Source organism: Lactuca saligna, chromosome 5, assembly GCF_052625555.1.
Source record: "Lactuca saligna cultivar CGN05327 chromosome 5, ASM5262555v1, whole genome shotgun sequence".
NCBI classification, from domain to species: domain Eukaryota; kingdom Viridiplantae; phylum Streptophyta; class Magnoliopsida; order Asterales; family Asteraceae; genus Lactuca; species Lactuca saligna.
The window spans coordinates 265,310,021-265,382,109 of NC_136421.1; the positions used below are offsets into that span (position 1 = coordinate 265,310,021).

At 38.7% G+C, this 72,089-nt stretch overlaps 1 protein-coding gene across 1 annotated transcript; it reads left to right on the forward strand.

Moving 5' to 3' along the window:
* Positions 1–37,646: 37,646 nt before the first annotated feature.
* LOC145047688 (uncharacterized) lies at positions 37,647–38,919 on the forward strand. Its single transcript, XM_078996026.1, has one exon. The coding sequence runs from the start codon at positions 37,992–37,994 to the stop codon at positions 38,871–38,873; it is 882 nt and encodes a 293-aa protein (XP_078852152.1). The 5' UTR covers positions 37,647–37,991; the 3' UTR covers positions 38,874–38,919.
* Positions 38,920–72,089: the final 33,170 nt, after the last annotated feature.

Below are 72,089 nucleotides of genomic sequence, written 5' to 3' on the forward strand. Positions count from 1 at the left end.
AATCGAACCCTGCTAGATATGGTTCGTTCCATGATGAGTCGAGCTTCGTTACCAATCTCTTTATGGGGGTATGCCTTAGAGACTGTCGCCCATATCCTTAATCTAGTCCCTACTAAAAAGGTAGCCAAAACACCTCACGAGATGTGGACTGGGAAAGTGCCCAATTTGGACCACATCAAGATTTGGGGTTGTGAAGCTTTTGTGAGGCGTGAGACTCATGATAAGCTTGAGCCCCGAAGCGAGAGGTGTATTTTCATCGGCTACCCACAGAGATCCTTTGGTTACCTCTTCTACAGACCCAGTGATAATGTGGTCTTTGTAGCAAGAAGAGGAGTCTTTCGTGAGAGAGAATTAATAAGCCAAGGGGACAGTGGGAGGCAAATTGACCTTGAAGAGCTTCAAGAGTCAAGTGGTGAAGGAACCTCAAATACTGTCAGCCAACCTGAGGAGGAAACTCCTGTTGAGCCGATAGACGAGTCTGTACCTCCAAGACGTTCCACTAGGGTGAGGAACACACCTGAATTTTATTATGGTTATCACATCACCACTGAAGGTGATACATTTATCAGTGATAGTACACTGATAGATTTGGATGAACCTAATAATTATAAGGAAGCCATGGCAGGCCCTAAGTCTGCGAAATGGAAGGAGGCTATGGACAGCGAGATCCAGTCCATGTATGACAATCAAGTTTGGAACTTAGTTGACAATGCACCAGGTCATAAGACAGTTGGGTGCAAATGGATCTTCAAGCAGAAGACCGACATGGATGGGAAAGTACACACTTATAAAGTGCGACTGGTTGCGAAGGGCTTTACTCAAACTTCGGGAGTTGACTATGATGAGACCTTCTCACCAGTGGCCAAGATTAAGTCTATTAGAGTGCTGTTAGCCATAGCTGCATTTCATGACTATGAGATATGGCAAATGGATGTCAAAACCGCTTTCTTTAATGGGAAGTTGGCTGAGGATGTTTACATGGATCAGCCAGAGGGTTTTGTCAATCTAAAGTACCCTAATAGAGTGTGTAAGCTTGAAAAATCCATTTATGGATTGAAACAAGCATCTCGTAGGTGCAATCTTTGCTTTGATGAGAAAGTCAAAGAGTTTGGATTTTCTATAAGTGAGGATGAGTCTTGTGTATATGTCAGGGCTAGTGGGAGCATAGTTAGCTTCTTGGTGTTGTATGTGGATGACATACTTCTCATAGGAAACGACATCCCAACTTTGTAGGAGGTTAAGGCCTGGCTTGGGAAGTGTTTTGCTATGAAGGACCTTGGGGAAGCTGCCTATATCCTAGGGATAAGGATATTGAGAGATAGGAGTAAGAGACTAATTGGACTTAGTCAAAGTACTTATGTGGATAAGGTACTGAAGAGGTTCAGTATGCAAGATTCCAAGAAAGGAGAGTTACCAATACAGAGTAATGCCAAGCTAAGTAAGACTCAAAGTCCGAGTACAGAGGCTGAGATAGCTGAAATGAGTCAGATACCATATGCTTCCACTGTGGGCTCGATCATGTATGCTATGAATTGTACTCACCCTGATGTGGCCTTTGCTTTGAGCATGGTCAGTAGATATCAATGGAACCCTGGCAAGGCACACTGGACAACGGTAAAGAACATTCTCAAGTATTTGCGGAGGACTAAGGACTGGGTCCTTACCCTCGGAGGCAGTGATGACTTGAGAGTGGAAGGATATAGTGATGCTAGCTTTCAAACTGATAGGGATAATTTTCGCTCTCAGTCAGGCTGGGTCTTTATCCTAAATGGAGGAGCCATTACTTGGAAAAGTTCCAAGCAGGAGACAGTAGCTGATTCGACTTGTGAATCAGAGTATATAACAGCAAGCGAGGCAGCAAAAGAGGCGATATGGCTAAAGAACTTCATCGGAGACCTTGGAGTTGTATCAGCTATAAAGGAGCCAATGGAAACTTTCTGTGACAGTGAAAGTGCGGTTGCTTTGGCAAATGAACCAAGAGATCACGGGAGATCTAGGCACATTGACAGAAAATACCATTTCATCAGACATAGAATAGAAGAAGGACTCCTCGTGGCAAAGAGGGTATCATCAAATGAGAACCCGGCAGATCCCCTCACGAAGGGACTGAGCAGGCTTAAGCATTTACAGCATGCAAGGCACATTGGGCTGAAGGATGATATTAGTTTCGATAATTAGATTCCTGAAACTTGTAAAATGTAATTGACATTTGATGATAAATAAAAGTTGTTATTTATTTATGAGTAAGGTGTTACTATCTTATGTTGATTGTTTACTATGTTTCAGTTTTGCATGTTTTTACTTCCAGAATAATTATGTTATGGTATATATCATATTATTCAAACCATCCACAGTCAGTCAAACTTTGGAAGTAAGTATTGATTTAAGACTGTCATGAATTTGGCTTGTACGATTTTTCTAAAGTGCTTTGGACAATGCAATGGTTGCTACAACATTCATGAGTACTCATAAGGGCTGAGTATTGGATTTAACCCACGCTCACTTGCATCACTTCATGGAATTTATCTCGAGTGATCGTGAGACGATAATATCATATAAATCTTCAAACCTAGAGATATGAGTTGTTGACTATGAGTTGGTTATTCATTGATTGTACGAAAATGCATTGGTAACTCGATGTTATAAAACGTGCCTTTGTGAGTAATTCAACAAGTAGTTAGTACAAGCATATCAGTCGAAGTTTATCTGTTCCTTCTAGAAATAAAAGCGATATCTGGGCCCCTCGATGATTTGGTTTTGACCCATGTACCGGGCCCGATCAGAACCTAATTGATGTGTTCAATTTATTTCTATGTCGAAACAAATCGGAGATCGAGAAACAAATGTTGGACAATAATTAAGACCATGTTCCATGTGTTTGTCCGGCTGATATCATGAGAGCAGAGGATTATATGATCACTTATCTTAAATGGCGTATCATCATCATCTCAGTTCCGAGAGACTTTGAAAGAGCTATGATTGCTAGTCAGGTTTTGAAGTCATATTTGCAAATATAGTTATTAGACTTATCCAAGTGGGAGACTGTTGGATATAGTGTTTAAGTCCATAACTTTATTTGGTATGAACTAAACCCGACCCGGCATGGTCCATTTGGGTTGCATGGCATTGCAATACTTGGATAGACTAAATGAGAGAATATGGTACTTATGATTATTAATATATTATAAGTTCTAATATATTAATAATAGTATTATTTAATTAGTATTTGATCAAGTATTAATCTAGTATTAAGTTGGTGATCAAAGTGAAACTAATTAAATATGTAAGGGTTTATTATGACAATCATAAATTCTTTTATGGTGGATTAATGATCCATGGTTTATGGGTTATGGATGTAACCATTTGGAGCTCCATGGATAGTCCATGGGAGTTACAAACCCATGGGTCATGAGAAATGAAGAGTCATGATAATTATCGGTCTTCTTAATGAAACCCTAATTGTGACACCAATATAAAAGGAACCCTTTGGCTAGTAAAATCGGACCTAACAGGTTACTAGAGAGGGCATAACCGATTTTGAGTGCTACAAGTATTCTCTCAAGTTATTCCATGTTTTGTGGTGTTGTGTGAAGCATTTGAGGCACAACATTTGGGGTGCTAGGCTCACAAAGTCTTGAAGGAATCCAAGCAACAACAAGGTATGTATTTCTACTAGTTTTATGTTTTATGTAATCCCCATGCCATGCTAGTTAGGAAATAACCTTGAAAAAGAAATTTGCATGTATATAGAGAAAACATAGATTCAAGGTTATTAGGGTTGCATGTACACATAGGAAGTGTTAGAATGCTCAAAACCCATCATTATCATGGATCAATGGAGCGTGTGTCGTTAACTGGAACATAGATTAGGTGATAAATGACACCGAGAGTACCAAGCTAATTAGCATGGTTATCCACACCTTGTTTGTGATTCCCGGTATCCCAGTCACAAATGGAAAAGGCATAATTAATATTAAACATGCCATTGAATAGTTCAATGAATCTCAAAAGATCTAGGAATTTCAAAACTTAATTCATTTACATTTCTTTTTTTTTCGTGGTGAAACTGGTAAATCATCATTTACCCACCTTCAAATAATTTACAATTGGATTACGACATCCATTTTCTGAATTGTAAATTATTGAGTTGGTTCCTAGCCTTAATATTTCATTTAGGTGTTATATAGGGATTTCCTTATCTAATCAAAACTTGTCCTTCTTCTTTTCAGATGTCAACTTCAAACAACGCTTCTAGCTTAAACTCCAACAACAACACCAACACTTCTCGCTCTCAAGCATCTACTCAAAAGTCACCTTTGATGGATCCAATTATAATGATTGGATTCGCAACATCAAGATGGATTTGAGATTCGAGGACAAGAAATATGTTCTCAAAAAGGATCTAAACAAGATTGATGAAACCATCTTTACCCCTGAAGAAATTATTGAATATAGGAAACACTGCAATGATGCTACCAAAGTAGCATGCATCATGGTGGCTACTATGACTCCCGATCTGTTGAGGTTCTATGAGGACTATTGGCCGTATGATATGAAAAAGGACTTGATAGACAAGTACCATAATCGAGCTCGCCAAGAAAGATACGAGATAGTCAAATCGCTCATAACTAGTAATATGAAGGATGGAGAGTCCATCACGGCCCACTTACAACACATATGTGAATAGTTAGCTCAAAACTAATGTGAAATTTGACGAGGAATTGAATATTGACATATTCTTGCACTCGTTGCCTTCGTGTTATGATTATTTTGTTATGACTTATCATCTGAACAAGGAGGAAACCACAATGAGTCAACTCCAAAGCTTGTTGAGAACCGATGAGAGTGGAATGAAGGGAAATGGTATTTCCTCCACTCCTCCTACTACTGCTGCTTCCATCTTGGCCATAGGGAAAATGAAGGGGAAGAAGAGGAAAGCTTCCTCAAAATAGAATTGGAAGGGAAAGTCCCAAGCCGGTCGTAAAGAAATAGCCCTAAAGGCAATGCCAGTTCCGATGCTCCTCTCGCCTCTCATCCTAAGTAGGCTACTTGCTTGTACTGCCATGACAAGGGGCATTAGAAGAGAACCTGCCCTAAGTACTTGCAGGACATTAGGGATGGCAAGGTAAAGCCAACCTCGATAAGTATTTACACTATTCAATCTAAAAACTCATCACATTCTAATTCTTGGGTTCTTGATACATGATGTGGTTTTTACATTTGCTCTGACTTGTAGGGACCAAAAAGAAGTGAAGATGTGGAGAATGAGAAGATGAACCTGATAATGGGAAATAGGAGATCGTCACTTGTTACCAAAATAGGTGTTTATTCTTTAGTGCTTTGTAATGGGTTGAATTTGGATTTAAACAATTGTTGTTACTCGTCAGAGATGATGATGATTATTAATTATTTTCATGCTTTTGTACAGACAATGTTTTAGATATTCTTTGAATAATGAGAATGGTTCTATTAATGATTATTATAATTGTGTATTTTATTTTGAAGCATTACATTGTGATGGTGTGTATGAAACTGTGATGGTTGTTGAAAATTTAGGAAATAGTGTGTTACAAATTAATGTGTCTAATGGTTTAGATAAGGCATGCTTGTGGCATTATCGTCTTGGACATGTCAACAAGAAACACATTGCCCAAATCCAAAAGGATGGAGTGTTGGAATCATTTGACTTAAGGTCAGATGATACATGCGAATATTGTTTACTTGGAAAGATGACTAAATCACCTTTCACATGTTCTTGTGAAAGCGGTGAAGGATTGTTGGATCTCATACACACATACGTGTGTAGGCCCTTTAGATCCACCACAAGGGATGGAAATCGATTTTATGTAACTTTTACCAATGATTATAGCAGTTATGGATATATCTTCTTAATCAAACATAAGTCGGAAACCTTTGAAAAGTTCAAAGATTTCAACCATGAAGTCAAAAATCAATTGGGCAGGAAGATCAATATGCTCAGATCCGATAGAGGTGGTGAGTATCTTAGAATCGAGTTCCACGACTACCTCAAGGAATGTGGAATTGTTTCACAATTTACACCTCCTAGGACACCATAACTTAATGGTGTGTCTGAGAGGCATAACCGAACCTTGTTGGACATGGTTCGTTCCATGATGAGTCGAGCTTCACTACCAATCTCATTCTGGGGGTATGCCTTAGAGACTACTTCCCACATTTTAAATCTTATTATGACAATGAAGGTTGTCAAACCACCTCACGAGATGTGGACAGGGAAGGTTCCCTCGTTGGTACATATCAAGGTTTGGGGTTTTGAAGCTTTCGTTAGACAATAGACTCATGAAAAGCTTGAACCTCGAGTTGAGTGATGTATTTTCATCGGCTATCCACAATAGTCCTTTGGATATGTGTTCTACAGACCTAGTGTGAACGTGGTTTTCATAGCACGAAGTTGAGTCTTTCTCGAGAGAGAACTCATATGCAAAGAGGACAGTGGGAGTACAATTGATCTTGAAGAAATTCAAGAGTCAAGGAATGAAGGAATATGTAACACTAGCACTCAACTCGAGGAAGAAATTCCTATTGAACCCATTGACGAGTCATTACCTCTTAGGCATTCCACTCGGGTTAGCCTGACACCTAAGTTTTATGGTTTCCATATAACTACAGATGGTGATATGTTTATCAGTGATATTACACTGGTAAATTTGGTTAAGCCTTCTAACTACAAGGAATTTATGTTGGACCCTGAGTCTGCTAAGTGGAAAGAGACAATGGTCAGCAAGATCAAGTCCATTTATGACAACCAAGTTTGGAATTTGGTTGACAATGTACCAGGTTGAAAGACAATTGGGTGCAAATGGATCTTCAAGAAGAAGACCAACATGGATGGAAATGTACACATATTCAAGGAATGAATGGTTACGATGGGCTTTACTTAAACCCTAGGAGTTGACTATGATGAGACCTTCTCACCTGTGGCTAAGATTAAATCTATTAGGGTTATGTTAGCTATATTTGCTTTTCATGATTATGAAATATGGCAGATGGACGTCAAAACCGCTTTGCTTAATGGAATGTTAGCTGAAGATGTTTACATGAAATAGCCAGAGGGTTTTGTGGATGCTAAGTACCCCAATAGATTGTGTAAGCTTGAGGAATAAATCTATGGATTGAAACAAGCTTCTCGCAGATGGAATCTTTGTTTTGACGAGAAAGTCAAAGATTTTGGTTTCTATAGAAGCGAAGAAGAATCTGGTGTATATGTCAAAGCTAGTAGGCGTATAGTCTCTTTTCTGGTATTGTATGTTGATGACATACTACTCATAGGAAACGACATTCCAGCTTTGTAAGATGTTAAGTCCTGGCTTGGAAAGTATTTCGCTATGAAGGATATAGGAGAGGCTGCATATATTCTGGGAATAAGGATTTTGAGAAATAGGAGTAGAAGACTAATTGGACTAAGTCAAAGTACATATTTCGATAAGGTGCCAAAATGTTTTAGCATGGAGAATTCCAAGAAGGGGGAGTTACCTATCTAGAGTAATACCAAACTAAGTAAGACTCCGAGTACGAGTACTAATCCAGAGATAGCATAAATGAGTCAAGTTACATATGATTCAACCGTTGGATTGATCATGTATGCTATGACATGTACTAGCCCTGATGTGGCTTTTGCTTTGAGCATGGTTAGTCGATATCAGGGAAATTTGGGTAAAGCTTATTCGATAACAATCAAGAACATTCTTAAGTATCTGAGAAGGACAAAGAATTGGGTCCTTGTGCTTGGTGGTAGTGATGACTTAAGAGTCACTGGATATAGTGATGCTAGTTTTCAGACAGACAGAGACAACTTTTGTTCTCAGTCTGGTTGGGTGTTTACCCTTAATCGGGGAGTAGTGACTTGGAAAAGTTACAAGCAGCAAACGACGGCTGATTCAACCTGTGAATCAGCGTACATTACGCCTAGCAAAGCGTCAAAGGAGGCTATATGGTTGAAAAACTTCATCGGATATCTTGGAGTAGTGTCAGCCATATAAGGAGCCCATGGAGATTTTCTGCGATAATGAAGCAGTGATTTCCTTAACCAAGGAACCAAGAGATCATGGTAGATCATGACATATCGAAATAAAATACCACTTTATCATACATCTTGTAAAAGAAGGAAGCCTCATCGTAAAGAGGATATCATCTGAACAGAATCTTGCAGATCCCCTCATAAAGGGTCTGAGTAGGATTAAGCACGTTCAACATGCGAGGAGCATTGGTCTGAATGATGATATTAGTTTTAATGATTAGATAGAAATTTAGACACTTTTAACAAGTAAATGTAATTAACATTTGATGATTAAGTAATGGAGAATTATTTATGAGCATTGTTTACTATATTTTGTCAATTGTTTATCATTGTGTTTCAACTTTGCATGTTTTACTTCCTGAATAATTAGATTATTCAAAATATCCACAGTCAATCATACTTTGGAAGTAAGTGGTGAATTAAGATTATGGTGAATTGGATTGTAGATTGTCTAATGGATTAGACATAACAATGGTTTGCTTCAACATTCACGAGTACTTTTGAAATAAGGATTTAAGTATTGGATTAAACCCACGCTCAGTGAATTACTTCATGGAGTTTATCATGAGTAATTATGAGATGATTATATCATATAATCTTTAATCCGAGATATATGAGTTGTTGTTTATGAGTTGGTTGTACATCGATAATGCGTAAACACATCAGTAACTTTATGTTATAAAACGTATTGTTCTGTACGATTTGATGAGTAAATAGTACAAACATATAAGTCAAGTTTTATCTGTTCCTTTTACCCTGAGGGGGAAAAGCGATATCTTGGGCCCCTCAATGATTTGGTATTGACTTATGTGTCGGGTCTGGTCAAGACTGAATTGATGTGTTCAATTAACTTCTTTGTCATTACAAATCAGAAATCGAGAAACAAACTGTTGGTCAATGAGAATGATTTCGTTCCATGTCATTTGTCCACATGATATCTTATAGAACGGATGATTATATGATCCCTTATCTTAGGACACGTTACTGACTAAGTCAGAGTCTGACAACGGATTTTGAGAACTACTATATGTTGATCAAATTTTGGAGTTATACTTGAAATTATAGTTGTTAGACTTATCTAAGTAGGAGACTGTTTGATTAGGTGTCTAAGCCCAGAACTATAATTGCTATATACTTGAATTGATAGTAGCACAGTCCTTTTGGGTTGCCTTCACTCTAACAATTTGACAAGATGATTTTTGGAGAGAGAGGTTGAATTTATTATTTAGAATAATAAATTAATATAAATAATTTATTAATGTATTATGTGAATAATACATAAATTAGAAATCATGTCATCTAATTAATATTTAACCAGAAATTAATTTGGATTTAATTTTGGGATTAAAGGAATTAATTAAAAGTGCAAGGGCTGTTTTGCAATTTATTGATAGTTGTGAAATTGGGATATTGGACTCCTTGGAAGGAGTGGATAAAAATTATAGCGAGGCCCTATAAGTTTTCGTCCAAGGCGCTTAGATAAGGAGTCCATGGGCTGCTTAAGCACTAAGCTGGAATTTAAGGTTTCCTCCAGCAAACCCTAGCTTTGGGACTAAGCTGCCTCAGCTATAAAAGGAGTCTCACCCATCATAATTTCGGCCACATGCTTCCAAACACTAGTAGGGCCAAATTCTAGTGCTTCATCCTCCTCTCTCCTATCATCCTCTTGCATAGAGTCTTTGTAATCCATTAGAGGTGTCACATTTGAGGCATTTTCTCTCAAGAGTTCAAGATCTTCAAGGATTCATTGTTATTGCTATATAACAATCAAGTTATGTATCTAAAACCTAGTTTATTTTAATTTCAAAACTTTGTACATGCCTCCTAGGGTTTCTAGATTTGTGTTTAATGCTTGTATGTCTAATAGAGAAAACATAGATCCAAATAATTAGGGTTGCATCTTGCATGCACTCATAGGATTGTTTGCTATGTATAAAACCATTCATATAAGACCTTCGCCTTCCTACAGTCCTGTGAAGTACCTATCATATATAAATAAACAACTACAAGCACGAATCTTATTGAGTTCCCCATGATACCACATACAACATAGCTTAAATAAATAACTATGGGTTATCAACAATCCTAGGGACCATTAACAGGTTTAATGAGCTAACAGCATGCCCTGTGGGTTATCAACAACCCTGGTTGGCTATCAGCAGCCTCAGTCATATATAAATAACATAACATAACCATAACCACTAGACCTAACTGGTCATCATAAATATAGCTATTCTACCACACATGTAAGAATAAGCGAGGAGACTCACCTGATACCGACGACACGAAAACCTAGCACTCGAACTGCCATATCTAGACTTACCCTAGTCAAAAAATAATTAACCCTAATTAATAATTAACGTCCAAAAACACACCTACGAGTCCAAATCCCACGACTAAACCTTCTAAGGTAAAAATGAACATTTTCCCCTTCTTGTGGTCGAAAAACCCTAAATTTTGACCAAGGGTCAAAGTTAACAAAGGTAAAAAAAAGTCAATGCTCATTGAGTACGCTAAGCATACCACACTCTATGTGTGGCATACAACTCGAACAAAGAAATGACGAGGCTGGCATTGGCTATATGGGGTGTAGCCAGGAGTACACCCAGCATACTCCGACTGTTCCCATTTCTACTACAACTCGAACAACGAAATGACGGGGCTGGCATTGGCTATATGGGGTGTAGCCAGGAGTACACCCAACATACTCCGACTGTTCCCATTTCTACCAACTTGTATCTTAAACCCTTAGGACAATTACCCCAAACACAAATCTGGCTATTCTAAGATGTATAAAACCATAAAGTTATCAGCTTTAAGGTTTTGCATGGCTAGAAAAGTCCCAAGCACCATTCATAAACTCCTAACACATAAAGCTATTTTTTTCATGCATCAACCAAAATGAATGATGAAGCTACCATTTTTATGAATCCACAAGTCCCATAATACATGAAAGGATAGCTAAAAACCCTTGGAGTGCCCCAAACTCATAAAGGTCCAATATTTGGGGACAAAACTCTTAAAACTTCAAATGTCGGGATATAATGAAAGACTTGACAAGGTAAAAACTTTATACCTGAAAATTATGCACAAGGAGGGAAGTTTTATGGATCTACAAGCTTGCTAACACGCAAATGAACTTTCAAGGGCTAGAAAAACACTTAAACTCGGGATTAGGATGTAAGTAAGTTTTGGAGGATGATGTGTGTGACCAAAATAGGAATTAATGTTCCTTATATAGGGAGTAACTCACGAAATTAAGATTTTGGACTCTAGGCTAGTTCGCCCGATGTACCACACATACACCCATTGTACTAGCTGGCCACGCATGATCCTTACACTGCATGGGTACGCAGCACGTACCCTTACGTACGCCTAACATACGACCAAAATAGTGAAACTTTTCTCCAACGGACCATAAGTGCCATTACTGATAAAGATACAAGGAATAGTAAAATACATGAAAATCAGGATGTTACAATTTCACTACCCCTAATAACACGCAACAAAGAATGTCAGTCATCAACATCCAATTTCCAAATGCTCAAAACTACAATTGATGTATAAGGTAAGGTTATTAGTTATCCCTTTGTTATAGTCATTATGTTGAACAAAAGACCTGGATCGAAATCAATCTCATTTTGTGTTCAACTTTGGGTACCAAGCATTAGATGTCTAAATCTCAACACATAAGAGGATCAAAACTCATATGGACTACATAAACCTCTTGCATAGTTCACACCATACCTGAAAATAACCTTTATAACTGCCCGGTTAAGGATCAACATTTGACCATATCAAAGCACAACACTCATTCCAAATAAGTCCTACTTTTGTATCTCAGGTGTTAATACACATATAATACCTTTTAATTAAGTATCACTCATGATAGCGATCCATGACGTGATCTTTATGCGGTTCGATTCAATACCAATTCTCTAGACAAGTACCTATGAATCTTGGTTACAACCACTTGCCTACTTTCATCTGGTGAAATTCAACCAATCCAATTCATATTAGTCTTACTTAATAGTTGCTCCCACCATTATGACCGACTATAAAATTTTAGAATAATAAGATTTCTCATGGATTAAACATGTTCATATAGTAGACAACAAGTATTAATGTGATGATCATATCCTAATATATCAAAACAATATATAATAGTTGTTATCTTAATGTTCCAATATCTAAATACTAAATCCATATCAAATCTCTTTTCTAGAATAACAAAGTCTTATAGATGAAGTGTGACCATTCGTAGTTAGCTTAAGGAAATATTTTATTGATGGGTCTGACTAAATTTAATTTATGTGAATTATATTAATACTATCAACTCCATATTTAACTTTATTCTAAGTATAGTTAAATATCTCAGAGAATATGATTGGTTTTTAGATGTGATTTAAAGTCTCGTAGCTTGATTAAGTATACTCTTGCAATCACAAAAGATTTCTATGTGATCCTTGAATGGTAGGACTCAACATAGTTTTTCAATAAACTCATTTATCCAATAATATTTGATTTCATCTTCTGAAGGAATGTATTATTATTTTGTAGTAGATTGTGCTATCATGTTTTGCTTGGACCTCATTCCAACAAAACTAATTCTTCATTCCATAATGAAGTCATAATCCAATGATAATTCATAATTATCTATATCTGTTTTGAAGTTAGCATCTTGTGTAGCTATTTTCATAGATATTTTTCTAAATTGTTTATTTCATGTACATTCTCTTAGTTCTTCTTAAGTACTCTTAGACTGTTCTCATAGTCATCCATTGACTTACCCATGTTTACAATTTGTATCTTATGATATGTTTATAACATAATCACATACCAGGTCTTGTGCATATACGACATAAATGATAAATTTGTTTGTCAATCAAATAGAATATAAATCATTTTATCTAGCTCAAACCTATGTATTAGGTCCTCTTAAGGCAGACTCAAAATGGTTCCATGTGGTAATGCTAAGAGTTCTCCAAATAAGTCTTATATCATGATCTATTTCAAGATATAGTTAACATATGTAAAAGATATTAAAAAACTTTAACATTTATCTTTATTTATCTCTATTTAATTTACATTCCAATAATATATTTTGTCTTTCCTAAGTCTTTCATCTTAGAATTACTTTTCGAGTCAAGGTGAAACAAGCATTGCATAGTCAGAATGTAGTTTCTCATGATTAAGTATGTATTTTTCATAAAATATTAGGAATATCATTATTGTTTCCACTAGTAATATCATTGGAGAATACTCACCACTAACCATCCTCACCAAAAAACTTCATCACCATTTACCCTATTATATTTAAAACCTGTAAATCTACAACATAATACCATTCATATCAGTATTTATGTCAAAAACCTGCCAACCTCTATAGACTCGAATTTCAAATAAATTTTCAATCATTTTAGTAACCATCTCACATAGCATTATAATAAAAATTAAACAAAAACATAAGATGAACCTAATCAAAAGAAAACTTGCATTAAATCATCACCCCTTCGTCCGATTCGCCCTACCCATTCCCCAACTTCATTGTCGACTCCAAGGAACTTTCATATTTGGATTTCAAGCACTAGAAACTTGTAAATTTGTGATGTATACACTAGAAACTTGAGTTATATAGGATCTTATAAATTTATTTAGTAAATACCAGAACTTCAAGATTTGGAGCTTTTGGGCAAGTAAATTTCATGTAGTCTAAGCTTTTGGGGACACGTGTTGGGTTTTTGTTCAATTTGAGATTTAGTAAAAACATAAAATCAAGAGATTTTGTAGCGTAATACTTTTAGTATTTTATATAAAATACTTGAACAAGGAGAAAGCACCAAAGGATCACTTTACATGAACATACAATATAACATAAACAACCATAGAGGGACTTGTGGGTTACAACCTTTGAAGCCTTTGAATCCTCTTTGGAGGTTTGAACATTGATGAAGATGGCAAGAACACAAGGAAGGGTCCCTCTATTGATATAATCCACCAAATTTTAATTCAACTGTTGCATGACACAAAACTCTTAAGCTTGAAAATCAAATCCGAATATGATGTTTCAAGAGAGTAAAACTATGTGTATTTTATCTTCATAACCTTTAGAGAGAAGCGATAGCATGTGTTAGTGTATTTTTGGTCAAGCCTCATAAAATGAAGAGAAAAAAAAAGCCTTTTATCATTAGTCTCCATCTAGAAGTCATCCAACTCAATTATGAGCCTTTAACCATTCAAGAATATGCATTGGAAGACATAAGCGTCAAAAAACCTTATCGGACCTCCCTTGGAGGTGGTTGGATGAATTTAAGAGGGGAGAGAGAGAGAGAGAGAGAGAGAGAGAGAGAGAGATGGAGAGAGAGTGAAAGAGTGAGAGAGTGGGTCTTACACTCTTATTTTATATTTTATAAAACTTAATTTAACCTCTTTATAGAATATAAACTCCAATCCTTTTAAATAACCTTTGTGTGTGTGTGTGTGTCTATATATATATATATATATATATATATATATATATATATATATATATATATATATATATATAATTTAATTTTTTACATTAAATAAAATTATACTATTTATTTAAATCATTTTACCTTTAAATTATGTAACTAACACACATAAATTAATTAATACCATATGAATTAAGATACAATATTATTTATCACAAACTAATAGATACAAAAGTTATAACATTTTACTATGCATCAAATTCATCAGATAAATGATCATTTGGTGTCTAATTGTTATTAGCGTGACCCTATAGGATCATTTGTTATTGACAATATTATTTTATGATCATTCTTGACCATATAGAACCAACAACATGTACCCCACTTAACTTGTATGTTTGGGTTATAATTGATTCTTGACTCCCTTATCGTATAAAAATACCAAAAAATCGACCATTAATAATTTTGGAACAAAGATGGGATGAGAATTATAAAGCTTGAATGTGTAACTTGACTAACCACAACCACTTTTACTCATATCCCTTCAGTCCTCAATACACAACCCAAACAATATTGGAGCTTCATTAAATCAAATAGCCAAAGATGTTGGAACTTACCAGAATTGATCTGGCCCTCCGGGACTCAATTATTTCGAAGGTGCGAGGTCACTAGGTGAACAATTCAAGTTTCTAGGATTCAATCCAATTCTAGTTTTTTTTTTCGGTTGATCCAATTTGCAGATCTTCACAAGTTATGGTGGTGGCCGTCAGAGGATTTGAGTGGTTTCACTAGAAAATAATAGGGAATGTAAAAGGCAGTCGGAGAACGTATAGTGGTTTCTAGTGAAAGCTAAACATATGTGTTGGCGATGATGATCGAATATCACTCGTGATGGTGCTCATATGGCTTTGAGTTCTCAAGATATGAGAATAGAGAAATGTCCATTTATGATTGATATCACTTTTCCAACAGGGAAAAGGGGGGTCTTTGAGTTTTTAGTTTTAAACAATAAAATAATGGTAGAGAAATTACTAAAATGACAAATATTCTCTGACATGTGGATCATGTGACCAACTTAACTGAAGAAAGATAACGTCAATTAATTCGAACGACCAAATCTGCATAGAAGTTTCAATTTTAGACCAACTCTACAAGTGACAAAAACAAATGGGACCCAAGCTGTCCTTTTTGGTAAATTATAGGGACCAAATTTTCAATTTACTCTATAATATAATATTTTCCTTGATAATAAACGTGATAAGGAGGCGTTTATCAACAAATTGAGGGAAGCAATCACCTTAGAGTTATGGTCATTCTTAGTAGTGTATCACCCTTAATAGGTTCGAAAGCCAAACTACAATCCAACCAACCTAAATCAATAATCATGCTAATTAGTAATTTCTCAACAACCAGTGAAAGGGTCAGAGTGAGTCATGACACACGTGGTCCTAAAGTAATATCGAGGCACAAAAACATCCCATCCACTACCATCAAAGGACTATGTGCTAACCACAATTAACTACCAAAAAAGCATACACAAACACATAAATTGTATATGGTAACATACGTTGTCCCCCTCATCCACCCTATAAATACCTCTTCCAAGTAAGGTATCACTAAGTAACATTTTACTCCTAAATTCTCTTTAAAGCTCATACTCACTCACTCACACACACACACACACACACACACACTCTCTCTCTCTCTCTCTCAAGTAATACACTCAACTTGGACATCATAGCGCAATTGCGAGATACACCCCTTGATTGTGAGTCACACCATTATGTAATGGAAATTTCTCAGTAACATATTATTTTGCACTTTCATTTTCACTATGACTATTTATCAGTAGCTATTTTGCAGTGTCATTTCCACCGTGACTATTTCTTAGTGACATTTCTCAATGATTATTTCTTATTTCATAATTGCAATTTCACAAGTAGCCATTCCGTAATGGCATTTCTCAATGGACTATTTCATAATATCAACTTCACAATAGCATTTATGCCAGTTTCCATTTCAATATATATATATATATATATATATATATATATATATATATATATATATATATATATATATATATATATATATATGTTTTCGCAGTGTTGGCCCATTTTGTAGGTGGCTCACTGTAAAATGTAGGTAAACCAGTTTTTTGGGAACCGGATCGGTTTTAAAACCGTTTAGGTTTGACTCAAAGAAAATCAAAACCGGTTTCCAATCAAAATTATATAAACCTATAAGAACCAGTTAGGATCATTTTGAATCTGATTTGGAAAACAAACATATTTTTTCTTATTTTTCCAAACTAGCTTTTGGCATCGAAGTTTAACGAAACTTTAATGGTTAACCAGAAACAGAAGAATAAATAAAAACTCCGGGCATTCAGGACTGTTTAGGGGTTGAAAAGGATATTTTTCAATTTTTATTTATTAGAAAAATACTTCTAAGACATCTAAGATAATACAAGGGGAGTAAACTAGTCATGAGAAACCTCTAAAACATTGTATAAACAATAAATTAATGAAAACAATATTTTTATACTATAAGAAATTTTTTTATAGGTTTGAAAACATGTTTCTAAACCAATTATTCAATCCGGTTGCAATCATAAAATACTCAAACCAATATAAATCGTCAGATCGGTTTCAACCAAACCGGTTTCGGATCATGATGTTGGTAATTTTAGTGTTATCAACATATTTTGATGTAATTATTATTAATAATGAGATAAGCCGAATTCTATATACTAACCGAGTTTGGAGGTGCGGGGTACACATTCGAAGTGATAAATGTGAACTTGGGAATACGGGAGTCCGGGGGCAGTGCCCTGGCTGCAGGGTTCCAAGGGGTTGCAAGCCCTTGGCGGGGTCTGGGGGGAGCGCCCCTAGTGGGGTCTAAGGGACATAGCTGCCGACGGTGGTGTAGGTATAAGTTGTGTCCAATAACTACATTGTTTTGACATATTTTTTGTTTAACCGATTCTAACCACTTTTCCATCTACTATAAGAACTTTTCTCTGGTTCCAAAAAAGGGTTGAACATTCATATATTCAGAATTATATCATAATTCATATATCTCTCAAGAACACATGAAGCAATGTATTATGTGTTTTCAATCTGAATTAGGCTTGTATTTTTTTTTTTTTTGAAAAGAGCAATTAGGCTTGTAATTTAGATTGGTTTATTATTGGATTATCATGTTTCTGAATTTGTGTACCCCAGACAAAATGGACGAATTACGGATTTCAAAAAGTGTTTGATAAACACGATCCTTGAATCTATCAAACTCTATATTTATTGTTATTCTGATCCCTTTACTTTCTAACACATGAACCCGTTCTTTTATACAACTTTAGGTGTCATTTGTTTATTGTATGCAGATCTTGTTGGCCTCTTTTGTCTGTGTCGCGCAAACCACGTGCATACATTAGACTTCACAAACTGTTTGTTTTTTTGAAGATTCTAAACCTAACAATGTATAAGTGTCATATTCTTTGCGTATATATGGATTAAAGTCTTCATACCTCTTCAGACATTTTTTAGCTTAAAAAAACACATATATTTTTTTTTAACTTAGATTCATTCCAACTTTATCCGTAATAAACAAATTTTAATAAAAAATTTACAATATTTAAAGAAAAAAAATTCTATGACACAAGCATGACCTTTGTGACAAATTTATAAATAAAGATTTAATTACAATAATGTTCATTAAAACTGTTTATATAAATATGAAAAAAAATATAATATTATATTATATTTTTTGTGCCAAATTTTATTAAGCATTATTTAATGTAGTATTGTAACATCCCGGAATCGCAAGAGTAGAGCTGAAGGGCTAAAAGTGTAAGTTTTAGAGGGTGACTCGGCGAGTCCATGGATAGACTCGGCGAGTCAGGTCGCGACTATGGTCGCGTGTCAAGTGGCCTACTCGGCGAGTCCAAAGATGGACTCGGCGAGTAGGTGCTGTATGGAGAAAACCCTAATTTTCGGGGTTGAGCCCTATATAAAGAGCATTATACCCCTCCACAGCCTCCCTTATTTCCCCCTTGAGTTCCAGAAACCCTAAATTCGTGGAGAGTTCATTTGTGGAGCAAATTATAGCTTTGAAAGGTGTTGGTTGAAGAAATCTTGAAGGAGAAGTGGCTTGGATCAAAGGGCTTTGCTTGGATTTGAGTTTGGTTGCTATTGAGGCATCTTTTGGAGGTAATACTTTCGTTCTTAGGCTGTGTTTTCCTAGTTTCATCATTTTGGGGTTTGTAGGGAGTATATCTTGGAATGTTTTGGAGTTTGGAGGTTAGATCTGAGGTTGCTACCTCAGATCTGGAATATTGAAGGCCTAGAGTGCATTAAAGTTCCTGTGTTTGAGTGCTTAGTGAAGCCACCATGTCCCAAACCTTGGTTCTAAGGTGAATAAGGCTTAGATCTCTTTAGATTCACGTAAAGTTTGCCACTTTACGTGATGGATGGATTGTAGGAGGTTGGATCTATGTTTTGGATCAATTGCATGGCCTGAGATGCTTCTGTATGGATTCAGACCGGTGGTACTCGACGAGTCACATGGGTGGACTCGACGAGTTGCTTGAAGATGGCCTGGAACTCGACGAGTTGGAAGAACAACTCGGCGAGTAGGTTGAAGATAGCCTTGGACTCGACGAGTCCATTTCGACTCGGCGAGTCTTGTCTAGGAAGTCCCAATATTTCTGATTGAGTCGATGAATCGGTGAGTCAAGGGATGACTCGGTGAGTTGGGTGCGAGTGGACTCGACGAGTCTTGGGGTGACTCGGCGAGTTGGGTCGCTGATTGAAGGAAGTTCTGAGCATATGGACTCGACGAGTCATCGGGTTGACTCGGCGAGTAGGGTCAGTTAGGGGTTGACTTTGACTTGTCCAAGGTTGACCAGTTGTCTTCCAGGGGTATTTTGGTAATTAAGGGTATTTATTGAGTTGTATGTTTTGATGTTCAGTGGAGGAGTTCGTGTCAGAGTTCGGAGCAGCGGGATCTTATCCTTTCAGCCGACAGTTTCGAGGTGAGTTATCCTCACTATATCAACAGGGTCTAAGGCACCAAGGCCGGCCCTTTATTGGATTGAGATTCGGATATGGTTATTATGTTATTGTTTGATGTGTCTGCATCCTGGTAGCTAGGATGGTACATGCTAGGAGACCTTGTTAAGGTCAGTTTCCCGATATACAGAGTGATGCTATGCTAGTGACCGGTTAGGTCGGTAACCCGGTTAGGGTAATGATATGCTATGTGATCTGCTTGCTCGGTTTGTTGACTATGACTGTTATATGACTGTATGTTTTGTGCACATGGTTGTTTGGATAGGAGATAGGTTGAGGCGGGTCCTGCTTTGTGCTGTAGGCCAAGATACCCAGGGCGGACCGGTTGTTCCGAAGGCCCAGCGAGCGGTCCAGATAGGCTGTAGGCCCCACGAAGGCGAACCAGATGTGCCGAGGCTCGGAGAGTGGACCAGGCCGACTGAAGGCCCGATGCGGGCGGACCAGTCACACTGTAGACTCAGAGAGTGGACCAGGTGGGTTGAAGGCCCGATGCGGGCGGACCAACCCCACTGTAGACTCGAAGGACATGACTAGACCTGGAGGATGGATCCGATGGACTGAAGGCCCGATACGGCGGACCAGTCACACAGTAGACCCGATATGCATGGTTGTTCTATGTTCTGTTATGTTATGTATGTTTTATATGTTTTGGACCGGAAGGTCGCAGCCTGGAAGGGCGTATACGTGGTTGGTATTTTGGGGGTATCTCACTAAGCTTTCGGGCTTACAGTTGTGGTTTAATGTTTTTCAGGTTCTTCAGGAGACCGTGGCAAGGCGAAGGCGCGATCGTACCGCTCCTCATGATTTTGTAGCAATGTGATTCTGGGAATACTCTAATGATTTGTATTGAAAACCTTTTGTAAACATTTTAATGAAAATCGGGTTGTTTTGAAAAATTTAAATTGGTTGTATTTTTCGGATGTTACAAGTTGGTATCAGAGCCTTGGTTTGAGTGAATTGGAGGAACACTTGTGTGACTCCAGTCTCAAATCGAGGAGGGTTTTCAAAAAAAGAATTTAAAAATAGTTTTCAAAATAAGTAAAGGAGGACGCGGAGGTACGATCAGCCGGATCCAGTAAGTAACCCCAAAATACCATACATGACAATTGTTTTATTGAGCTTTGATAGAACAGCATGCTAGAGTTAGGCTAGGGATCTTCAGGATTTCTTGATGAGTTGCCTGATTTATGATGCCTGCTAGCCTAGGGTTCCTTGTGAGAGATTTCTAGTGTTCCTCTAGTTGTGAGGATAGAGCGTTGTTATGTATGTCGCTAGGGTGTTGTGGGAGTACTTCATACAAATATGGGTAGGTGTGGAAGGTAGTATGGGCCCGTACTACTGAAAGCACGGACTCATACGCGTATCAGGGAAACCATGACCTCTAGGGTTGGGATGAGAGTTGGTTCCCGGGATAGTGGAATATGTCTGAGATTTGGTGTTTTATTTTCAGTATGGAGATTTCAGGGCACGTTGGGAGTGGATCCGGGTCAGGATCAGGAGCAGGAGAGGGAGTTCCGGGTGGGTCTGTTCAGCCCGAGGTTGTCAGTCAGATGAGTACGCACGAGTTGGATGCGAGGATTCGTGAGATCCTGCATGATGAGGTTGCTGCATTGTTTCGGGCTGAGCTGCCGGATTTGTTTGGGTCGATCAAGACCGCCATGGTGGAGTATTTTGATGAGCGTTATGCGGCTCTCACGGAGACGGCTGCCGCGGCGGCTACCGCAGCAGTAGCAGCGGCAGGGGGAAGAGCCAGTAGAGGTTTCCAGTATCGGGACTTCGATAATACGAAGCCTCCCACTTTTGATGGATTTCAGGATCCGATCGTTGCTATGAGATGGTTATCAGATGTGGAGGGATGTTTCTTCACATGTTCATGCCCTGCTGATCAGAGGGTGAGGTGTGCTCTGAACCTGTTAAGGCTCGGGGCAAAGGATTGGTGGAGATTGACCACGGGGTTGGACTCGGATGCGCAGAGGGCTGCGATTTCATGGGATCGATTCAGAGAGATGTTCAACACTCGTTATGTTCTGCAGGTCGAGAGGAAGAGGTTGGCACAGGAGTTCTTGGAGTTGAAACAAGATTCGGAATCGGTGACGGAAATCACCAGGATGTTTACTGAGAGGGAGATATTTTGCCCTGAGTTCGCTTCGGAGCGGGCTCAGATGTCCCGATATCTGAGTATGCTAAAGAGAGACATCAGACAGTTTGTGTCTGCGTAGAGGTGCGAGACTCTGCTGGAGTTGCAGGAGGCCGCCAGGCGGCGTAAGTTAGAGATTGAGTTGCAGATGCGTGAGCTGAGGCAAGCTCTGGTTCAGTCGCAGCCGGCGACGAAATGGTCTAAGACCGTTGATTCCAGGATGGGAGATCAGGGTAGCCATGTCTGTGGAAAGTGTGGAAGGGGTCACGCCGGGGTTTGTCGGTCCGGTGGAGCATGCCGCAAGTGCGGAAAGGAGGGACACTATGCGAGGGATTGTCGGCAGTCAGTGCCGGTTCGGGATTTGAGGATATGCTATCATTGTCATCAGGTTGGACATTTGAAGGTCAACTGTCCACGGCTTGCTGCAGGACCGGTGCAGGCTCCAGCATCGGCTACGTTGAGGATCACAGGTGGAGGTCAGGGTGGAGCAGAGCCCCCAAGGGCTTAGGGTCGTGTTTTCCAGCTTGCTGTTGCGGGTATGTTCTTTTGCTGTTTTTGATTATTTATGATTGTTGTGGAGTATTGTTATCTGCTAGTTTCGTTGGTTGGTTATGGAATTGTGTTTCGGGTTTTCGTGTGGTATCCGCTGTTACTTGAGGGTTTGGCGAGTTGTGATCGAGATTTCGTTTTGGTATCCTTTGTTCCCAGAAGGATCGATATGGTTATGGATTTGTACTTCGAGCTATCGTTGATTATCTTTGTGAGGATTGGTGGCAGATGCGGCGTGGGTTTGAAGGTCGGGTAGATTCTGCAGTCTGAGGAATGGATAGTTGAAGATTGGGTTCTTTTCGAGCGGGTTGTGCGGTGTGGAAACATGATTTTTATGAAAGTTGTTGGCACTGGTGAGAAACATTTTGCGTGTAAGTGTTGATTTTCTGCAAGGTTACTTTGGGAGATCGGTGATGGCGACCGGTGATTTATTGTCAGTATCTTAAGTGAGGGAGAATTGGAAATTCTCTGGATGATCGTTGGGTCTGAGAGGTTGTTTAGCTGCTTGGGGAATTCAGCAATATTCCTATCAGTCGAGAGCAGGCTCGTATGGGTGAGTAACAGGCGTGCGGGGCGGAATACAGACCTAGAGCAGTTGATTGTGGAAGGCATGGGAGCGTGCCGGGATCGAGTATGTATGATGGAGATAGAGTTCGGAACCCCTAGAGGGCTAGAACGGTATGCACGGGAGGATTTCCCAAAGGGATAGTTCGGAATGATGAATGTTAGTTGAGCGGTCGGGATAGACTGAAGGCCGGTAGGCGTACCAATCAGGCCGAAGGCTCGGAGGACGGTCCAGTCAGATTGGCTGAAGGTCCTGAGAGTGGTCCAGATTGGCTGAAGGCCTGGGGAGGCGGTCCAGTCATGCTGAACACTCTGCGAGTATTGTTGGATCGGTTCGATGTTATGGGTTGCGTATGTTGCAGTGGGATTACATTGGGAGGTCTGGCCCCGGGTAGCAATTTTGAGCAGTGAAGGTAGTGCATGGGCTTGAAAGTCCCTGCGATGAGAGTCAGAGTAGTGGTGATGCATGGATGTCGGGTACGCTTTAAAGAGGTAGTGTAGCGTGGGATGAGCACCATAGTGCCTGTCATGATGACTGGGCGGACGAGTCGTTTCCTTGGTAAGGAAAGAGGGAGGAATGAAATTCCAAAATGGAGTGCGAATTTACGGAAGTGAAAGCGGCAGTGTAGAGTTATGATTGGAGTGGTCCGTCGATGGTCTTTGAGTAGTGTGTTGCGGCGGTAGGATACAAGCTCATTCGACTTGATATGTTGCTCAAGGCGCGGAGGGAATACCGCGGCATAAGAGCCAGGGAGAGGGGTTCGGAAGGGATACAGAGAAAGAGTCTTGGATTCTCAGTGAGATTCTGATCAGGGTTTTAGGTATGTATCAGCGGTTCATCCTGGAAGGATGTTTGAGGATATCATTAGTGTATCAGGTTATCCAAACCTGAGGGTGCTAGAGCTAGATCAGCATGTGTGTATGATTGCGAGAGGAGAACTCGGGGGAGTTGCTCCGGAATGGAAGAATGGGTCTTTCGGTCGACATGGGATGGATAGAGTGGAATTCGGATCGGGGATCCGATGGTTCGTGGCTTTATAGCCATATCAGTCAAGTGAAAGATGAGAATTGGAGCAGTAAGGCATCATGGGTAATTCTTGGTTGTTGAGTGTGGTTATCGGAGGGTACAGCTGGTGCCCGGTTTGAGTAAGTGGTGGGGACACCGTGTCACACCCCAAAACCGAGAACGGCGGAAACGTTCTGGGGCGGAGGACGTCATGTATAATATCAACAACAATGTAAAGTAGTAAACAAGCAACAACATCATCCATTGCATTAATAAAATAATTATTATACAATTGTATTCTGTCAAATTTTGATAAACACTAAAGCATAAATCAAAATGAAAGATAAGTCTTGAACAAGCTCCATCTTCCTTTCTCCTTGCATCGGCACCTGTCTATTTGTAACCTGAGAATACAAGTTATTTTGAAAGAGTAGGTCAGCATTTAAGCTGGTGAGTTCATAAGTATTTAATGTCATTGCTTTGATTAGTTGTTATGAAAGACTGGTGAATGATTGATGAAACATTTAGTATAAGTATGAACAACTCTAGAAAATCCCTTATTTCCTACTAGTGTAAAAGTAGTCTTCTACCAAGACTCGAATGTTTTGAAAGTATGCATCACTTGAAAATGTGACGGTTTTTCCCTGTTTAACTATTATTAGTTAGTCCCTTAAGTATACCTGAAATGGTATCAACCTAAAACATCCGTAGATTGTTCATTTACCTCTGTTGCTAACAGCCGGGTTTAGGAATAGTTAGTCCCTTATGTATACCTGCGACGGTATCAACCTAAAACATCCGTAGATTGTTCATTTACCTCTGTAGCTAACAGTGGTTGTCGGAATGGTTAGTCCCTCAAAGTAACCCTTGGTACTAGGATATAAAGTCCAATCTATCTTGTCGATGATGTGATTGTATCACAAGGTAAAGATAGAAAGGTGAACTATATCACAGTATCTAGACATCTAACATGTAATAGTAATTTGCCATATAATGTCTATGTAAAAGTATTCATGTATAAGTATTCATGTAAGAGTATTCTTTCATATAGCATGTAGTTTAGACTCATGAATGAACTGACTCTGGTGTAATTTCTTGTAGTAGGGAAAATGTTTTGTTTACTCTAAACTATTCCTATAATAGTTTACTAGAATGTAATTGATGAGTGTCCAAGTAGGTTTATACCCCTTGCTACCCAAGAGTATCGGAACTAAATTTACTGATGGTGTTGGGTTTTGAGCATTCTAACACTCCTAAGTGTACATGCAACCCTAAATACCTTGGATCTATGTTTTCTCTATTATACATGCAAATAAGAATATCCAAGGTATTATCCTAATCTAGCATACAAAACAATGAGTGTAACAAGATAGAATACATACCTCTTTGATGTAGAAAGTATTCATGAAGCTTGAGTGCCTAGCCCCAATAGTGTGGAAGCCTCAAATGGAATCACAATCATCAAAACACTTAGAATAACTTGAGAGAGTTCTACACTTCATGAAATCGGCTAGCCCTCTTCTAGAATAATACTTAGTGGCCGATTTTTGTCAAGAATAAGATCTTTATATAGTGTTACAATTAGGGTAAATCCTTAATTGTCATGGCTTTCCATTTCCTTGGATCCATGGGTTCAAATACACCATGGAGCATCCATGGACCATCCTATGGGTTTTAGCCCAACTTGATTATCCATGGAGCATTAGCCCACTATATAAGTAGGATGATGTACACAATCAACCCATATATTTAATTAGTCTTCTTTTGATCACTTAATTAATCCTAGATTAATTCTTGATCAATACTAATTAAATAATCTTATTATTATTATTATTAATATACTAGAACTTATAATATATTAATAACCATAAGTGTCTTATTTCTCTCATTATAGTCTATCCAAGAGCATGATGGTATGCAACCCAAATGGACCATGCCGGGTCGGGTCAAGTCTTACCAATTATAGTTATGGACTTAGACATTAATCCAACAGTCTCCCACTTGGATAAGTCTAAAACTATTATTGCGTATGACTTCAGGAACCAACTGGCAATCGTAGCTCTCAAAAGCTTCTGTCGAACTCTGACCTTGTAGATGAACTCTGATCTTGTCCATTAGATAAGGGATCATATAATCCTCTGTTCTCATGATATCAGCCGGACAAATACATGGAACAACGTCGTACTTATTGTCCAGCAGTTTGTTTCCCAATTTTCGATTTGTTTGACAAAGAACTTAATCGAACACATCAATTCAGTTCTGACCGGCCGGTACATAGGTCACAACAAAATCATCGAGGGGCCCAGATATCGCTTCTATTTCTAGAAGGAACAGATAAACTTCGACTCATATACTTGTTCTACTACTTGTTGAATTGTACACAAAGGCACGTTTTATAACATCAAGTTACTGATGCGTTTACGTGCAATCAATGCACAACCAACTCATAGGTAACAACTCATATCTCTAGGTTTGAAGATTTATATGATATTACCGTCTCACGATCACTCGAGATAAATTCCATGAAGTGATACAAGTGAGCGTGGGTTTATTCCAATACTCATAACTTATGAGCACTCATGAATGTTGTAGCACCATTGCCATGACTAAACCCATTTAGCCATCTACAAACCCGATTCATGACAGTCTTGATTCATACCTACTTCCAACATATGAACGACTGTGGAGTGTTTAAATAACTTAGTCATTCGGAAAGAATAACCTAGCTATTTTGGAAGTCAAAACATGCAAAGTGAAACACAATAATAATCGAATCTAATATGGTCTCAGAACCCTTTTGAATATAAATAAAACCACTTTTTATTTATCACCATATTGATTACACATTATTGAATGTTTCAAATAATCAACTTAAGACTCGAATAAAACAACAGTCGTCCCATGCTCCTAGCATGTACACTTTGTTTTCTAAACAATAGTTATGCCATACCCCAAGTATGCACACTATGTTTGTCTATGATCCTTACATTGTGATGTAGATCAATAATCCCAAATCCTTATTGTAAATGCAAGAATTCCAAATTCATGTCATTTACTGAAATCTGTTAGATTCTAAACTTATATGCATTGATCCTCTTGTAATGATTATGCATGAAGTCAGAAAGACTTGACAACAACCATTAAAGAGCATTCCAAAGGAGATCAGCTCCTTGGGAACATCCTTCTTGCATTAAGTTTCCTAATCTTACATAGATTGAATAACTTCCACCTATGGAGACATTTCCATAGTCCCATTTGACTATCACTTCCGAACAAGAGTTACCTCTTTTCAGAAAATGTCAATATGGTCCTACCAAAATTAACACTAGACTTCCAAATGTCCCTGAGCAACCAATCTTTGTCGAACCTCAGATTGTCCTCGACAATTACTTAATCACTTTAGTCATATCCAGTTCTACACTTTTCACTTCTATATGCCTTAAGCATTTGGAAAATTTAGAAAGGATGAATATTATAGCACGTGAAATCGATCCTATATCCGAAGCATATGGGACACGATTCATGATGTCTCACATAAAGACATGATACTACACCAGTCTTTTGCTACAATATTTTTTATTTGCCATGTTTTCAAAATTTAACTATGAAGAGGGATGCCGTAATCATAATCGAATTTTGAAAATGCAATATATATAGAATTTCTTCAAGTTGAACCATTCCAACACAAAATTCATATATATTCTTGACTAAAGATGATTAAAATCTCAATCTAAGCTTTAGAGTTGAAATGAAGTATAATTTCCTCTCCCTTAATTATAGCAAAACGACTTTTTCAACCCCTGAAACTTCACGAATTGAAACTTTTGTTTTCTATAATTAACATTGCTAGCTTGCAATACTAATCATAATAATCATGCTCCCACTAACATGATGATTCTCAGCATAACACTCATGCTCCCACTAGCTCTGACATATTTCCAGAAATCTGCTGGACTTCTGAAATTTAGATTCATACATCCTTTCTTAGATAGCACACATGTGTGTCTAAACAATTTTAAGAACTATGAAAGGGATGCCGTAATCATAGTCTCAATTGCTTAGGCATTTGCCATTTCTCACAAGTCCATGTTAGTGTGCCGGTTAACCACACGTGCTCCACTAACGACTTTTGAAAATGCAAATAACACAATTGATAACTACGTAAAATCTACTTAGTGAAAGCGTTTCCTCACCATCATTTTCATGAATCGGAGAGAAACCTTATGACACTTAGATTTTATAGTGTATGAGTTCCTATCCATGCGAATTTGTCAAAACCATAATCACAAGATAAGGTTATTGACAAATTCAGCCTTACATGGATTAAACTTATTCAATCTTACTTTCTTGTCACCTTGGTAACACAAGGCCCACCAATGCTTCCAAGTTGAACTCTGATAACTCACATGCAAATTCAACTTATTTGATGTAGGTACAGAAATAATAATTATGTCAACATGATAGGTTGCAAACCTTAAGTCGTGTGCTAGTGATAAATTACAGGTTTCACTCTTGATTAAATCTTAAAACTCTTTCAGGATCTTTAAGGCTCCCACTGTCCCCTTGACATATAAGTTTTTCCTAGTCAAGAACCATTCCTTGACAAAACAAATATTCAAGGGATAGTGCGGATTCTTATCAAGACTAACACTTCACACAATTGGTCTTAGTTGGTCTTTGTCTCATCCAAGACATCACAACTTACCAATCTCAAATGTACAAGAGTAGAAAACATTTTACACTACATTTGATAAGTGTTTTAAACCTTACTTTATGTCACTCAATGTTACAATCTTGGAGTATGACTCTAAGAATTGTTTTGGAACGAAGTATGACTCATCTTCTTGATTTTAACCAATCCAACAATTCATGACCTCTCTTCTTAGCCATAACAATGCACTAAGACGTCCTTAGAGTATGAATTTGTGATATGGTTTCTAAATCATTAAGATGATCATAAAACTGACACTAAAGTACTCTCCCATCTTTTCAGATTTGAGAAACTTTTATCCTTCTGCCTAATTTGATTCTTCTTATTTGCTTTGCCATACATTGTAACCTTTCCAATGTTACAGAATTATACTTAACCTTATAAGTATAATCATATTCACTAATATTTAGTAAATCATGACAAATCAATCTTTGTGGTAGACCTTGACCAGTGCACACCCAGTGTACCTAATTCCTTAGTCCTTCAATTGACTCACATATACATGTGATCAAAGAATTAGTCTTAATTTTTCAAAGATGAAAATTCTCATTCATCATACAATACAACTTGTATGATTCCAAGTTTCTGTCCAATTGAAACTTGGGTGATGAAAAACTTTCTTCATTTGGTAAATTCAGACACTACCACAAATGAAAGAATCAAATCCACTTTCCAATATTGCTATTACTGGAAACATATAAGCAACAATTTTCCACAGATGCCATTGTAAGGATATTTTTTAAAATAAATAAAATTAAAACCATTTTTTTCCTTTTATTTTAAAACTTTGCGGAAAAACTTATCCTTACAATCCATACGAAAACCTTGTTGTTATCTATTCATAAGCAATATATAATAACTCTTAAGCAACAGCTCAAAATTCTGATTACCGAACCATGCGATCGAAACCCATCTTCGCAATCAAAATCAGCATATACTTCTTTAAGCTTCCTATCTTTTCTTTGATTCTTAAAAGACATCACCATGTGACCCATTCACATCATGTATCAAGAATCTCAGAATAGAAACTTAGCAGAGTTAGATAGAGGACTTTACCTGAAGTAGAGTCAAACTTATCGACTTTAACATCCTTAGGTAAATTATGGCAGCTTTGCAACCAATGCCCCTTTCTTTGGCAATATAAACATATGGACCCTTTGATAATGGTACACGGGACTATCACAGACTTAGTTTTTCTCTTTACCATTTGGTCAACCGAGTTGACTATGGCCGGTCCCTTTCCATTGGGAAGAGAATGCTTTTCTGGATTTCCTGTGTCACTATTGTCAATGTCCATCAAGTTTTGAGGAAGTTGATCTTAACAAATAGATAAGATCATTAAGGGTCTTGTCATAGTCTGTTTCATAGGTGTTCCAAAAGAACTCACTATGTGACTTAGAAAGTGATTGAACCACCAACTTTCTCAAGACTTTGACACCCAACTCTCCCGGCTTGTCAATATGTGACTACATCTCCAAGATGTGACCACACCAAGACCTTTACTTGCCAATAGGGCTCGAGTGACCTTAAACTTTTCAAGAACTTGTGGGGTAGGGAGAATAATTGGAGGAGATAGAGGAAGTGAAGCATGATGTTGAGGAACATCATCTTCAAGAGATTTGGGAAGATCATAAATGTCTAAACCAGACATGTTTTGGGAGATATTCAAGATGGTTGATTTAAAGTCCTTAATATGACACCCAATATGAAATATTAAGGCTAGGACCCAACAAACTATTTTATAACTTAGAAGAGGGATGCCGTAATCCAAGCTATAAAATATTTGAAGGTAGGCGAATGACGATTCACCAATTTCCACCATGAAAAACGAAATAATTTATTAGGTTTTAATTGGATTTGAAATTCCTAGATCTTTTTGAGATTCATTGAACTTTTCAATGGCATGTTTCAATCTCGAGTGTGCCCTCTCAAATTTTGTGACTGGGATGCCGAGGATCACAAAACAAGGTGTGAATAACCATACCAATTCACTTGGTACCCTTAATATTATCACCTAATCAATGTGCCGGTTAACCACACACGCTCCATTGATCTATGACAAACATTAAGTCACCCTTCGTGGTCCTTACTAGTCCAAGTTAGTGTGTCGGTTAACCACACACGCTCCACCAACGACTTGGTAAGGTACAAAGTGTGAATTCCATGGGCTAGCACCAAATTCACATTTTTCCTAAAGTAACTAAGATTGGGGATTATTAAGATTTTAGTTACTTAGTATTTATCATTAATACTTTTAATGAAGGGAGAATTTAAAGTCATTGTCCTACCCGTTCGGCTAACGACCCTCCACCAGTCAAGCAAGCGGTGGGTGAGAGTGTACACCCATTAAGTCGCCATTTTATAGGCAACAACCTTATACCCACCTTATAGACCGGTTTCGTAAATGAGGCCTACTAACGGTAAAACGACTTGTTCTTATACATATATATATATATATATATATATATATATATATATATATATATATAATTAACCATTAATGTTATAAATAGTATAAGTGTTGAATTTTAACTCTTTTAAAATTCTAAGGGCTAACTTGGAATTAAAGTATTCATAAGAGAAAACTTTTCAAATTCCAAAACTTGAGGGCAAGTTTTGAAACTATTCAAAACTAATTAATTCCATAACTTATGTGTTTAAAGTAGCTTTAATCCAAAAACTCGTCAAGTTCCATAACTTATGGAAGACTTTAAACTAATAAAATAATTAACTTTTCTTTATTTTTATAACTTATGGAATTAATTAAGGTTACACTTTATTTATTTATTTATTTATTTATTAATGAAGTGACTCTTGAATTTCCATAACTTGAGGACAAGTTATGGAGTCATAAAAAAAAAATATTCAATGACACATGACTCTTCATTTTGTAACCATTACCAACTTTTATGAGTTTTATGAGTCTTTAGTGTGACTCTTCATGTAACTTGAGGACAAGTTACACAAACACATTTTATACTCAACTCTTAGATTAAAATGGATTGAAAACAACTATTTCAATTAACTTTTCTATTAATCTAAGCAACTCATAAGAACAAGATAATTCATATCAAAATTCTTCATGTAATTAGTCTAAACCTTAAACTAATACAAAACATGAATCTATTGACAATTATCTTTGAAAATGGATTAGCATGAACATTACCACATTAAAAAACAAGTTTATAAGTTCAAAAACAACTTAGGGTAATGTTCCTAGTCCATTTCAAGCCAAAAACCTCGAAAATATGCTGTCTGGGGTCCAACTCGTTGAGTGCATGAACATAACTCGGCGAGTTGGATGCATTTTGCCTTGGACTCATCGAGTCCCTTCATGGACTCGGCGAGTCTGCTGGGCTGACAGCATCAAAACTCGATTTTTCAGCTCCATTTGCAAGTATAACAAGAAAACAAGCCTAGGCTCTGATACCACTGTTGGGTTTTGAGCATTCTAACACTCCTAAGTGTACATGCAACCCTAAATACCTTGGATCTATGTTTTCTCTATTATACATGCAAATAAGAATATCCAAGGTATTATCCTAATCTAGCATACAAAACAATGAGTGTAACAAGATAGAATACATACCTCTTTGATGTAGAAAGTCTTCATGAAGCTTGAGTGCCTAGCCCCAATAGTGTGGAAGCCTCAAATGGAATCACAATCATCAAAACACTTAGAATAACTTGAGAGAGTTCTACACTTCATGAAATCGGCTAGCCCTCTTCTAGAATAATACTTAGTGGCCGATTTTTGTCAAGAATAAGATCTTTATATAGTGTTACAATTAGGGTAAATCCTTAATTGTCATGGCTTTCCATTTCCTTGGATCCATGGATTCAAATACACCATGGAGCATCCATGGACCATCCTATGGGTTTTAGCCCAACTTGATTATCCATGGAGCATTAGCCCACTATATAAGTATGGATGATTTACACAATCAACCCATATATTTAATTAGTCTTCTTTTGATCACTTAATTAATCCTAGATTAATTCTTGATCAATACTAATTAAATAATCTTATTATTATTATTATTAATATACTAGAACTTATAATATATTAATAACCATAAGTGTCTTATTTCTCTCATTATAGTCTATCCAAGCGCATGATGGTATGCAACCCAAATGGACCATGCCGGGTCGGGTCAAGTCTTACCAATTATAGTTATGGACTTAGACATTAATCCAACAGATGGAACATTTATGACCATATATGTATACATGATATATAACTAATATTTAAACGACCTTCGGAGGAGTACCCGATATCCCACCAGACCACATCCAAATCGAGGAAAAGGAAATAGGGTGGATAGCCTTCCTAAATCTTTTAAACATTTCTTATATAACTATACATATAGAGGCATGCAATTTATAATATAAAAGCATAAAGAAGTTTTGTAAAATCGTTGAAAAGTCTAATAAAGAATTTGTGACTTGATGTCAGTTTATAAAATGATTGATAGTATTTTGTTTGATAAGACAGTTTAAGTACACAGAAAACCACTTGTTTGAAAACACCCTAGTAACCGAGTTTGAAAGGAAGCTTACAGTATGTAAGATAGTTTGATAACGAGCTTTAATCATGTAAAAATGTTTAAGAAAGTAATTTGAAGTAGTATGTTTAGTAAAACTGTTAAACTTGTAGTAAATCCATTTGTATACTAGTTATAAATCACATATGATTCTACTTGATAAAAGTGTATAATAATCTTTATATATATAACACCTGATAGTATTCGAGTATTTAACTTGTATTCCCCCCCTTAAAAGCATATAAAAGTATTTATAAAACATTTAAAAGTGTAGTTTATAGGGGTATGAACTCACTTGATTTAAGTGGTTGATTTGAAGTAGTCGAGAGAAGAATCGAGCAGAACTTCGACAGGAAGAGTTGAAAATGCGGGAAAATCTCGGGATTCTTGGGAATCTCGAGAACACAAAACCTTCCTTCGGGACTTGAAGGTGAAAACCGGGGCTTTGGGAGGGTCTCGGGGGCTTAAACGCAGAGTTTCGGCACGAGAAAGAAAGGAACTGAGCAATGGAGCTCGGAACCCTTGAAATCTACTTATAGGGGTGTTTTTGGGGTGTGCCACGTCGTGGGGAGTCAAGCTTATCCTCTTCCATTGATTGGACGCCCTCAGTCACTTTCCGGGTCGCGTCAAGCTTGTGCCACGTCGTGGCAATCCTGACAGCCTCGGATTTCGGACCCCGAACTTGTAAAATCCGTAACTTTCGCATACGAGCTTCGTTTTTGACGTTATTTATATGCACGTGTAACTAAAAACATGATCTACAAATCTCGTTTAGACTTCATCGGCAAATTCTGACTTTATTTTTAATTATTTATTTTTAACGAGCCAGGACACGATAATTCCGTTAAAAATCCATAACTTCTTCATCCGATGTCCGTTTTCGTCAGACTTTTCATCGTTGCGCTACTAATGTTGAGACCTTAGATTATCATTTAGGTTGTTTTGGTCAAAAGTATCTCGAGCTCTATTTCGAGTTTTTAGATGTCTACTGCTATACCCGAATCTTGGAAAAATCATAACTTCCTCATACGAAGTCAGATTTGGACGTTCTTTTTATGTATGCTCACGGTTTGAGGTTATCTATAACTTTAATGTAGATACTTAAGGCTAAAAACTATTGTATTGAAACTTCGCGTTTTTCGTTTAATCGGTGTTGCCGGTTTTGCCGAGAATCTTCGATTGGTCATAACTTCTTCGTTATAACTCGGATTTTAGGGTTCTTTATATGTATGAAAACCTTGATACGATTCCTACTACTTTATTTAACCCAAATAAGATTTTAGGAAAGTTATATTTTGACCTAAATTTGATTGGTTTTACATTACATTGTCTCGAAATATCGGGTTGTAACACACCGTATGGAAGGAGAAAGTGAGCTTCTGGTTTCTATGATTGTACCTTGAGGGACTTGGTTCGGTCAAGGTCAGGTGGCGCGTCGTGGGAAGTAAATTGAAGATGAGATGCCGTAGGCTTCGAGGACGAAGCCTAATTTAAGTGGGGGAGAATTGTAACATCCCGGAATCGCAAGATTAGAGCTGAAGGGCTAAAAGTGTAAGTTTTAGAGGGTGACTCGGCGAGTCCATGGATAGACTCGGCGAGTCAGGTCGCGACTATGGTCGCGTGTCGAGTGGCCTACTCGGTGAGTCCAAAGATGGACTCGGCGAGTAGGTGCTGTATGGAGAAAACCCTAATTTTCGGGGTTGAGCCCTATATAAAGAGCATTATACCCCTCCACGGCCTCCCTTATTTCCCCCCTTGAGTTCCAGAAACCCTAAATTCATGGAGAGTTCATTTGTGGAGCAAATTAGAGCTTGGAAAGGTGTTGGTTGAAGAAATCTTGAAGGAGAAGTGGCTTGGATCAAAGGGCTTTGCTTGGATTCGAGTTTGGTTGCTATTGAGGCATCTTTTGGAGGTAATACTTTCGTTCTTAGGCTGTGTTTTCCTAGTTTCATCATTTTGGGGTTTGTGGGGAGTATATCTTGGAATGTTTTGGAGTTTGGAGGTTAGATCTGAGGTTGCTACCTCAGATCTGGAATATTGAAGGCCTAGAGTGCATTAAAGTTCCTGTGTTTGAGTGCTTAGTGAAGCCACCATGTCCCAAACCTTGGTTCTAAGGTGAATAAGGCTTAGATCTCTTTAGATTCACGTAAAGTTTGCCACTTTACGTGATGGATGGATTGTAGGAGGTTGGATCTATGTTTTGGATCAATTGCATGGCCTGAGATGCTTCTGTATGGATTCAGACCGGTGGTACTCGACGAGTCACATGGGTGGACTCGACGAGTTGCTTGAAGATGGCCTGGAACTCGACGAGTTGGAAGAACAACTCGGCGAGTAGGTTGAAGATAGCCTTGGACTCGACGAGTCCATTTGGACTCGGCGAGTTTTGTCGAGGAAGTCCCAATATTTCTGGTTGAGTCGATGAATCGGTGAGTCAAGGGATGACTCGGTGAGTTGGGTGCGAGTGGACTCAGAGTTGTTGGACTCGACGAGTCTTGGGGTGACTCGGCGAGTCATCGGGTTGACTCGGCGAGTAGGGTCAGTTAGGGGTTGACTTTGACTTGTCCAAGGTTGACCAGTTGTCTTCCAGGGGTATTTTGGTAATTAAGGGTATTTATTGAGTTGTATGTTTTGATGTTCAGTGGAGGAGTTCGTGTCAGAGTTCGGAGCAGCGGGATCTTATCCTTTCAGCCGACAGTTTCGAGGTGAGTTATCCTCACTATATCAACAGGGTCTAAGGCACCAAGGCCGGCCCTTTATTGGATTGAGATTCGGATATGGTTATTATGTTATTGTTTGATGTGTCTGCATCCTGGTAGCTAGGATGGTACATGCTAGGAGACCTTGTTAAGGTCAGTTTCCCGATATACAGAGTGATGCTATGCTAGTGACCGGTTAGGTCGGTAACCCGGTTAGGGTAATGATATGCTATGTGATCTGCTTGCTCGGTTTGTTGACTATGACTGTTATATGACTGTATGTTTTGTGCACATGGTTGTTTGGACTGGAGATGGGTTGAGGCGGGTCCTGCTTTGTGCTGTAGGCCAAGATACCCAGGGCGGACCGGTTGTTCCGAAGGCCCAGCGAGCGGTCCGGATAGGCTGTAGGCCCCACGAGGGCGGACCAGACGTGCCGAGGCTCAGAGAGTGGACCAGGCCGACTGAAGGCTCGATGCGGGCGGACCAGTCACACTGTAGACTCAGAGAGTGGACCAGGTGGGTTGAAGGCCCGATGCGGGCGGACCAACCCCACTGTAGACTCGAAGGACATGACTAGACCTGGAGGATGGATCCGATGGACTGAAGGCCCGATACAGCGGACCAGTCACACAGTAGACCCGATATGCATTGTTGTTCTATGTTCTGTTATGTTATGTATGTTTTATATGTTTTGGACCGGAAGGTCGCAGCCTGGAAGGGCGTATACGTGGTTGGTATTTTGGGGGTATCTCACTAAGCTTTCGGGCTTACAGTTGTGGTTTAATGTTTTTCAGGTTCTTCAGGAGACCGTGGCAAGGCGAAGGCGCGATCGTACCGCTCCTCATGATTTTGTAGCAATGTGATTCTGGGAATACTCTAATGATTTGTATTGAAAACCTTTTGTAAACATTTTAATGAAAATCGGGTTATTTTGAAAAATTTAAATTGGTTGTATTTTTCGGATGTTACAAGTATCATTAATTTCTTAGAGACAATATTTATGCCTAACTTTTAGTTTATTTAATTGAAAAAGTAAAATGAAAGTTTTCTTTAAAATCAAGTTATATCCATCATTTTATATGCTAAATTATTTTATCCTTAATTACAATGTTTATGTATAACTTACAACCAATGTTTGTTGGTTATTATCAAATATAAACGTTAATTCATACAATTTTATTTTTACTTTTTATACAATAATATATAAAAGTTGATCTAAATTTATTAATTATCTATAATAAAGTTACAAAAATATTGAAAAACACTTTCAAGTTTTTTTTTTTTTTTTTCTTTTGTAAAAAATATATTTAATTAAGTTTTAATTTATTCTAACAGTCTGCAGATGTTAAAAACAAATAATTTTTTTAATCTACCTATTCTACTACAGATGTTTGCAGATATGATCCGCACACTTCACAGTGCCTACTAACATTTTGCATTGGACTTACCACAAAATCTACGATTATTTGTGGAATCTCGTCAAATTGTCGTTATACTTCGGAAAATAATGAAAAAATGGCTTAATTATTGATAATTATTCATTTAACCTTTAAAAGAAAAAAAAAACAATTAATTTAAATTATCATGTATATATAAACTAATCTGGAAACTAAAGTTATTCCGATATATGATTGAATATGGAAAGAAATAGAGGAAAAATATACCAAAAATACTTTTCCTCCTCTATATTCTAAGATTGGAAAACAAAGATGAGTAAAGATATACGATATACCGTTAGATATTGTAATCGAACTGAAAATAAATATTAAAGAGGGTTTGGGGCCGGCCAGCGAATTTGTGGGTTGGCACGACCAAGACAGAGAGAGTAGGACGTGACATACACGAAACCCCTCCCCTCTGCCACTCCCCCCCCCACTCCCTTCCATTCTCAATTCCTTTTCCCCTTTCTTCTTTTGCCAAAAGACTCCTGCCAATTCCACCACTCTGTCGTTCTTTCATTATTTTATTCCTTTTTCAATTCCCTTCTCTCATTTAACTCCAAATCTCAAGCAATCTTCTCCAATTCTACTCATTATTTAAATGGCCTTCTTAGATTTCCTCTCCATTTAACTCATTTGCTAACCCTCTTCTCCTACATATCACATTACATTCCTTTTTTTTTCTTTCTTCTCCCAGATCCAACCTGAATGGTAGATACGGATTATTTTGTTGTTTTTCTATTTTGAATTCCAGTGAAAATGAAGGATTTCCCCTCCTGCTTTGCTGAAAATGGAGTTCAAGTTGCAGATGCGTCATGTACAAGTTCAACCACAGCAGCGATAGCGACTGTAAGTAAAGCGAAAGCTTCTCAAAACTTAGTCACATGTGTTTACCAGTGTAAATTGCTTGGTAAATCTCGTTTAATAATCATCACTTGGAGCAAGAATCTTGTGGGTCATTGCTTTAGTGTTGAAATCGAAGATCTGTCGAATAAATGTCTCTCCAGACTCGATGTCAAGCCTTCGATTTTCTCAAAAAGAAAAGGTTCCAGACGTCTTCAAGTCGATTTCGTCGCCATTGATGTCTGTTGGGACCTTACAAATGCTAAATTCGGATCCAGCCCGGAACCCGTTGAAGGTTTCTACTTGGTTCTTGCTTTCAAAGGTGAAATCGTTTTGTTAATTGGGGATCTGAGAAAAGAAACCTTCAAGAAAACAAACGGGTTGTCGAATTCGTTCCGTGTTTTGAAAAGAGAACACATTTTTGGGAAGAAAGTGTTTGCCACGAAAGCTCAATTCAAAGATAATGGTAAGATCCATGACCTCCGGATCGAGTGTGATACCTGCGGCCTGGATCCTCGACTGGTGGTCCGTTTGGACGAGAAGACAGTGATGCAGGTGAAGCGTCTGCTATGGAAGTTCCGAGGGAATTACACCATCGCCGTTGACGGAGTTCCGGTGGAAGTATACTGGGATGTGCATAACTGGTTGTTTGGATCAACAACCGGAAGTGCAGTGTTCATGTTTCAGACTTGTTCTGGTGTTGAGAAAAGCGCAACATTTTCTGATCCGTTTATAGTTCCCTCCAGGTTGCCTTGTCCTGGTTTTTGTTTGACATTGTATGCTTGGAAGAATGAATGAATAGATATATTATGCCCAAATTGATTTGTTTTTGGGTAGTTGCTAACGTTTTTTTTTTTTTTTGTTACTTGAAGAGTGAAGTCTTAATCGTGGCATTCTCAATCTTGTTTATGGTTTTATTTAAAAGTTTATACACCCAATTTTTATATTTTTGTTCTTGCATATACTAATTATGTGTCGAATTTGTGAACTTTGTATTGCTTTGTTAATTGTTATCTAACCATGTATGATTGTATCACATGTTGTTTGGATGTTTTATCAAGCAATGGGAGTTGGTTTCAAACATATTCTTTTGTATCACATGGGACACAAGACTGGATAATTCTTCTATAGGTATTTTTTATGATGAAGATTAGAAGGACATTTATATTTATTTGCACGTAACAATGTACACCAAACTTGGTGTAAGGCTTGTTTTGTCCTGTCTCTTGTCATTCAGACGTCCAATCAGCCATTAGTGAGATTTTAGGTTGAAGTAGAGAGCCATATGAGAATAGATGAAGTTGTTATGATATGGATCATAGAGATAATAAGATTGCATTGCGAAGTTGCAAGTGGTCTTCGATTGATGATGTGAGAATGGAGTTAACATTTATGTTTCTTTTGCATAGATGATGAAGTGGAATGGAGTGTTTGTCCCATCTTGTTTCATCTTTTTTAGGTGGAGCTTTACAATTGAAAATTTTATCAATTTGACATCAATTTGAATCTAATGTACACCAAACTTAGTATAAAATTGCCAAAATCTGGCATATCATGTGTGAATTGGTTAATATAGTTACCTTAAATCGCTTTTCAAGCTATGTATGTTGTTTGGGATTGGTCTGCTGTCATCGTTTGTGACCAGTCTAAAGTTTATACATAAAGTTAGGAAGGACTTAGGGGGTGTTTGGCTTGTCTTTTGAAATGACAAAAGTCCTTTTTGGAAAAGATAAATGGCAAAAGATGTTTGGTAAACATATTTTAAAAGTGACTTTTGGATTTGAGATAGAAGGAAAAATAACTTTTTGGAAAAGTTAGAAAACCTGATTTTTTGTAATTTTTTCAAAAAGTTTTTTTGCCTCTCAAAAAGACAAACCAAACATCCCCTTAATTATGAAACTAGTACACGACCAATTCAAAATCCAGAAAATGGATATGTCCAAACTATGGAGAAAATCAGTTTTTTCTTTTATCAAAAGTCTAAACTAAAGAAAAAAATTGTTTCAAGAAAAAATTTTAGTTTCTAGAGAAAAAGACGTATTCTGAAAAAAAAAATTATCGGTTTTGGTGTTGGTCTTTTAAGTTCCACAAAACCAAAAATTGGTTTTTTTTTTTCAAAATTTTAGGTATATAGTTTTTTTTTTTTTCCAATTATTTATATCCCTTTTACAATTAAACATGTTGCTAATATTATAAAAAGTTCAGGTCATTTTTGATCACTTAGCTTTTGATTTTGTGCTCGTTTGGTCACTTATCTCTTTTTAAGTTTTAAAATATCATCAAACTTTTGACTTTGTGCTCATTTAGTCACTTAACTTTTGTTTTGGTGACTTAATTTTTAAATTTGTGCTCATTTAATCACCTAACTTTTAATATTGCGCTCATTTAGTTACTAAACTTTTGAAAAATTTTAAAAATTTAGTTATTAAATGAGCACAATTTTACTAAATGTGACCGAGCTAAAAGTTAAGTGATTAAATGAGCACAAAGCTAAAAGTTTGATACGAGCACAAAAATAAAGGTTAAATAACAAAAAATGAGCTAAACCCTATTATAAAAATTCAATTTATATTAAAATAGTGAAATTATAATATGTTTGTCAAAACTAACCGATAGTTAAAAGCTGAAAAATATTGCATGTTTTTACATTAAACATGTGGATAATAATTTAAAAAAAAAACTACCTTATTAACAAAAAAAAAAGTTAGGGCATATTTGTTACACCTAGTTGGAAGCCGGAAACCGAAACATATATTTGTGTAGAACGTTTTGCATAAGTGGATGTAAGGTTTTGAAATATATAAAATAATATAAAATATAAAAACTCTTAAAAAAATATATGTAAAATAACATTTGGATTACGAATTTTTTTTGTTTAAAATGAAATATTTAAGCTCACAATTTCAAAGGAAACCTTTTCTTTTATTAGAGTTTTTTTTTTTCTTAATGCTAAAATATTTATAAGCTCTTAAACATTCATTGATTTCTTTACACAAATAACCATTGAATTCAAATTAAAAGAAACGTCGTCTTTTAGTTGTTCTATCAAGTAAATTAGCGTCATTTTGATAGAATTAGACTATATTTAACACGCTACAACTAGTCAACTAAGTTATAGCAATGTAAAAAACAAACCATAACAATTCAACAAACAAAAACCCTTTTAGAAATAAAGAATCATTTAAATTTCTTAAATGTTAAAAGATGATCACAGGCTACCCCAACGTGTTGGTACACCGCATAAGCCAATAGAAAAACAATAAAAGAAGCATGTAGGCTAATATCATACTAAGCCTCATTGCTTGGTAACGGTGGGCGTTCCTTGTTTTCTTTTTATTTAAGCATATATGTTTTTAAACAAAAGATAAAATTGTAAAAAGGTTTTAAAAGTTATATGATTTTGGTCTAATAAATTTGGTGGTTTATCAATAAGAGCTGATCCGCACACAACAATTTTTTTTTCCATACACAACAATTGGTGCTTTAAAATGTTGTATTGTACAACTATATAATGCATGAATTGTTGTATATGACAAAAAACTATTGTGTACGAATCACTTCCCTTTATCAATAGTCTAATTTTGGATATCTTGTATGGTTTTGGTATCTATAGTTGGTATTTTTATGAGTTTTTGGTCTAGACATAATATGAAATCACGAATATGCTTTTTGATATATATTTTTATTCATTTTTAATTTTTATTACTATTTTCATTTAAAAAAAATAATAACTCTCTCTCTCTCTCATACACACACATAACAACTCTCCATGAATTTCCCTTGCAAAACGCAATCTAAATGAACTATTTTTTTATTTGGATCCATTAAATAAATGACAATATCAAAGTCAAGAACAAACACAAAAAATCATAAAATCAAGAACAATCCAAGGAAATAAGATGCTTTGTCAAATTCAAAAACATTCTCCTCAAATGCGAACCTAGTGAGAATGAAAAGAACAAACCCAAAAAAGTCATTTTCCTCAAGACCTCCCCTCTGATTCAGATACTTATTCATGGTGGCATGAAACATATATTCGATCTAAACGTGATCCGGGAGATGAAAAACGATGGGGGTGGGTGTTCTCTTGTCGACCATCCCTCTATTTTTGTGTTCCCCACCTTGTGATATAGATCTTTTCCGGCGGTGAGGTAGCTACAGTTGCTCCTCCTCCTCCACTTGATGCGGATCTGTTACATACCAGCGGAAGTCGAGAACGAAAGTTTTCGGTGGTGGCTACAGATTGCCAGGGACGGTGGGTGGGGAATCACAAAGAGCATAGCTAACAGTGAAACAACATCGAATATGAATTATTTGTTCTTCAAATCGTTTTTAAACAAAAAAACCTAGAAATCGATTTGTGTATATGAGTTCATCCCCAAAAATTTACCACAGCTGGACCACCCGTTTTCCTCCAGGAACACCACCATAAGCATACCAGACTCATACTGATGGCTCATGAGCATTCCAGATACGAGCTAAGGGCCGAGAAGGGCATGCCAGAATTGTATTAAGGGCTTAGTGGTATTCAGTCCAAAGACTGATCATGTCGGTTAGCAAGCCAAACATAAGCTATGGGCCAGGGGGCAAGCCAAACTTATGTTGTGGGCTCAAGGGTAATCCATTTTGTTAGTTGTGGACCCATTACATGTTGTTATTATATTTGGTTTGTTTGTTGTGTATGGGTATTTTCGGGAAAACTCACTAAGCTTTGGGATTAAAGTTTTGGATTATGTTTCAGGTACCTCAGAGGATCGCAGAAAGGCGAAGGCGTGATTGTAACATCCCAAAATTCAAGACCAAAAATTTCATTTTAATTAAGTTATTAAATAAAACCATTAGTATAAAAACATTCATAATAATATCTGATGCAAAAACCAAAGTGTCAATAATCAAAACATAGTATCATAAAACCATATCATAGTGTAATCCCAAGGATCTCATGTGCGGAAAACATGGTGTGATGTCGGCTCCTATCCTTTGAAAATGAGTACTTGAAACCAAATCTGTAAATCATGAGCACGAAGCTTAGTGAGTTCCCTAAATACCATATACCATACATATCAACATACTGCCTAGCATATCTAGGTGCTGGCCTACCCCTTCGGTCTCTTTCAAACGGATACTGTCTAGCATATAAATACATACTTGCATACTGTCACACATAACCATGAGCCATACATATATCATAATAAGTAAAGGTGATATGTTCCAAACATAGTCTTGCCATTATTCCACGGGCCGCCACATGGTCTTTCTTGCCAAGCCGGGTGTAACGACCCGTTCCCGGTATGTTAATTAATTGTTAATTGTCTAAGTTTTCAAGAGGGACTCGGCGAGTTCTAGCCTGACTCGCCGAGTTGGGTCGCGTATTTTGTGCACGCGGGAGCCGGGGACTCGGCGAGTCCATATCCCGGACTCGGTGAGTCCGTCCGTCTGGGTGAAACCCTAAATCCCCGGGTTTGCCCACTATTTATACCACCTTATAGCCCCCATTCTCGCCTCCCTCACCCTGAGAACGCAGTGTTATCACCCCCCCAAACCTCCATTGAAGAGTTTATGTGTTTTGGTGCCTTTTTGTGAAGGTGTGAAGAAGGAGAAGAAGAGAGAAGCTAGGAGAAGGGTTGGAGTGCAAAGATCCAAGGCCAAATCAGAGTTTATTGAGGTAATTTCGGAGTTCCATCTCATTATATGCCTTAAGTTTCCATTAGAGCTCTCCTAAGAGCTAGTTGGTGCTTGTTTCAAGCCTTACTCTTGCATGAACATCTCATTCAGTCGAAATATCTATGGATCTGAATGTTGGGGTGTTGTAGAGCCCAGATCTACTGTCTTTTTGGAGTTACATTGCATATTAGCCATGGATCTACTCATTTTGTGCATCTTTTAGCCTTATTTCCCTTATTCTTGAGGTTGTGCACGTAAAGTTGGAAACTTTACGTGGTAAAACAGCTTATTGGACCCAGATCTATCATTTGCATGTGTTGGATTCAAGAGAAATCGAGTAAAAACTAGCTGCATGGCAGCGACTCGGTGAGTCGGGTCGCGAGTCCCCGATTCCTTCGTTTTTAGCAGTGCCGAGTGCACCCAGTGAGTTAGAGAGTGGACTCAGCGAGTTGAGGGTAGACTCAGTGATGGAGGGACTCGACGAGTTGTTCATACAACTCGGCGAGTCCAAGGCAATCTTCTTGGGGATCAAGAACAACTCGTCGAGTCTGTTCATACGACTCGGCGAGTCGGATGAAGATCGTCTGAGTTCTTGGATCCAGAGGGTACTCGTCGAGTCGATGCCACACTCGACGAGTAGCAGCATGAAGAGCTGAGAGATGAGACTAGGACTCGGCGAGTTGGGTAGCCCGACTCGGCGAGTCAGCCCAGAGTGAGTTGACTTTGACCAAGGGTAAAAGAGTCATTTTACCCCCAAGTGTAGTGTAGTATTTGATTGAGTGTGTTTATGGATTTGTAGCCGAGGAGATTCAGGAGCAGCAGCCGTTAGCCTTCCGAGCCACACACTCATCAGCTAGCTTACGAGGTGAGTTTCCTTCCAGTAGGGACGGGTCTAAGGCCACAATGCCGGCCCGTCCAGATAGTAGTAGTTTCCGGACTTGATCCGATGCAGTAGTTAGTATGTTTGATGCCTTCGTGGCTCAGACAGGATTTGTGAACTATGTTTTATGTGTTATGTATTATGTGTTCCGGGCTACGGCCCGATGCAGTATGCAGTATATGTGTTCATGCTAGTTGTTATGATATGATATGCTATGCTCAGTTCCGGACTTCGGTCCGATGCAGTCAGTTCCGGACTTCGGTCCGATGCAGCCAGTTTCGGACTTCGGTCCGATGCAGTTAGTTCCGGACTTCGGTCCGATGCAGGGGACAAGGTCCCAGTCAGTTCCAGACTTCGGTCCGATGCAGTTAGTTCCGGACCTTGGTCCGATGCAGGGGACAAGGTCCCAGTCAGTTCCGGACTTCGGTCCGATGCAGTTTCCGGGCTTGTCCCGATGCAGTGGGCAAGGCCCGATATGTGTTTATATGATATTGTTATTGTATGGTATGTGGTATTTTGGGGGAGCTCACTAAGCTTCGTGCTTACAGTTTCAGTTTTGGTTTCAGGTACTTCCACAAGCAAAGGGAAGAGCTCGGGATGACGGCATCGCACACACCACCGCCTCAGCTTTAGCCTGGGATTGATTTAGTTGTTTGATTTGATGTAGTATGATACAGTTTTCCGCACAGTATCTTATCATGTTTTGGAATACATCACGCATGGTTTTATTATATGATACTCTGATTACAGTTTTGATTATATTAAAAACAAAAATTTTTGGGTCGTATTTTTGGGTCGTTTCAAGTTGGTATCAGAGCCCTGGTTTGAGGGATTCGGATACACTTCCGGGTGTATCTGAACTCAAACTAAGGGAAATGAAAGATTTTATTAAAATAAAAACGTTTTATAAAAAAAAAATAAATAAATAAATAAATAAATAAATTTGAAAGTACTTAGAAAGGAAGAATCCTCTTTAAACAAGATAGAGGTGTGTGCATGCGGTCAGCCGAGCTCAAGTAAGTACTCCCAAATTACCCATACAAGTTATTTGTTCAATTTCAGTTTTAGTAGAACAGCATGCTAGTATAGGACTAAGGATTTAGGAGAATACCTTATGTGCCTGCTTATGTGTTACAGCTTTACGAGTATTGCATGCTAGTACTGAGTAGACAGCAGTAGGATAGCCTGATTAGGTTATGCCCGATAGCAGGAGCTTAGCATCTTATGATAGTGCAGTTTCTTGTTATGAGAATAGTTTGCTTGAGTCTGTTTTCCGTGTCCGAATGCTGCTTGCTTTGTGCTTAGTGGGGTTCCGAGTGATGGGAGTTAGCCATTAGGTGAACACGTCACACCACATGTGACTAGGATTGAATAATCTCAGAGTACTGGAACTGGCCCTATTGCGCAGCTCTTGTTTGAGTCCAACCGTTATAGGGACGGGTCTTTTACTCGAAGGATTATCTGATCCTCATCACATGTGATGGTGTTTAGGTAATGGCTAATTGGCGTTATGAGGAAACCTTCAGCAGCTGAGGACCAGTTGTGTCGAGCTTGAAGTTTCCCTAGGGCAAGCCTAGGATGAGAATAGCAGAGAATGGCAGTAGTAGAAGTGACTTGGGGAAGTCAAGGCAGTTCTTGAGGAAAGTACGGATAGATGTGGAAGGTAGTAGGGGCCCATACTACTGAAAGCAGAGGATCCGTACTCGAATCAAGGAAGGCCAAGACAAGACCAGGAAGCTAGTAGTCGTATCATGATCCCTTGAAATATTTCAGTGTTCTGATGTTGTTATGATATGTTTCAGAATGGTAGTTTTGCGTCCGAGGCCAGCAGCCGGCAGTTCAGATGCCGGAGGGGGATCAGGATCGGGATCAGACCCGGAGGTCGGACAGATGGATGAGCAGACTAGGGAGTTCCTTTCTTCTGAGGTTACCCGCATCATACTAGAGCAGACTCCTGTGATCTTCGGTTCGATCAAGGAGGGTATTTTAGAGCTGATGGATGAGCGATTGAGTACTTTTCGGGCTGAGATGGCGGCCGTGATGGGGTCGCGCACTCTTACATTCAGGGAGTTCAGGGCGTGCGGAGCTCCAGACTATCATGGGGCGCGGGACCCCATAGCGAGTACTAGATGGTTGGCGGATGTGGCCAACGCCTTCCGCACTAGCAGGTGTCCCGAGGGGGACAAGGTCAGATTGGCGTCCTGTCTACTGAAGGACAGGGCACGGGATTGGTGGGAGGAGGTCGGACACGCCATCGGGGATGATGCGGCGTTGGATGCTATGACCTGGACTGATTTCTCTACCAGGTTCAGGGCGGAGTTTGCACCGGTCATTGAGGTGCAGCAGCTAGCCAGGGAGTTCCAGGATCTTACGCAGACTACCGAGTCAGTGGCGGAGATCACCGCCAAGTTCAGGGAGAGGGCTCTTCTTGTTCCTCAGTATGCAGCCGATGAGGAGATGAAGAAGGCCCGTTATCATGAGATGTTGCAGAGTGATATTTGCATGTTTGTGAGCCGGTCCAGTTGTAAAACGCTGGACGACATGATTGCTAGAGCCAGGGAGAGGGAGATTGATCTCGAGATGGAGAGGAAGAGGAAACCGGAGGCGGTTTCGGGTTCAGGTAGTGCGGGCAAAAAGCCCAAGGTTTCAGATCACAGGTCCAGGAGTCAGCAGAGCCACGGCCGGTGTGGCAAGTGTGGGAGGATGCACGAGGGGGCGTGCAAGGCAGGGAGTTCCGGCTGCTACAAGTGCGGTCGGATTGGGCATATGAGCAGGGATTGTACGGCCCCTGCTACTGCGGTTTCAGCATCAGATCTGATTTGCTTTCAGTGCAATCAGAGGGGACACAAAAGGTCCCAGTGTCCCAGTTTAGTTGCAGCAGGGAAGGTGGTTGCACCTGCCCCTGCCACCCTGAGGATTACGGATGGCCGGCAGGGCCGAGCTGATGCGCCGGTGGCGAAGAGCAGGGCATTTCAGATGACAGCAGAGGAGGCGCGAGCGACTCCTGATGTGGTGACGGGTATGAATCTTTCCTTCATCTCTTGTTATTATATTGCTTGAATATTACTTGATGATATGTTTTATTTAGGGTCGTTCTCGGTGAACGGCATCCCTGCTTTGGTATTGTTCGATTCGGGGGTTACCCGATCATTTGTATCGCTTGCGCTTAGCAAGAGACTTAGCAAAGCTCCCGAGGAGCTGGATTGCCAACTAGAGGTTGAGATAGCAGATGATAGGACCGTGAGGGTCGGCAGAGTACATAGAGGGTGTTCCCTTCAGATATTTGATGAGCAGTTTTCAGTGGACCTGGTTCCTATTCCCCTGCGTGGGAATAAAGTTATTGTGGGCATGGATTGGCTGAGCCCCAATGGGGCGGTGATTGATTGTGAGCTACAGCTAGTGAGGGTTCGCACCCCCAGCGGGGGAGAGATAGTGATTCAGGGCGAGAGGCCCCAACGAGGACCGATCTTTTGTTCCGCCGCGAGGGCGAGGCGCTATGTTCAGCAGGGTTGCGCCGGTTTTGTAGCTTACGTCTTGGATGCCCGGGAGAAGGGCAAGACGGCGATTGATGATGTTCCTGTTGTTCGTGACTACCCGGATGTGTTTCCCGAGGATTTGCCGGGGATACCTCCAGAGAGACAGGTTGAGTTCAGGATCGATCTAGTTCCTGGTGCGGCTCCGATAGCCAAAGCACCATATCGGCTAGCTCCCCCTGAGATGCAGGAGTTGTCTACGCAGCTTCAGGAGCTGTTAGACAAGGGTTTCATTCGGCCGAGCAGTTCGCCTTGGGGAGCGCCGATCTTATTTGTGAGGAAGAAGGATGGGTCGCATCGTATGTGCATTGATTATCGGGAGTTAAATAAAGTAACGGTGAAGAACCGTTACCCACTTCCGAGGATAGATGACTTGTTTGATCAGCTTCAGGGAGCGTCTTGGTTCTCCAAGATCGATCTACGCTCCGGTTATCATCAGATGAGGGTTAGAGATGAGGATGTACAGAAGACTGCTTTCAGGACCCGGTATGGTCATTATGAGTTCGTGGTGATGCCTTCTGGGCTCACCAATGCCCCAGCCGCGTTCATGGATCTCATGAACCGCGTGTGCAGACCGATGCTGGATCGGTCGGTGATAGTATTCATAGATGACATCTTGGTATATTCCAAGACTTAGGGGTAGCACGAGGAGCACCTGCGGGAGGTGTTGGAGACTTTGAGGAGGGAGAGACTTTTCGCAAAGTTCTCCAAGTGTGAGTTCTGGTTGCGCGAGGTGCAGTTTCTTGGCCATCTCGTCAACCAGAAGGGTATTCTGGTAGATCCGGCCAAGATTGAGGCCGTGATGCAGTGGGAGGTCCCGAGGTCTCCATCTGAGATTCGGAGCTTCCTAGGGTTGGCAGGGTATTATCGGAGATTTATTCAGGACTTCTCCAAGATAGCAGTGCCACTCACCCGACTAACCAAGAAGTCGGTGGTATTCCGTTGGGGGCCTGAGCAGTAGGCAGCGTTCGAGACTCTCAGACAGAAATTGTGCGAGGCACCGATCCTTACCTTGCCGGAAGGAGTAGAGGACTTCGTAGTCTACTGTGATGCTTCGATCACAGGTATGGGAGCAGTATAGATGCAGCGAGGCCATGTGGTAGCCTATGCCTCGAGACAGTTGAAGCCTTACGAGGCTAACTATCCTACCCACGATTTGGAGCTGGGGGCAGTTGTGTTTGCCCTCAAAATTTGGAGACATTACCTGTATGGGGTCCGTTGTACTATATACACGGATCACAAGAGTTTGCGGTATCTTATGGATCAGCCGAGTCTGAACATGAGGCAGAGGAGGTGGTTGGACGTACTAAAGGATTATGATTGTGAGATCCTTTATCATCCAGGGAAGGCCAACGTGGTGGCCGACGCCCTAAGCCGCAAAGTGTCGGCGGCCCCTATCAGGGATCTATGCATGAGGATGACAGTGATCACTCCGCTGTTGGAGCGGATCAAGGAGGCTCAGGTGGAGGGCCTCAAGGAGGAGAGGCAGAAATGTGAGAGGATAGTGGGTCGAGTAACATCGTTTGATTACGATAGTCGGGGTTTGTTGACACTCCATGGTAGGGTGTGGGTACCGTACTAGGGTGGAGTACGACAGGTATTAATGGACGAGGCTCATAAGTCTCGATTTTCTATCCACCCAGGGGCGACGAAGATGTATCGAGATCTTCGACCTGATTATTGGTGGCCCTGCATGAAGCGGGACGTCGCTTGGTACGTTGAGAGATGCTTGACCTGCCGGAAGGTCAAGGCGGAGCACCAGAGACCTCACGGCAAGATGCAGCCGTTGGACATTCCCGTGTGGAAATGGGAGGATATCACCATGGATTTTATCACCAAACTTCCCAGGACCGCACGTGGAGTGGATTCGATATGGGTAGTGGTGGATTGGTTGACGAAGAGTGCCCATTTTATCCCGATCCAGGAGAGTATATCGGCGGAAAAGTTAGCCGATATCTATGTGCGAGAGATAGTGGCACGTCATGGAGTGCCGGTATCGGTGGTGTCAGACCGAGATGTTCGTTTCACCTCCAGATTCTGGAAGCGGTTCCACGACGAGATGGGTACTCGTCTTCATTTTAGCACCGCTTTCCACCCTCAGACTGACGGGCAGAGCGAGAGGACGATTCAGACTCTTGAGGACATGCTTAGGGCATGTGTTCTAGATTTTGGGGGCAGTTGGGATATGTATCTTCCGTTAGCGGAATTCTCGTATAACAACAGTTACCATGCGAGTATTGATCGACCTCCTTTTGAGATGCTGTATGGTAGGAAGTGTAGGACCCCGATTTGCTGGGGCGAGGTCGGTCAGCGAGTCATCGGGAGCACTGAAGTGGTGCTCAAGACGACTGAGTTGATCCAGCAGGTCCGTAGTAGGCTGCAGACTGCGCAGAGTCGGCAGAAGAGCTACGCTGACAGGAGGCATTCGGACTTGGAGTTCCAGATGGGAGATATGGTTCTTCTGAAAGTCTCACCTTGGAAAGGTGTCATCAGGTTCCGGAAGAGGGGCAAGCTGGGCCCCAGATTTATTGGTCCTTTCAGGGTTATGGACCCGGGTGGGTCGGGTTGCTTATCGGTTAGATCTTCCTGAGGAGCTTAGTCAGATCCACAACACTTTCCACGTGTCGCAGTTAAGAAAGTGTTTGGTGGATGAGTCAGCAGTCGTTCCCCTAGAGGATATTCAGGTTGATAGCAGCCTGAATTATATTGAGAGACGGGTCGCGATTCTGGATCGGAAGATCAAGACCTTGAGGAACAAGGTCATTCAGCTAGTGAAGATGCAGTGGCAGCACCGGAAGGGATCTGAATGGACGTGGGAGGCTGAGGAAGAGATGAGAACGCACTACCCGGAGTTATTCGCAGATCCAGCCGTAGCAGACTTCGAGCACGAAGTCTGAGACAAGTGGGGGAGATTTGTAACGACCCATTCCCGGTATGTTAATTAATTGTTAATTGTCTAAGTTTTCAAGAGGGACTCGGCGAGTTCTAGCCTGACTCGCCGAGTTGGGTCGCGTATTTTGTGCACGCGGGAGCCGGGGACTCGGCGAGTCCATATCCCGGACTCGGTGAGTCCGTCCGTCTGGGTGAAACCCTAAATCCCCGGGTTTGCCCACTATTTATACCACCTTATAGCCCCCATTCTCGCCTCCCTCACCCTGAGAACGCAGTGTTATCACCCCCCCAAACCTCCATTGAAGAGTTTATGTGTTTTGGTGCCTTTTTGTGAAGGTGTGAAGAAGGAGAAGAAGAGAGAAGCTAGGAGAAGGGTTGGAGTGCAAAGATCCAAGGCCAAATCAGAGTTTATTGAGGTAATTTCGGAGTTCCATCTCATTATATGCCTTAAGTTTCCATTAGAGCTCTCCTAAGAGCTAGTTGGTGCTTGTTTCAAGCCTTACTCTTGCATGAACATCTCATTCAGTCGAAATATCTATGGATCTGAATGTTGGGGTGTTGTAGAGCCCAGATCTACTGTCTTTTTGGAGTTACATTGCATATTAGCCATGGATCTACTCATTTTGTGCATCTTTTAGCCTTATTTCCCTTATTCTTGAGGTTGTGCACGTAAAGTTGGAAACTTTACGTGGTAAAATAGCTTATTGGACCCAGATCTATCATTTGCATGTGTTGGATTCAAGAGAAATCGAGTAAAAACTAGCTGCATGGCAGCGACTCGGCGAGTCGGGTCGCGAGTCCCCGATTCCTTCGTTTTTAGCAGTGCCGAGTGCACCCAGTGAGTTAGAGAGTGGACTCAGCGAGTTGAGGGTAGACTCAGTGATGGAGGGACTCGACGAGTTGTTCATACAACTCGGCGAGTCCAAGGCAATCTTCTTGGGGATCAAGAACAACTCGCCGAGTCTGTTCATACGACTCGGCGAGTCGGATGAAGATCGTCTGAGTTCTTGGATCCAGAGGGTACTCGTCGAGTCGATGCCACACTCGACGAGTAGCAACATGAAGAGCTGAGAGATGAGACTAGGACTCGGCGAGTTGGGTAGCCCGACTCGGCGAGTCAGCCCAGAGTGAGTTGACTTTGACCAAGGGTAAAAGAGTCATTTTACCCCCAAGTGTAGTGTAGTATTTGATTGAGTGTGTTTATGGATTTGTAGCCGAGGAGATTCAGGAGCAGCAGCCGTTAGCCTTCCGAGCCACACACTCATCAGCTAGCTTACGAGGTGAGTTTCCTTCCAGTAGGGACGGGTCTAAGGCCACAATGTCGGCCCGTCCAGATAGTAGTAGTTTCCGGACTTGATCCGATGCAGTAGTTAGTATGTTTGATGCCTTCGTGGCTCAGACAGGATTTGTGAACTATGTTTTATGTGTTATGTATTATGTGTTCCGGGCTACGGCCCGATGCAGTATGCAGTATATGTGTTCATGCTAGTTGTTATGATATGCTATGCTATGCTCAGTTCCGGACTTCGGTCCGATGCAGTCAGTTCCGGACTTCGGTCCGATGCAGCCAGTTCCGGACTTCGGTCCGATGCAGTTAGTTCCAGACTTTGGTCCGATGCAGGGGACAAGGTCCCAGTCAGTTCCGGACTTCGGTCCGATGCAGTTAGTTCCGGACCTTGGTCCGATGCAGGGGACAAGGTCCCAGTCAGTTCCGGACTTCGGTCCGATGCAGTTTCCGGGCTTGTCCCGATGCAGTGGGCAAGGCCCGGTATGTGTTTATATGATATTGTTATTGTATGGTATGTGGTATTTTGGGGGAGCTCACTAAGCTTCGTGCTTACAGTTTCAGTTTTGGTTTCAGGTACTTCCGCAAGCAAAGGGAAGAGCTCGGGATGACGACATCGCACACACCACCGCCTCAGCTTTAGCCTGGGATTGATTTAGTTGTTTGATTTGATGTAGTATGCTACAGTTTTCCGCACAGTATCTTATCATGTTTTGGAATACATCACGCATGGTTTTATTATATGATACTCTGATTACAGTTTTGATTATATTAAAAACAAAAATTTTTGGGTCGTATTTTTGGGTCGTTTCACCGGGGGCCACCCCCTCGGTCTCACAGACAAGTGCCAAGAGCCACCTCCTAGTCTTCCATGCAAGCATCACAAAGACAACTAGCATACATACTACTCTACTTAGCTAATCAGCATATTGTGTGCTAGGAGCCACCTCCTGGTCTTTCATACATAATAGCATATAGTGTTCCAGGAGCCACCTCCTGGTTTTTCATACATATTGTCTAGGGCTAACCCCCGGGTTTTCCTACCATACATAATAACATACTGTGTGCCTGGAGCCGCCTCCTAGTCTTTCATGCATAATGCGTATGGCTAACCCTGGGTCTTTTTATCATACATAAACTAAATGGGCCGACTTTGGTACCTTAGACCTATACAAACAGTTAGGAGACTCACCACACACTGCTGAAGTCCCGCGGATAAAGTTGTGGTTGCTGGCTGACAGATTCCAGAATCTGTCAACATCAAAATAACACCCAATTAATAATTGGGTTCTAACACATAACCATAAGTCTATGCTTGGGGTAAAAGACTGCTTTACCCAAATCTTAGCTTGATCCAATCCCAAGGCCCAACAGTCAACTATGAGTCAAAGCCCAACATATGGCCCAATTTTCCAAATTGGACCAAAACCTTTACATGGTCATAATTAAAGGCCTAACTACTTAGTCCAGTCCAAACATTTGGCATTTCTAATGGCCCAACATCATATAGCCATTAAGGCCCAAACTATGGCCCATCCATGGCCCAATTTTCCAAATTGGGCCCACACCCTCATATGGGCCTTACCCTAAAGCCCATATAAATATTCCAGTCCATTGATCAACCTTGGATGGCCCATTATTAGCTCAACCGCCAAAGCCCAAAAGAAAGGCCCAACATACGGCCAAGTTAAATTAGGCTTTCATAAAAATTACGATTAGGGTTAAGTGTTTCTCACTTAACCCATTAAGGACTTGATCCATTAAGTCCATCACTCTTCTAAATAAATCATATAGTGTGATTGGGCTTAGTACACAATTCCATTCCAATGGCCTAAATGAGGATCCTGATAAGTCCAAGGCCCATACATCCAAAATTAGGGTTTTCTAAACCCTAATTAGGGTTTCTAACCCCATCTTAGCCTAATAGGCCCAATAGTTAGGTCTTTTGATCAATTAGGGTTCATTATGCTCATTAGGGTTTCATTAGGCTCATTAGTCACATGTTTGGGCTTTTAGGTCAATTATGGCTTCACTAGTCTCATTAGGGTTTCTAGTCCTTTTCTTTTTGTCCAAGCATCCAAAAATCAACTATACGCAAGCAAAAGCACACCACCACCCAAAACGGCGGTTGGTGGCTGTAAGAGGCAGCAGCCACCACCCAACGATGGTGGTTAAGAGTTTCATTTTCATTATTCTAGGCTCTATTGCAATTTTACAATGAAATAATCAAAATTAAACACACACACTGAAAATAATCATACACACACAACCACCCTTGTGGTGGCCAGTGGTGGTAGGTGGTGGTGATGGCTGCTCTTGCAAATTTCGGCCAAAGAAATTGTACATACAATGTAATACCCAAAAGCCCATACAATATACTCTCAATCACACAACATATACACACTCCCAACCACCCATACACGGTGGTTAAGGGTGGCAAAAAAGAAATAGCGGCGGCAGCCACCATAGTTGGCAGCCATGGTGGTTTTTCTCGGGATTGTTGGCCAAACGAGCATCCATTGACACTTCACAGTGAAGTAGTAACCACACAAACACGAGTTCGACACGAAGCATGCACCCACCTCGACCACTTCTAATGACAGACGTCAACCGAATCACAAAGAGGCAGTTGCTCGGAGCTGTGGCGGCGACAGCGAAATCATGGACTGAAACGTAGCACCAACGATCGGGGATAAGGCTGAGACTTCGAGCGACATTAGTGGTCTGAAGAACGACCGCTAGGCCCTCAATATCGTCGGCAACGAAGCATCAAAGGAGCTGAACAACGTTCCACCATGATAGCAGGAGAGTCGGCTGGTTGCGGCGGTCGTTCGGGAACGTGAGTGGTCGGAGAAACACAAACAAGAGGCGATGATAGCTGGGAATGTTCACACATGGTAGCTAAGATGCACATGAGAGGTGGTGGCGACTGCTTTCCCACATTAGGGTTAGGGTTAGGAGGTAACAAGTTTATATACCCGTTTCATACAACTTCATCCCATAATGACATATATGGCCCCTCCTTCTTCATTTTCTTTCAAACTTAGTCCTTAAATTACCAATTCAACCCTATCTTCTGAAATCCTTTACAAACTAAGTCTCATATTTTACTAAGTGGCCCCTCCCTCGACAATTATTGTTAAATGAGGTCCATAATTTACTCTTTAGCCGCCGTTTTCATAAATCGTTTCATATTAGGTCTAATACTTACCAAATATCCCCCTATCTTCTAAAATATTTACAAAATAAACCCCAAACTCATACTTTAACCCCCGAAATATCCAACTTAAGGCATTGGCTTCCTAAAACCGACACCTTGATATATAAATATCGATTTAACGGGTACTATACACTCGTTAATTTATTTATTTATCTAATAAATAAATGGGGGTGTTACAGTGATTGTGTACCTCCTCATGTTTTGTTTCATGATGTCGGGATTACTCTGATATTAAACATGTTTTGAAAACTATTTGTAAACAATGATGATTTTTGGGTTGTTTTAAAAGTTTAAATTTTTCATGAATTTTTTGGATGTTAGAAGTTGGTGTCAGCGCCTTGGTTTGAGTGAATTGGAAGAACACTCATGTGAATCCAGTCTCAAATTAAGGAAAAATATTTCTAACATTATTTTTCAAATGATTTTCAAAATAATCGAGGATATGATGTGTACAATTAATCGGAGCTAGTAAGTAGACCCACAAATGCCATATTGTTATTTGATATTGTTGCTGTATTAGGTGTCTAAGACAATAATTGTATTAGGTGTCTAAGACATGGTCCTTTTGGGTTGTCTTCACACGCAACTAGACATGATGATTAATTGAGGAAGAGGAAGAATTTATTAATTGATTAATAAATTGGAATTAATGATTTATTAACACATTATGGAAATAATATATTAATTAGTAATCATATCATTAATTAATATTTAATCATAAATTAATTTGGAATTAAAAGAATTAATTAATAGTGCGTGGACTAAAAGTGCAATTGTTCAATAGTTGAGCAAAAGAGTCCAGAACCTTCCTAGGGAAGGGTGGAAAGTTTTTTAATGTGTATATGGAAGATTATTCTAGAGTTTATAGAATATCTTAGCATATATGGATAATCAAAGGAGGTGGATAATTACGATATTTGAGATTAGGGTTATCCATAGCATCCTTGATGCATTATAAATAGAACCCTAGAGGCTTTGAATTTCGGTAACTCTTTAATAGAAGCTAGAGCTGAAATTTTGATCTCTCCTCCTCTCTCATATCATTCTCTTGCATTGTATGCTTATGAGCCATTAGAGGTGTTACACTTGTGACACTAAGTTCTCAAGCTTCAAGATCTACAAGGGATTTATTCTTATTACAATATAACAATCAAGGTATGTAACCTAACTCTAGTTTTATATGAATTTAGAAAATAGTATACCTCTCCTAGGGTTTCTACTTTTTTGTTCAAGTTTGCATGTTCAATAAAGAAAACCTAGATCCAATGTATTAAGGTTGCATGTACACTTAGGAATTGTTGTTATACTCAAAACCCATCAGTGGTATCGGAGACTAGGATTAATTTTTTGTTGAATATGATGCAATTGTGAATTGCTCAAAGGAGAAGGGATCAGAATCGTCATTTTGTTCATTGAACTCGACGAGTTCATCTTGAAACTTGACGAGTTGACATCAATTTGACGAGTGCATTGCCTAACCCGACGAGTTGCAATGTTAGATCCAGAATTTTCAGTTTTGATAATTATCTCATTGATTGATTAGGATAATTACCTTAAATTCATTTTAATTGTTTAAAATTTGATATTTTAATCAGTAATTTGTATCCTTATCCTGAATTCATGATTGTGTTAAAGTTTTTAATAAAGATAAAATTAATTTGTTAACTAATTTATTAAAAATTTAACCTAGTATTTTTGATAGGTTTTAAAAATACGCCCATGGTTTTAAACTTTAAAAATTAAATTAAATAGTTTAATTTTGAAAATTTTAAAACTTAGAACCCTAGTAGTTTAAACGTTTAAAATACACCCTTATATATATTGTAAAATTAAACGTTAATATATATATATATATATATATATATATATATATATATAAGTCAATCTTATCGTTAGTAGGCCTTATTCACGAAGTTGGTCTATAAGAGGAGTTTAAGGAAGCGACCTATAAAATGACCGTCATTAGGTATCCACTCTTACCCACCACTCTCTTGACTAGTGGATGGTCGTTAGTCGAACGGGTTTGATAGGACACTTAATTCTCATTAATAAGTATAATGAAATATATAAAGTAACTAAATGTTTTCATAAAATTTCCAATCTTAATTACTTTAGGAAAAATGTGAATTTGATGTTAATCCATGAAATTTCACATTGCACTTTATAAATGTCGTTAGTAAGCGTGTATGGTTAACTGACACACTAATATGGACTAATAAACGGTGGAAATGGGTAGCTCATAAATTATCATTGATTAATGGAGCGTGTGTAGTTAACCGACATATTAGTTAGATGATAAATGACATCGAGAGTATCAAGCTAATTTGCATGGTTATGCACACCTTGTTTGTGATCCTCGGTATCCCAAACACAAATCAAGCAGGCATAATCGAGATTAAACAAGCCATAGAATAGTTCAATGAATCTCAAAAGATCTAGGAAATTCATTTAAAACTTATGTCGCTTAAAATTTCGTTTTCTTGGTTGTGAAATTGGTAAATCATCATTTACCTACCTTCAAATAATTTGCAACTGGATTATGGCACCCCTCTTCTGAATTGTGAATTATTTAGTTGGATCCTATCCTTAATATTTCATTTGGGTGTTATATTAAGGATTTTCTTATCTAATCAAATCTTATGCTTTTTCTTTTTCAGATGTCAACTTCAAACAATGCTTCCAGCTCCTCCAATAACAACTTCAACCACTTCTTGCTCTTGAGCATCTGCTCGAAGGTCACCATTGATGGTTCTAACTTTAATGATTGGATACTCAATGTTAGAATGACCTTGAGGTTCGAGGACATGGAATATGTTATCGAAAGGGAGCTGAATAAGATTGATGAAACTAAATCTACTCCCGCAGAAATTGTTGAATATAGGAGACACTGCAATGATGCTACCAAGGTCTTATGCATCATGGTGGCTACTATGACTCCCGAGTTGCAAAGGTTCTATGATAACTATTGGCCTTATGAGATGTGCAAGGACTTGATGGAGAAGTACCATCAACGAGCCCGTCAAGAAAGGTACGAAATAGTCAAGTCACTCATAACAAGCAAGATGAATAATGGAGAGTCTGTCACGACCCACTTGCAACACATGCAACGTTATGTGGATCATATGTTGAAGCTTAGTGTTAACTTTGATGAGGAATTGGCTATTGACATAGTCTTGCAATCATTGCCTAGTTGTTTTTTTTTTTTTGAAAGAGACAACAGTCTCAGGCAAACTTTATTAAAGAAAGAATAAAAGAATTACAACAAATAAAATAAAAACGACCAACAACCTACAAACAACCAACCTTACACTAAAAATCTACTCCAACATATCCAAATCCATTGACTTAGCCATTTTCTACTACTACCAACACACCAAACTCTAAACAAAAAAAAATAACCCTTAGCCCAAACATACTCCTCAACCATCAATAAAATCCAAAAAAACAAAACCCAAAAAACAGAAAATTGTCTCATCTGATACCAATTCCAAATCCTTAAAAAGCTAGAAAAGAGCCGCCAATCCACACCTTTTAACCACCAGCAAACCTCCAAAATCCCTTTCCAAATCTGCATTAAACCCCATCCGAAAAGAAAACGAGTCTTGAAGATAGATCATTATTTTTTAACTGATCCCAACACTCCATTCCCTACCCCCCCCCCCCCCCCCGCCCCCCAATTCATATTACTAACATCAAAGGGTATATTCTTCATTTAATATTCTCCTTTAGAGTTAATTACATAATTAACCCCATGAGAATTAACATAACTAGGACTTGGATCAGTATGCATCACATGTTCCATCCCACCAGAACCAACCTTATAAGAATCAACGTGTTGACTTTTAATGTCATCCTCTAACATGTCCACAAACTCATTGGTAATATTATTTTAAAAAACAAAACGATTCACTGAATTACCAATAATGTTTTCCTTATGGCTATCCTTTATATCCTTTCCCTTCCTCTTTTTTCTCTGTTTTACCAAAATCCATAGTATCTTTCCCATTATGCCCGTGCTTATCCACAAAGTAAGATTTATTATTAGCACCAACAAACTCTTGATTCTTTTGATGATTCCAATGGCTAACACTTCCCCGATTCCAGTTCCCACCCTGACCTCTGTTATTCCAACATTTATTACCCTTATTACCACTATTATAGCTTCCTCTATTACTATTCCCACCATTCCAATTACTATTTTTGCTTCCAGAAGAATTCGACTAAACACTAACTATACCATTCCCTTTCACAGAAGCTTTCCCTGTATTTCCAGCTTTTTTTGTAATCATAGTATACCCCTCACCATCTTTATCGATCACACCCTGAGTGTTACTATCAACAACTAAATTTTTCCCATTTAAACCTACCAAAAAGATAGAATCACCATGACCAAAAACTTTACAGATAGAACAACGAGAAGTTCGCCAAACATATTCAACAACAAAGTTTTGAACAGCAACTTTATCAAGTTCAAAATCCCAAGTTCCAACATCAATACTATATGTCCACTGTTTATTAGCCGACATATCAACTAAAATCCTTGCATATGCACTTCTTCCCTTATGCTCAATACACATTTATTTTGTAAATGAATCAAAAGCCAAAGGAATACCAATCTTTCTAGCAATGATGCAAAGATTATTAACACTCCAAGCTTCCAAAGCCAGATCAAAAATCTTGATCCAAACAGCACACTTTTATGGGAATCCGTAATGAGGGCCAAACTCGAACGCCATTTCTGAATGAAAATGGGATATTTGTTTAGAATAATCTAAGGGATATTATCTAATATATGCCTCATTCCTTGCTCTAAGTTGAATTTAAAAATAAAAACCCTTTGATATTCATGAAGACATCTTCAAGACCCACATTCTTCCATATTTTCCTAACTTCTACACTAATCAATGGAAACCTAATCTTCTTATTAAGAAAATAAACATACAAGGTATTCATGAAAGGAATACTTGCCTTCTTCAAATTGTCAATTGGCAGAAACACATGCCCCTCATCAGAACCATCAGCCGAAGGAATAAACATAACTTACAACTTCCCCTTATGAGTTGTACCATTGAGAACTCCAGCATATGACATCTTCTGAACAGAATCATCTTTATCCTTAGCATCAATAAATATTTTCTCTCCTTTATAATTAGAAGCATCAATATCTTGTCTTCTTTTACTAGCATCACCTAGAATAGATGGCTCCAGGTTAATGCTGTTGATATTTGTGGCAGTCTTCTTCAATGTCAAATTCTTATCAGAACATTTAGCATGTGGACCATTATTCTTGATCTCCCCTTCTTCTTTACTCAATTCAACATCTGATTCAACTGCCACATTACCATTGTCATGCCATTTACAAGACTTATTCAGATAATCAAATTCACCATTATTCTCAACTGAATTCCCCCTTTCCATAGTCACATCGCATAGAAATTTAAACCCAATACCAGGTATAAACTCATTCTCAAGATCATTCATCCATTTATCCTCCTGGTTCAACACCTTACTCTTTCCAGAATTACCAACAAAATCATCCTGATCACCATTCATATCCTTCTCGAGAGAATAGTCAATACTAACAACAATAGAAGGACTAACATTAATCATATGCCTCTTCACTTGATTCAAATCGAAATTAGGGCTAGAAATCATAACCGCATCTTTAGGTACTTCCTAATTCTTAGAAAGAATAACAATGTTAACAGATGGGATAGAATCCTCGTGAATGATCGGAGGCAAATCATTGGTCATTACTTCCGTAACATAGGAACTAGAACCCTTGATAGAAGCTTGATAAGCAACTCTAAGAGCACTGGAATCAGAATCCCACACATCATTAGATTCTGATACATCCTCCTTCTCTTTTTCTGTAACATCATCCACATAGTAATCATCAACATCTATAGGAGTTCTGAGAGGAGATTCACTCCAATTAGTCTTCCTAGCTTTATGCATACCCTCCAATTTCCACTCAACTTTCCCGATTCCCGACACAACAGCTCCAGTAGCACGTGACTTTCATCTAGCATGATAGATAGTAGCCGAAGACTGATCTACAAACCCCGGGAGGAATAACACCACTTAGATCAACTTTAGTTCGTGCAAATCGTCCCACCGTACTCTTATTAGGAGGCTTCACCTTAACATCCTTCAATCAATCTTGCTTAGAAGAAGCTCTCATCACAATAATAGAAATTGATGAGAAGATACTTTAGCAATGAGACGATAAATCTCACCAGTGAAGCAACAACAACGTAATCAAGCAGATAACGCACCGCCGGTCATTGCCTAGCTGATATGATCAATTTGTTATTATTTATCATCTGAACAAGGAGGAAACTACATTGAGTCAACTACAAAGCTTGCTAAGGACTGCTGAAATTGCGATGAATAGAAAGAGTATTGCCTCCATTCCTGTTGCTTTTGCTCCCATCTTGGCCATATGCAAAGGGAAAGGGAAGAAGAGGAAAGCTCCCTCAAAATAGTACTGGAAAGGAAAGTTTCATGTTGGGTCATCAAGTAATGTCCTAAGGGAAAATCTAGTTTTGAAGCTTCACTGCCTCTAATCTGAAGAAGGCTACTTGCTTTTACTGCCATGACAAAGGGCATTGGAAGAGAAGTCACCCAAGTAATTGCAAGACATAAAGGATGGCAAGGTTAAGCCAACCTCTGCATGTATTTATACTATTCTATCTAAAAACTCATCACATTCAAAATCTTGGGTTCTTGATACAAGGTTTGGTTTTCACATTTGCTCTGACTTGCAGGGACTAAGAAGAAGTGAAGATGTGTAGCATGGGAAGATGAACCTAATTATGGTCAATAGGAGATCGTCGTCTGTTACCAATATTGGCGTTTATTCTTTGGTGCTTAGTAGTGGGTTATGTTTAGATTTAAATATATGTTGATACTCATCATAAATGACAAGAAATACTATTTCATTTCATGGTTTATATAGACAAGGTTTTAAATATTCTTTTGATAATGAGAGTGGTTCTATTTATGCTTATTATAATGGTGTATTTTATTTTGAAGCATTACCTTGCGATGGCGTGTATGAAACTGTGATGGTTGTAGACAATTTAGGAAATAGTGTGATGCAAATTGATTCGTCTAATGGCTTAGACAAGGCATAGGGCTATAAACAAACCAAAGGAAACGAACGAGACTTGTTCATGTTCGTTCGTTCAAGTTATCCGAATAAATAAACGAACATGAATAAATAAACGAACAAGTTTTCTTTTTCATGTTCATTCGTTTAATAAATTACATTGTTCGTGTTCATTCGTTTATATTCATGAACATGCTAAACGAACATAAAACAAAGATAAAAATACATAATTGAAGATATATGTTCATGAACACGCAAAACGAACATAAAACAAAGATAAAAAAACATAATTGAACATATATGAACGTATGATAAATTAATATAATCAAACACAATTAAGCATATATGAACATAAAAGGAAGTTAGGTGAACAAATAGAAACAAAAAACATAAACGAACGTTCACTAACATAATTGAAAAAATGAGACCGTTGTTCATGTTCGTTCGTTTAACTAAACGAATGGGAAGTTGTGTTCATGTTCGTTCATATATTAAATAAACGAACTTCCCGCCGACCGATTCACGAACAATTCGTTGAACTTTCAGTTCGTTTATAGCCTTAACAAGGCATTCTTGTGCCATTGTCGTCTTGGACATGTCAAAAAGAAACATATTGCCCAACTCCAAAAGGATGGAGTGTTGGAATAATTCAACTTAAGGTCGGATGATACATGCGGGTCTAGTTTACTCGGAAAGATGACTAAATAACCTTTCATAGGTTCATGTAAAAAAGGTGAAGGATTATTGGATCTCATACACACGGATTTGTGTGGGCCCTTCATATCCACCAAAAGGGATGCAAATCGATTTTATGTGACTATTACCGATGATTATAACAGATATGGATATATCTACCTAATCAAGCATAAGCCAGAAACCTTTGAAAAGTTCAAAGAATTAAAACATGAAGTCGGAAATCAATTGGGTAGGAAGATCAAGATGCTCAGATCCGATAGAGGTGGTGAGTATCGTAGTATCGAGTTCCACGACTACCTCAATAATGTGAAATTGTTTCACAATTGACACCTCCTAGGGCACCACAACTTAATGGTGTGGCTGAAAGGTGTAATCGAACCTTTTTGTACATGGTTCGTTCCATGATGAGTCGAGCTTCACTACCAATCTCATTATGAGGGTATGCCATAGAGACTACCGCCCACATTCTAAATCTTGTTCCAATAAAGAAGGTTGCCAAAACAACTCACGAAATGTGCACAGGGACGGTTCCCTTGTTAGCAAATATCAAGGTTTGGGGTTGTGAAGCTTTTGTTAAATGAGAGACTCATGGCAAGCTTGAACCTCGAAGTGAGTGGTTAATTTTCAACGGCTATCGATAGAAGTCCTTTGGATACTTGTCCTACAAACCTAGTGAGAACATGGTCTTCGTAGCACGAAAAGGAGTCTTGAGAGGGAGAGAGAGAGAGAGAGCTCATATGCAAAGAGGAAAGTGGGAGTACAATTGATCTTGAAGAAATTCAAGAGTCAAGCGATGAAGGAACCTCTAAGACTAGCACTCAACCCGAGGAAAAAATTCCAGTTGAATCTATTGACGAGTCGTTACCTCTTTGACGTTCCACTCGAGTTAGAATGACACCAGAGTTTTATGGTTTCTATATAACTACAGATGGTGATACGTTTATTAGTGATAATACACTGGTAAATTTGGATTAACCTTCTAACTACAAAGAAGTCATGATGAGCCCTGAGTCTACTAAATGGAAAGAGGCAATGGACAGCGAGATCCAGTCCATGTATGACAATCAATTTTGGAACTTGGTTAACAATGTACCAGGTCGAAAGACAGTTAGGTGCAAATGGATCTTCAAGAAAAAGACTAATGTGGAAGGAAAGGTGCACACCTTCAAGGCTCGATTGGTTTTGAAGAGCTTTACTCAAACCCCATGGGTTGACTATGATGAGACCTTCTCACCAGTGGCCAAGATTAAATCTATTAGGGTTATGTTAACCATAGTTGCTTTTCATGATTATGAAATTTGGCAGATGGATGTCAAAACCGCTTTCCTTAATGGAAAGTTGGCTGAGGATGTTTACATGAATTAGCGAGAGGTTTTTTTAGATGCTAACAACCCCAATAGAGTGTGTAAGCTTGAGAGATCAATCTACGGATTGAAACAAGCTTATCACAGATGGAATCTTTGCTTTGATGAAAAAGTCAAAAAGTTTGGTTTCTCTAGAAGTGAGGATGAATCTTGTGTATATGTCAAAGCTAGTGGGAGTACTGTCACTTTCCTGGAATTGTATGTTGATGACATAATACTTATAGGAAACAACATTCTAACCCGGCAGGAAGTTAAGTATTGGCTTGGAAAGTGTTTCGCTATGAAGGATCTGGGAGAGGCTACTTATATTCTAGGCATTTTGAGAAATAGGAGTAGAATACTAATTAGACTTAGTCAAAGTACGTATTTGGATAAGGTGCTAAAGCATTTTAGCATGGAGAATTCAAAGAATGGGAGTTACCTATCCAAAGTAATACCAAGCTAAGTAAAACTCAAAGTTCGAGTACCGATGCATAGATAGCAGAAATGATTTGAGTCCCATATACTTCTGCTGTTGGATCGATCATGTATACTATGACATGTACTTGCCCTGGTGTGGCTTTTGATTTGAGCATGGTTAGTCGATATCAGGGAAATCTAGGTAAAGCTCACTGGATAGCGGTTAAGAACATACTTAAGTATTTGCGAAGAACTAACGACCGGGTCCTTGCGCTTGGTGGCAGTGATGACTTAAGTGTTACTGGGTATAGTGACGCCAGCTTTCAAACAGACAGAGACAACTTTCGTTCTCAGTCAGGTTGGGTATTTACCCTTAATGGAGGAGCAGTAACTTGGAAAATTTCCAAGCAAGAGACCATGGCTTATTCTACTTGTGAATCAGAGTACATTGTTGCGAGCAAAGCGTTGCTTTGACTAAGGAACCAAGAGATCATAGTAGATCTAGACATATTGATAGAAAATATCACTTTATCAAACATCGTGTAGAAGAAGCAAGCCTCGTGGTTAAGAGGGTATCATCAGAAGAGAATCTTGTTGATCCCCTCATGAAGGGTCTTAGTAGGATTAAGCATGTTCAGTACGCAAGGAGCATTGGTCTAAAGGATGATATTAGTTTTAGTTATTAGATAGTTATTTAGAAACTTGTAAAAAATATATTTAATTGACATTTGATGATTATGTAATGGAGATTTATTTATGAGTATTGTTTACTATCTTTTGTCAATTGTTTATCTTTATGTTTCTTTCACATGTTTTACTTCCCGAATAATAGGATTATTCAAAACAGCCATAATCGATCATACTTTGGAAGTAAGTAATGAAGTAAGGTTGTCATGATGTGGATTGTAGATTGGCTAAGTGTATAGACATAACAATGGTTTGCTGCAAATTTCATGAGTACTTTTGAATTAGGGATTTAAGTATTGGATTAAACCCACGCTCAGTGAATCACCTCATGGAATTTATCACGAGTAATTATGAGACATTAATACCGAATAATCTTTAAATCGAGATATATGAGTTGTTGTTTACAATTTGGTTGTGCATTGATAATGCGTAAACGCATCAGTAACTTGGTGTTATAAAATGTATTGTTGTGCATGATTTGATGAGTAAATAGTACAAGCATATGAATCAAAGTTTATCTGTTCCTTTTTCCCTAGGGGGGAAAAGCGATATATCGGGCCCCTCGATGATTTGGTGTTGACTTATGTGTCGGGCCTGGTCAGGACTGAATTGATGTGTTCTATTAATTTCTTTGTCATTACAAATTAGAAATCAGGAAATGAACTACTGAACAATGAGAATGATTTTGTTCCATGTCAATTGTTCACATGATATCTTGTAGAACGGAGGATTCTATGATATCTTATCTTAGGACACGCAACTAACCAGGTCAGAGTTCGATAAAAGGCTATGAGAGCTATAATTGCTTATTAGGTTTTTATGTCATACTTGAAATTACAATTATTAGACTTATCCAAGTGGGATACTGTTGGATTAGGTGTCTAAGCTCATAACTATAATTTGTGTGTAATTGAATTGATAGTGGCATGGTCCTTTTGGGTTGCCTTCACACGTGCAACTAGACAAAATGATTAATTAAGGAAGAGGAAGAAGTTATTGATTGATTAATAAATTGGAATTAATGATTTATTAACATGTTATGGAAATAATATATTAATTACCAATCATATTATTAATTAATATTTAATCAGAAATTAATTTGGAATTAATTTTGGGATTAAAGGAAATAATTGATAGTGTAGGAACTAAAAGTGCAATTGTTTAATAGTTGAGCAAAAGGGTCCATAACCTTCCTAGGGAAGGGTGGACAATTTTTTAATGTGTATATGGAAGATTATTCTAGAGTTTCTAGAATATCTTAGCATATATGGATAATCAAAGGAGGTGGATAATTACCATATTGATATTAGGACTATCCATAGCATCCTTGGTGCACTATAAATAGAACCCTAGAAGCTTTGAATTTCGGAAACTCTTTGATAGAATCTCTAGCCGAAAATTTGATCTCTCTTCCTCTCTCATATCATTCTCTTGCATTGTGGGTTTGTGAGCCATTAGAGGTGTTACACTTGTGACACTAAGTTCTCAATATTCAAGATCTACAAGGGATTTATTGTTATTACAATATAACAATCAAGGTATGAAACCTAACCCTAGTTTTGTATGAATTTCGAAAATATTATACTTCTCCTAGGGTTTCTCCTTTTATGTTTAATTTTGCATGTTCAATAGAGAAAACCTAGATCCAAAGCATTAGGGTTGCATGCAGTGTTGTAAAACTCGCCGAATTGGCCGATTACTCCTCCGAGTACTCGCTACTCGGCCCCTTACCGAGGCGAGTTACAGAATCCCGAGTACTCCCTGATCGGCCCCTTACTGTACTGAGCAATGTTCTAAAACCCAGCCAATTCGGTGATTAATATGTAATATATACTTAACGATTTATTATTTAACACACACATATGAGATTATTACCATATATATATATATATATATATATATATATATATATATATATCTTAAATTTTCAGTAATTATTCGTGAGTGAGACCATTATGTGTTTTTCGGTTTTTTTATCTTCACATGTATCTAATTTTGTTATATATTTCAATCAACTTAAGATTTTAACTTATGATTTTGACATATATAAGTTGCCTAAAAATATTTCTACAATAATTACCAAATCCGAGTACTCCCTAAGTACTCACTATTCAGTAGTCAGTCGTACAGGTACAAAGTAACGAGTTCTACAACCTTGGTTGCATGTAAAGTTAAGAATTGTTGTTATGCTCAAAACCCATCAATTGTGATATGTTAGAACATCATGCTTGCAATAGGCTAGGGATCTTTAGGATTTTGCATGATACCAAACTATATGATGCTTGATAGCTTAGGGTGCTTCTCTAATGGAATTGACATCATTATTGTAGTTGCTTAGCGTATGCATCTTGGTCATGCATAAATAAGATTTTATAGCCTGAGAATGTTTGGTCTGGCCTTATTTCATGTTCTTGTTTGATGAAGGGGTTAGGGCAGGATCATATATTCGACTGTCTATAAGGTCTAGTGTTATGTATAGCTAGCATACACAAGAGCTGCAGTGTTAGTGGAAGTTTCATGGATGAGTGGTGTGGGGTCATCCGACTAGTTTTTAGATATGTAGCCTTCCTCTAGGGTGTGAGAATTAAGCATGTGAGTATGTTAGAGAGTATTTTTAGGGTGTTGTGATGATCATATGAGACAAGTATGGGTATGTGTGGAAGGAAGTATGGTCCCGTACTACTGAAAGCACATGACCTATACGCGTAGCAAGGAAGTCACAACCCCTAGGGATATGTTGGGAGTTGGTTCCCTACTTTGATATGTGTGTTATCTGATATGCTACCGGTTTATTATCAGTATGGTGGCTATGCTTTGAGTTGAAGCAGGATCCAGTTTGGGATCAGGTATTGGCCGTAAGGGTGAGTCAACTGTGTTGGATGACAGGACCAGGGAGATCCTGCAGGAGGTGGTTGTTGATCGTTTATGAGATCAATTCCTAGAGATGTTTGGGCTACAAATACCACCGTGATTGAGTAATTTGATGAGGGTTGTGTTGCTTTGTCTGAGGCTGCTGTTGTAGCCACTACAGCCGTCGTGGCTATAGGTTTTGGATTAATGTCTAAGTCCATAACTATAATTGGTAAGACTTGACCCGACCCGGCATGGTCCATTTGGGTCGCATGGCATCATGCACTTGGATAGACTATAATGAGAGAAATAAGACACTTATGGTTATTAATATATTATAAGTTCTAGTATATTAATAATAAGAATAATAAGATTATTTAATTAGTATTGATCAAGAATTAATCTAGGATTAATTAAGTGATCAAAAGAAGACTAATTAAATATATGGGTTGATTGTGTAAATCATCCATACTTGTATAGTAGGCTAATGCTCCATGGATTATCTAGTTGGGCCAAAACCCATATGATGCTCCATGGATGCTCCATGGTATATTTGAACCCATGGATCCAAGGAAATTTAGAGTTTACTCTAATTGTATAACTATATAAGCATCTTATTCTTGAGGAAAATCGGCCACTAGATTATTCTAGAGAGGGCTAGCCGATTTTATGAAGTGTAGAATTCTCTCAAGTTATTCCAAGTGTATTTGGTGTTGTGTGAACCATTTGAGGTGTCACACTTGGGGCACTAGGCACTCAAGCTTCATGAAGACATTCTACATCAAAGAGGTATGTATTCTATCTTGTTATATTGATAGTTTTGTATGCTAGATTAGGATAATACCTTGGATATTCTTATTTGCATGTATAATAGAGAAAACATAGATCCAAGGTATTTAGGGTTGCATGCACACTTAGGAGTGTTAGAATGCTCATAACCCAACAGTGGTATCAGAGCCTAGGGTTGTTTTCTTGTTATACTTGCAAATGGAGCTGAAAAAACGAATTTGTTGCTGTCAGATCATCAGACTCGGCGAGTCCATAAATGGACTCGGTGAGTCCATGCCTAAAAAGTGATCAAATCGATCCAACTCGCCGAGTTGGTTCATGCACTCGACGAGTTGGACCCCAGACAAGATATTTTCGAGTTTTTTGGCTAGAAATGGACTAGGAACATTACCCTAAGTTGTTATTGAACTTATAAACTTGTTTTTTGATGTGGTAATGTTCATGCTAATCCATTTTCAAAGATAATTGTCAATAGATTCATGTTTTGTATTGGTTTAAAGGTTTAGACTAATTACATGAAAAAGTTTGATTTGAATTATCTTGTTCTTATGAGTTGCTTAGATTAATAGAAAAGTTAATTGAAATAGTTGTTTTCAATCCATTTTAATCTAAGAGTTGAGTATAAAATGTGTTTGTGTAACTTGTCCTCAAGTTACATGAAGAGTCACATTAACGACTCATAAAACTCATAAAATTGGCAAAGGTTACAAAAATGAAGAGTCTAGTTCTAATTAATTGGAGTTATGACTCCATAATTTGTCCTCAAGTTATGGAGGACCAAGAGTCTCTTCATTAAATAAAAAAAAATAAAAAAAAGTGTAACCTTAATTAATTCCATAAGTTATAAAAATAAAGAAAAGTTAATTCTTTTATTAGTTTAAAGTCTTCCATAAGTTATGGAACTTGAAGAGTTTTTGGATTAAAACTACTTTAAACACATAAGTTATGGAATTAATTAGTTTTGAATAGTTTCAAAACTTGCCCTCAAGTTTTGGAATTTGTAAAGTTTTCTCTTATGAATACTTTAATTCCAAGTTAGCCCTTAGAATTTTAGAAGTTAAAATTCAACCCTTATACTTTATAATATTATAAGTTAATAATATATATATGTATAAGAGTAAAGTCGGTCTTACCGCTAGTACGCCTCATTCACAAAGCCGGTCTATAAGGTGGGTATAAGGTTGTTGCCTATAAAATGGCAACTTAATGGGTGTCCACTCTCACCCACCGCTTGCTTGACTGGTGGAGGGTCGTTAGCCGAACGGGTTTGACAGGACTATAATTCTCCCTTCATTAAAAGTATTAATGATAAATACTAAGTAACTAAACTCTTAATAATTCCCAATCTGAGTTACTTAGGAAAATGTGAATAAGGTGCTAATCCATGAAATTACACTTTGCACTTTGTTTAAGTCGATTAGTGGAGCGTGTGTGGTTAACCAACACACTAACTCGTATTTAACAAGGTAGGCAAAGGGTAACTTAATGTTTATCATGGTATCGATGGAGCGTGTGTGGTTAACCGGCACATCGATTAAGGGGTAATTTATTAAGGGTACCAAGTGATTTGCATGGTTACTTTACACCTTGTTTTGTGATCCTCGACATCCCAGTCACAAAACCTGAAGGGCACACTCGAGATTGCAACATGCCATTGAACAGTTCAATGAATCTCAAAGATCTAGGAGTTTCAAATCCAATTAAAACCTAATAATACATTTCGTTTATCTTGGTTGAAATTGGTGAATCGTCATTCACCTACCTTCAAATTGTTTTATAGCTTGGATTATGGCATACCTTTTCTAAGTTATAAAATAGTTTGTTGGGTCCTAGCCTTAATATTTCATATTGGGTGTCATATTAAGGACCTTAAGATCAACTATCTTGAATATCTCCCAAAACATGTATGGTTTAGACATTTATGATCTTCCCAAATCTCTTGAAACTAGCTTTCCTAAATGAAGATGATGTTCCAATGGAAATCATACTTCAGTCATCTCCTCCAATTATTCTCCCTACCCCACAAGTTCTTTAAAAGTGTAAAGTCACTTGAGCCCTATTGGCAAGTAAAGGTCTTGGTGTGATCACATCTTGGAGATGTAGTCACATATTGACAAGCCGGGAGAGTTGGGTGTCAAAGTCTTGAGAAAGTTGGTGGTTCAATCACTTTCTAAGTCACATAGTGAGTTCTTTTGGAACACCTATGAAACAGACTATGACAAGACCCTTAATGATCTTATCTATTTGCTAAGATCAACTTCCTGAAACTTTATGGACATTGACAATGGTGACACTGGAAATACAGAAAAAACATTCTCTTCCCAAGGAAAGGGATTGACCATAGTCAACTAGGTTGACCAAATGGTAAAGAGAAAAAGGCTAAGTCTGTAATAGTCCTGTGTACCATTATCATAGGGTCCATATGTTTATATTGCCAAAGTAAGGGTCATTAGTTGCGAAGCTGCCAAATTTACCTAAGGATGTTAAAGTCAATAAGATTGACTTTACTTCAAGTAAAGTCCACTAATCTAACTCTGTTAAGTTTATATTCTGAGATTCCTGATACATGATGTGACTGGGTCACATGGTAATGTTTTAAGAATCAAAGAAAAGTAAAGGAACTTAAAGAAAGAATATGCTG

What these genes read in the sequence shown, in the direction of transcription:
- LOC145047688 (XM_078996026.1), top strand. Translation starts at nt 37,992, where the DNA reads ATGAAGGATTTCCCCTCCTGCTTTGCTGAAAATGGAGTTCAAGTTGCA.